Source organism: Tachysurus fulvidraco, chromosome 5 (assembly GCF_022655615.1).
Source record: "Tachysurus fulvidraco isolate hzauxx_2018 chromosome 5, HZAU_PFXX_2.0, whole genome shotgun sequence".
NCBI lineage: Eukaryota > Metazoa > Chordata > Actinopteri > Siluriformes > Bagridae > Tachysurus > Tachysurus fulvidraco.
The window spans coordinates 5,821,312-5,892,535 of record NC_062522.1 but is presented as its reverse complement, the minus strand read 5'-3'; the positions used below and the strand labels follow the sequence as shown (position 1 = coordinate 5,892,535).

General features: G+C 38.9%; 6 protein-coding genes across 13 annotated transcripts; all 6 read right to left on the bottom strand.

Annotated features, from left to right (window-relative positions):
- Positions 1-3,969: 3,969 nt before the first annotated feature.
- On the bottom strand, positions 3,970-8,356 carry LOC125141209 (the record flags this gene model as incomplete). Its single annotated transcript, XM_047813595.1, has 5 exons — positions 3,970-4,657; positions 4,753-4,799; positions 7,067-7,168; positions 7,259-7,300; positions 7,987-8,356. Coding segments are annotated over 5 exons (882 nt in total), but the record flags the coding sequence as incomplete, so codon positions are not given.
- Positions 7,987-9,772, bottom strand: LOC125141160 (CMRF35-like molecule 8). The gene is made up of 3 exons (XM_047813234.1): positions 9,607-9,772; positions 9,193-9,513; positions 7,987-8,796 (listed from the first exon to the last, which is right to left on the bottom strand). Exons 1-3 carry the CDS (start codon positions 9,644-9,646, stop codon positions 8,459-8,461), a joined length of 699 nt encoding a protein of 232 aa, XP_047669190.1. The 5' UTR covers positions 9,647-9,772; the 3' UTR covers positions 7,987-8,458.
- Positions 9,773-15,065: 5,293 nt separating this feature from the next.
- LOC125141158 (polymeric immunoglobulin receptor-like) lies at positions 15,066-18,655 on the bottom strand. Its single transcript, XM_047813223.1, has 7 exons — positions 18,206-18,655; positions 17,795-18,115; positions 16,603-16,944; positions 15,991-16,122; positions 15,793-15,897; positions 15,383-15,437; positions 15,066-15,281 (listed from the first exon to the last, which is right to left on the bottom strand). The coding sequence occupies exons 1-7, from the start codon at positions 18,243-18,245 to the stop codon at positions 15,119-15,121; spliced, it is 1,158 nt and encodes a 385-aa protein (XP_047669179.1). The 5' UTR covers positions 18,246-18,655; the 3' UTR covers positions 15,066-15,118.
- A 7,692-nt stretch (positions 18,656-26,347) lies between these two features.
- On the bottom strand, positions 26,348-31,888 carry LOC125138437 (polymeric immunoglobulin receptor-like). 3 transcript variants are annotated; one of them, XM_047813204.1, is made up of 9 exons: positions 30,483-31,888; positions 30,329-30,389; positions 30,069-30,185; positions 29,382-29,705; positions 28,902-29,240; positions 28,277-28,318; positions 28,082-28,183; positions 27,751-27,805; positions 26,348-27,652 (listed from the first exon to the last, which is right to left on the bottom strand). In XM_047813204.1, the coding sequence occupies exons 3-8, from the start codon at positions 30,172-30,174 to the stop codon at positions 27,765-27,767; spliced, it is 954 nt and encodes a 317-aa protein (XP_047669160.1). In that variant the 5' UTR covers positions 30,175-30,185; positions 30,329-30,389; positions 30,483-31,888; the 3' UTR covers positions 26,348-27,652; positions 27,751-27,764. The 3 variants fall into 3 exon arrangements, with proteins under 3 accessions (XP_047669160.1, XP_047669159.1, XP_047669161.1); XM_047813203.1 differs by having other exon boundaries at positions 30,069-30,389; positions 30,483-31,882; XM_047813205.1 differs by lacking the exon at positions 29,382-29,705 and having other exon boundaries at positions 30,069-30,389; positions 30,483-31,867.
- A 14,761-nt stretch (positions 31,889-46,649) lies between these two features.
- Positions 46,650-52,992, bottom strand: LOC125141154. The gene is made up of 6 exons (XM_047813166.1): positions 52,618-52,992; positions 52,399-52,464; positions 52,148-52,288; positions 51,990-52,043; positions 51,814-51,900; positions 46,650-51,633 (listed from the first exon to the last, which is right to left on the bottom strand). The coding sequence occupies exon 6, from the start codon at positions 51,415-51,417 to the stop codon at positions 49,423-49,425; it is 1,995 nt and encodes a 664-aa protein (XP_047669122.1). The 5' UTR covers positions 51,418-51,633; positions 51,814-51,900; positions 51,990-52,043; positions 52,148-52,288; positions 52,399-52,464; positions 52,618-52,992; the 3' UTR covers positions 46,650-49,422.
- Positions 52,993-58,220: 5,228 nt separating this feature from the next.
- On the bottom strand, positions 58,221-70,924 carry LOC113640763. Of its 6 annotated transcripts, none has more exons than XM_047813184.1 (8): positions 70,283-70,924; positions 69,869-70,189; positions 69,144-69,467; positions 68,650-68,991; positions 68,057-68,215; positions 67,862-67,963; positions 66,499-66,545; positions 58,221-58,367 (listed from the first exon to the last, which is right to left on the bottom strand). In XM_047813184.1, the coding sequence occupies exons 1-8, from the start codon at positions 70,320-70,322 to the stop codon at positions 58,320-58,322; spliced, it is 1,383 nt and encodes a 460-aa protein (XP_047669140.1). In that variant the 5' UTR covers positions 70,323-70,924; the 3' UTR covers positions 58,221-58,319. The 6 variants fall into 6 exon arrangements, with proteins under 6 accessions (XP_047669140.1, XP_047669141.1, XP_047669139.1 ...); XM_047813185.1 differs by having other exon boundaries at positions 66,499-66,542; positions 70,283-70,922; XM_047813183.1 differs by lacking the exon at positions 58,221-58,367 and adding an exon at positions 63,631-66,401 and having other exon boundaries at positions 68,057-68,098; positions 70,283-70,918.
- Positions 70,925-71,224: the final 300 nt, after the last annotated feature.

Below are 71,224 nucleotides of genomic sequence, written 5' to 3'. Positions count from 1 at the left end.
TCATAAGGGATTTGGTAGCTCAGTGGCTCCGATTCAAAACACTGATTCTTTCCTACAAAGCCAAAAATGGACCAGCTCCCTCTTACCTCAAAGCTCTCATCATTCCTCGCACTGCACCCCGCAACCTCCGATCTACCAGCACTGTTCGACTGGTTCCACCATCTCTCAGGGTAAGAGGCAAGTATACTACAAGACTCTTCTCTATTCTGGCACGAAGGTGGTGGAGTGAACTTCCCCTAGAGGTCCGGACAGCTGAGTCACTGGCTATTTTCAAGCGGCGGTTTAAGACCTACTTATTCAGGAAACACTTCAACTAGCACTTCTTTCCTTATCTTTTGCATTTAAAAAACAAAACAAAACAAAAAAAAAACCTTTGACACTTTTTCATTGTAACTTTGAACAAATGTTTTAAACTCATGGTATCTTAAGTATGTAACCTAGTGAACCAGCATTAATGTATTCAATGTTAGAGATTTAAGCACTTTTTTAAGCACACGTCGCTCTGGAGGCGTCTGCCAAATGCTGTAAATGTAAATGGTTAAGGTGTTCACCTACTGATCGGAAGGTCCTTGGCTCAAATCCCAGGCTCACCAAGTTGTCCCTGATCAAGGCCCTTAACCATCAATTGCTCAGGGGTATAAACTGAAATAAAAATGTAAGTCACTCTGTATAAGAGTGTCTGCTAAATGCTTTAAATGTAATATACCATGACCCTAAAACACTGTTCAAAGGTGTATTTTTTACAGTGTGTAAACAATCATATTAAGGTGTTTGAGTGTTTAATATTCTTATAGCATTCTTCATGTGTGCATCTTTCTCTGTGTGAGTTATTTTTCCTCTTAGTTCTACAGTATTTACTTTCATGATGATATATATTAATCTATGTCAGTGTGTTCTGCTTTACTGCAGGAAATCCTATACTGCCCTCTAGAGCTCAAGTAGTGTAACACAGGAGGAAAACGTAATTTTAAACTAGGGCTGGTAAGCGATTAAAAATTTTAATCTACTTAATTACATGATGTGGCGATTAATGAATCTAATATTTAATTGCAAATAAATATTAGTTGATTGCACATAAATATTATTTCCCCCAAAATGTCAATTAAAATGATTGTGTTTGAGGAAGATTAAACCAATATAACAAAAAGCAGTTTTTTTTTATTTAACACAAGCCTATCACTTAGGCTATCACAGCAATGGCAGTAACATAACAATTCAAAAAGCATCCATTAACCCCTTGTCTTCCACAATATTAACAGGCCTACAGTCCATTGTAATCCATTTAGATATTGCATTTGTTAATGTTTCTGAGGACGACTTACTTAATTTGTGGCGATTTTCAGTCAGCGTGGTTTTCGCATAGCTTGCCTGCAGCATCCGGGGTTGTGCTAACTGCAGAGCTCGCAATATGTTTTGAGTTCAGGTGGAATTTTATGCTAGAACTACTTCGATGGTATGCAAATTCCTTATTGCAGAGAACGCAAAGGACTTTGGGTTTATCAGTGGCTCCATTGGAAAGAGTTTTCCGGTTTCCTCCCCCGGTCCCAAGACATGCATAGTAGGTTGATTGGCATCTCTGGAAAATTGTCCAAAGTGTGTGAGTGCATGAGTGAATGACAGTGTGTGTGTACGCCCTGCAATGGGTTGGAACCCCGTCCAGGGTGTATCCTGCCTTGATGCCAGCGGTTTAGACGTTAATGGTTATGTCTTGAGTTTTTGGGGACAGCAAATTTACACTGTTATACAAGCTGTACACTCACTACTTTATATTGTAGCACAGTCATTTCTTCAGTGTTGTCACATGAAAAGTTATAATGAAATATTATAGAATACTGAATATAAACTGTGATGGTAGAGCATGCACTGCTGCCTTTCAGATGTTAGGCTCAAAGGTTTCACCACACCAGAGAGATGTTTTATTAACAGAGCTCGTGTCCGACATAGGACGCATCACATATGAACATGGCACACGTGTGTTCTTGGTACATATGCCCCCAGGGGGTGGGAAGACATTCTTAAAGAGCCCAACACATGTTTAAGGTGCAGCACATTAGAACATACAAATCACATTGTATTTCTGAACAGATCACAATGATCTACAAACAGTGTAAAATAAAAAACATTTTTAGCAACAGTGTGCTATTATGAAAGAGAACAACACCAAATACTATCAAAGCAGTGTGCTAGGCTTTACAGAATTTGTAATTTCTGGCATGAAAAAGACAGGAAGGCTAATTGGCCATCGGTATCCAAGATTAGAATTAAACCCATACATCGTAAACAAGAGCTCAGAATCTAAGCATAATCACAACCTATGAGCTAGGAGCTTTCTTCTTAGTCAAATGGTGACTCTGTATCACCACCATAAATTGGAACAGCTATCTTTACTGGAACTTTCCATTCACATTGCAGTCATGGCGCCACATATAGTGTGGATGTAGAACAGTAGAGAGGAAAAATAAGAAAAGGTATATAAATATCTGCCGCAATTACAGAGCCCTTAATATTCTGGTCAAAATGTACATGACTGAATGTGTCATAGTCACACAAGTGCTCTTTCTTATTAAAGATAATCTCTGGAACTGTATCATTGGAGTTGGTGGTGTTAGTGTGGAAACTCACTACTGTGTAATTCAGATCTTCAGCAGATTTCTCAAATGACTCCCGAGAAGCACCGCCTGGGGTATCAGAGAGATCTGTGGGTAACTGAGCTGTGGATTAGACGTCCTGATCAGGAGGGATTGTGGGTAATTGAGCAGAAGCATAGACTGTGAAAATCACAGTCATTTTATTTTTCCTGTCATATTTTTTCAGACCATTTTTACAATTGAATTCAAATACAAATCTGTTCAAAAATCTTACTGAGAAAATATATATATATATATATATATATATATATATATATATATATATATATATATATATATATATATATATATATATATCTCCGAGGCATGAGATGAATCATATGAAACCTGTTAAATATTTGATCATATTTTAGTGTACCTGTCAGGGTGGAGGACTCAAATACAGGATGCCGATGTAAATAATAAAAGTCTTTAATGAGCTTGACAAAATAATTAGGCAAGGCAGGCAAACGCACAGAGTGAAAAACAGTCCAATAATCCAGTACACAGGCTGGCAGGGTAATACAGGGCTGGCAAAAACATAGACTGAAAAATTGTCCAATAATCTGGTACAGAGGCAGGCACGGTAATACAGGGCAGGCAAAAACACAGAAACCATGTCTCATGACATCCCTCCTGGCTGGTTAGGATGGTCACGATGGAACTGGGTGATGAGGAGACAGGCTTGAACTGGTTTCGGTCTGGAGACATGGAATCCATGGTAAATACGTAGGACTCTGGGGAACTTGAGTCAGACCGCCACTGGATTGAGCATTTTGGAGTTGGGAAAAGGCCCAACAAAGCGTGGGGTAAGTTTCCTGCAGGCCACCTTAAGCGGCAGGTCTCTGATGGATAGCCAGACCCTCTGACTGACACGATACGGGTGTACCGGACAGCGCTTGTTATTGGACCACCAGGAGTAGCTCCTAGAAGCACTGAGTGGGACCACACAAGCTTTTTTCCAGACGTGTCAGCAACACTTGAACAGGGCATGGGCTGAGGGAACCGAAGCCTCCATTTTCCGATGCCTTCGTTTTTCAGTTTGTCGATTAGACTGAGGATGGAACCCAGAGAACAGGCATCAAAACTCTCTCCAGAAGTTAGAGGTGAACTGAGGACCATGATCGGATACAAAGTTTTGTGGGAGGCCTTGCAAGTGAAAGACATACTCGAGCATGAGCAGGGCTGTGTCCTGCACAGAATCGTCACGGGCTCATTGGGCAAATCGAGACAAACAGGGCAGTTAAACTGATCTTCAAGAAAGAATTTGGGAAATGCAATAAACACAATAAAGTTATGACTCTTTAAGCAAACCAAGCCGATTGACACACTATGAGGATGTGTGTGCTGGGTCGGAGAGAGTCACTGTCACCTTTCAGTAACATGGTACTAATTCCATGCTTTAACTGTCTCTCAACTGTTTATGATGGGAATTCTCAAAAAAATCACTAGACAGTAGCCTACAGCAGAAGTAAACTGTGATAGCCTCTCTTAACAGTTCAACCACATTTCTCTAACACATTTCTCTAATAACAGCCATTTTAATAAAATTTTAACAGATGGCCACAGTCAAGTCGTAAGCTTTCATACTCACTGGTTAAGGGAAATGACCAAGAGCAACTTAATTAAAAAAAAAAATAAGGGAAGAACAAAGTAATAGACACAGTTATATTCCACCAACACATACTTGGTGTAATAATGATAAGAAACTAGACAGATGAAGTAACATGACTAAGTGAATCGTAGTCACACAAGACCTCTGTCTTCTTAAAGATAATCTTTGCAGCTGCATCATTAGAGCTGGTGGATTTGGCATGAAAACTCACTGATGTGTAATTCAGACCTTCATCAGATTCTGCAGCCGAATCGTAGGGGCTTGTGGGTAACTTTGAATTTGCATAAACCGTGTGATGATCAGAGGGGATTGTGGGTAGTTCAGCTGTAGAGTAAATTGTGGAATTTCCAACATCTGAGGTAGAAAGTCGTCTGCTGTCTTTTATTTCTTCATATTCACAGATATCACGAGGAACCTGAGAGCAAAGAGGAACAGAAACAAATTTATGGGATTTTTTTCTTCCAAAGGATATGTTGTGGTACTGAACACACACAATGATTTATCAATTACCACTTGGTTTCCTGGGTCTTGGCCAGAAGTAGTAGAGGCTGAATCTGCTGAAAGAAGCAGTAAAGTAGTCAGTAAATCGACAGCATCACTGTCATTGCTTCTCCAGCTGAGCATGAAAAAATCCTGTTTTTGTTCACTGAGGTAAATAGAAACTGCACTCAGATGTACACTGTGTCTTCTAAAATCAGACATTATGAAATTATTTAGTTAGTAAATTATTAGATTCAGGAACGTCAGGAACTGCTGAAGTTTTAGTCAGTCGTGGTGGACACTTATTCAGGGCACCACTCATTCAAAACACACACGCACACACACACACACGCACACACACACTCACACACGTCTAGGGGTCATTTAATGCCTCCAATCTCCATGGAAAATAATTCACACAAACAGCAACCCAAACTCTGGACTAAATAAGTTGGAGTACTGAGGTAGCATTGCTAATAACCATTGTAGCGTCTTGTACCAGTCATTTTAGATTTCATGTCCCAGGCACCCTAAATTTCAACATCTACTCCTCAATTAACTGATGAGCAACCCAGTTTTACACACACCTGGCTCCAGAATGACTGGAGCCTACACAAAGACCAGATAACCCCATGCGGCTCATTGGGGCCTGCAAACAGAACTCACACACACACACACACACACACACACACACACACACACACACACACACACACACACACACACACACACACCACAATGAGACATTCCTTTTACTAATAAAACCCAAGATAAGGTACTCTAAGGTTCTCATTCTTATAACCCTTTTTGTAATGTGTTTCTTCTTTTAAGGCTTGCCTGACTTAAAATTATTTACTCCTTAATTTCCTGACAAGAGTGTATTTTATTCATGTGTCAGAAAACAACATTGTATTTTAAAATCCGTTATACTCTATCATCATATCTTACTGATCATGGCATGTTAATCTATACCTGTTCTAATGCCGTATGCCCCTTTAAGGTCTGATGTCAGAATGTATACGAAGCTATCGTTTTCTTTTTACTTCCCTAATGAAAGTGCATCTTGTTTATGTTTCATTTTTGTTCCTTTGCCTTTATCTTTGCCTTGATTAATGATCTATGTATGTAATGTACCGCTGCCTTCATACCGTCATTACCCTTCATGTTTAGTATCCAAATGACCACAAAATTATCGGTTACTCATTTTTCAAGCACTGGTGTATTTTATTTGAGCACAAAAGGCGCCATACCATCTTAATACACCCTGGATCAAACTTTAAAGTCATCTAAAAGTTTGATAGCTAAACCATGCCCACAGACACCTGAAACAAAGGGAGTTTTTCCCTCCAAAATCCTGACTGAAGTATTGGTCATCTCCCCAAAGATGGGTGGAGTTCGCGACCTTTAAATTGTCAGAAACACCACTAATCCGTGGTCAGACTTCCGGAACAGCTTCAAGACGACTCCATCTTCCTTCAAAGAAGTTCCAGCAAGCTTCACTTCCAAGAACGACAACTATTCTGATCTTCAGGAGAACTTGGAAGAACGTCTGACCCCACCCTAACTGACTTTTCAGAGATTTCTCTGTTGCATCCGGACACTTGTTCAGTAAGCCAATGCAAGTAACCGTTTCCTTTACCAACCAATTTAGATGCGTAATTTTAAGTAGGAATCTTTCATTGAATCTTAAGGTGAATTTAAGTTTCTGTGACGATTTCCCAGTTAGGGTGTGTTTTAATTTTGAAGTCTAAGCTTGCCATTCCTTTCCTTCCTTTCTCTAGTTTCTTCTTTCCAGTCTTTTCCTCCATTTCCCCAATTTTAATTTCTTTTGTTTTATTTTATTTTTCATTTTCGTTTTCCCTAATTCTTTTGTTTGTTTGTGTAGTTAGTTTTATGTTGTGTTTGTCTCATTCATTAAATGTCATAATTTTGAGCCACAGGTGATTTGTCTCTGAGTCTCGCTCACAAATTAAGGTACCTGCAACATCGGGTCTGAACTACGTGCTCTATTGAGTTAATTTAATTTAAATTACGGTATACAGTAAAAGGAAAGCGAATCTTTCTTGGCCGGGAAGATACCGCCTTCATAGAATTAATAAAGGTACATGGCCTGTTCGCCGGACGAACAGACCAAATAAGCGTAACCTTAATTCCAGTACCGTTAATTTCAACTTAGGTTAAAATATTTAGAAGTCACTATAACATGTTATAGTTACTTGTAAATATTTACCTTGCTTCACAGGCCAAAATCGCTACACCATGATCCAGTCACACAAAATTAATTTGTTAAAAAATATTTACTGCAGTGTATGTGGTGTATTTGTGTGTCTGTGTGTGAGTGTACCTTGCAACTTTTGTCTCTTTTGTAGAGCCACAAAGACGGTTATGGTTCCAACCAGAAGCAGCAGAATTACACACACAGTGATAACAGTGGACGCTGGAAATCCTGGAAGAGAAACAAACAGACAGTCAGTTTATCAGATGGGATCAGATTCAAGTATTGATAGTTAGACTGTGTGCATCTGAGCAGAATCACCTGCTGGAGGAGAGGCTGGAGTAGTCCAGGATTTGTTTTTATCTGTGAGACGAAGAAGTGGGGATGATGTTGATGATGATGTTGATGATGATGAAAATGATGATGATGATGATGATGATGATGATGATGATGATGAAGGGCAGTTTTGAGGTTGTGAGGTTGAAACTGGGATATATGGATCTAATTCAGTTAGATAATGAATGACATTAAGTGAGTAAATCTAGTGTAAATCTAGTGACTGACAGCAGTACAGAGGCAACACAACAGACACATTATACACTCTGTATGTGTGGAACTTCAGAAATACTGACTGCTGTTAGCTGACAAAATCAGCAGTTACAGGTTGATGTGAGCATTTGCTCTGTTGTTTTTAATACATCTAAGTAACAGAAAGTGTAGTGAAGAAAAAACACACACATGCACAGGAAGAACTGATTTGGCCCTAATAAAAATCTGCTCATCACATCTGTTAGTCTAAAAACATAAGTCTCAAGGTTAAAGGATAATATCAAGTAGGTCACTTCAGTTCATTGTGGTAAAAAGCTTGTTTCTAAAAAAAAACTAAAAATAACTGCTATATTTGTAATATATTTGAATTTTCTATTCAGAACTGCTATTAATATCACAAATTAGTCTTAGTTAGGATGCGTGAGTCTGTGTTTCAAAACAAAGCATCTGTTATATCAGAAAAGTTAACACAGTGTGTCTACACGTCTCTACAAACTCACCAGTGACTGTCAGGTTGATCCGTGTGAAATAAACCTTGTATCCATGATCAGATGTCCAGGCTTTTTCAGCTCCACACCAGTATTCAGAGTCCTGCTTAGTTACAGATCTAATACTCACATTGAAGTTTTGTTTTTCTCTGTCATCATACAGGGCCGTTTTCTCAACAATTAAATATTTTTTATTCTCTTTAACAGAGTCCTTATAAAAACAAGCAAAATCTTGTGTCCTCCCCCCACAGAGAAACTTGGGGTCACTCCTGAGGGATTGTGGGTATTTACATCTGACAGTTAAATCTCCTCCTACATGGACACTCTTACTGATGGACTTTTCATAGGACAGATATGAGAACCAATCAGATGAAATAAAATTTTATATGTGTATTTGTGTCCTAGCTCCTATTAACAACACATACACATTTCTACAGTGTATTTGCATAGAAATGACCACGTTTCTTCTCCTTAAAACACATAATTAATGCTCCTCACCTTCTGTTACATTCAGTGTCACTACAGTGTAGACCGCCAGTTTATCAGACACAACAACACCACATGCGTATGTTCCTGTGTCCTCTATAATAAGCTCTCTGATAAACACACTGAAGAATCCTGCACTTCTGTTGTCATGAATTGAGAATCTGCCATCATGTGAACATTCACTGTTCGGTTTTGTTTGTTTTTGATTAAAACAACACTGATGTGTTCCGATCTTACAGAAAGATTTTGATTTGTCTTTATATTCATCCTCATATCTGCATTTGATGTCAATTCTTCCCCCTGCATATGCAGTCACTTCTCTAGAGACCAAGGACCCTGTTAGGAGCAAGTTCAAAATCAAATCATGGTCAACTCAATTAATCACTAACTACTGTATGTGTATGAAGATCAATTAAGTCATATATGCAGTCCTTTTGCTCAATTACAGGTTAATTGTTATTAATATTCAAACAAAGAATACAGAAATAGACAGAAATAGTTTATCAGCCTTGTACTAGGGAAAAATTGACAAATAACTGACGGAAACTACAGTACACAGGACAAAGGACAAGAGTACACTGACTATGATACACTGACACAGTTAAATATACATGACATTAGGGAACAGGTGTGTAGAGACGGGGAGGACTAAACAAGGGCGGGGAAGACACGTGACAAAGAACATAAACAGAAGCACATGGCCAAAAGTCCGGGCTGAACCGTAACACTAATCTTGCTTTACCTTCAGTTCCACCGGTTCGTAAATGTCTCTGTCTAAACTAATGTCAACTCCACACTGGTACGTCCCAGTGTCCTGTACAGTGAGCTCTCTGATCATCACCCAGATCTCTGATGATTTGGTGTCATCAAACAGTGAGAATCTTCTTGAATTTACCCACTGGTTTTTATCTCCTGTCTTTATTTGGTCAGTACAGCCTGGCCATGAACCCTTACAGAAATATTTTTGTTTATCTTTGTATTCTGTATCATACTTGCACTTGATAAGGATTCCTCCTCCTGAATATCCTGTTACTTCCTTTGAGGCTCCTCCATCTAACAAAACACCAAAAATCCATTTGAACAAAACCTTCCTTCATGTAACACTGCTGCTGGGAATGAGCATTATTTTGAAGTGCATTTCTTTACCTGAGATCAGACAGAGGGTGAAGATGAGGAGGATCTTCATCCTGAGTTCACTCTCACAGATCTCTACACCAACTCCAATTCAGGAAGATATTAACGCTCCTGTTTTGTTACACACTGTTAAAGTCTCTGTCCAGCTCTGTGAATGTGTCGTGTCTTTATCTGTGTATTAACCATAAAGTGATGCTGCACCCACTTCCCCTTCTATATCTGTGAGAAAGAGCTGAACAGGAAGTGTGTCTGAAATATGTGTGAACTTCATAGACACAATACAAATGCTTTCAAATTTCAAACACATAAATAAGCCTCTGGTCAGTAACAGTGTGTAATCAGTCATATGAAGATGTTTGAATGTTTAAGAATAGCATTCTGTGTATGTGCATCTTCCTTTGTGTAAGTTATGTTTCCACTCATCAGTACAATACAGTTCTCTAGTAATAACTTTAATGATAATATTTATTAACCCATGTCATTGTACTGCTGTACTGCCAGAAAGCCTCTACTGCCCCTAGAGCACAAGGAGTGTAACACAGGATGAAAAATACTTTTTAAAATGAACTTTACAGTATTCACAATAGAGTAACAAAGATGATAATGATGAGATAGCAGGACTTTTTGAATTGTAGGAGCCTCCTTCATTGCTGTTTGTCTGTGAAAACGCAGTGACACAGTAATACTTTCTGTATCTGTAGCTATATATGTAGGTCTGCAAAGCACTCATAAGGGCATCTGCTAAAAGATTTTTTATATATAATACAGAATACTGATATAATATTACATGGTGGTGTTTAAGTGTCAAGTATGAGCTTAAACATGATCATTTTGAAATGTTTCTGTGTGGACTGAAGAAGAAGGGTTGAGGAATTTATTTTTAAACAAATCATGCCTGGTGCAATGATGTGACTGATTCAGCAGTACTGTTCTCTTGGTCTCTCTTTTTTTCCTACTTACTTCTAATTCTTTTTTTTTTTTTAAATATTTGCCGACATATACAGTGTATTACCTTAGTTACAAAATGAGTTAGGTCTGATGTGTTACGAGAAGAAACACAAAACAAACCAATCAGTACGGCAACTAAACCCCCATCTACATTAAAAAGATGTGGGAGCGACAAATGACCCAAACCAGAAGTCCTCCATTCTCTTGATCCGTTGATGCAAGCCCTTCCACTCTGTTTTATTCATAACAGTCGATGTCTACATTCCTTTGCAAGCCAACGTGCTGGAGACACATACATTTGTTATTGTCCTTGGTGACTTTACCAAAGGTAACCTCACATAGGAACCCCCCAAATACAATATATGATATGCCCGACCAGACAGGAGAATGTGTGTGACTTCCCAGTTGATACTGTGGTCTCCTTCTGCTTCCTGGGATACATCATCACAGAGGACCTCAGGTGAGTGCTGCACATTAACTCTGATCAAAAAGGCTCATCAGAGGATGTACAGTAGGTCCCTCAGTATCAAAAGAAGTTCCACCTACCAAAGACAAAAAATGTGCACTTCTACACCTCTACTATAGGGTCCATACTCACCTCCTATATCAGCATCTGCTGAGAAGATTAACATTATATACCACCTCTTCACAACCTGTACACTTCTAGGACCCTGAAATTGGTGTAACATAGTTAAAAAAGGATTAATGTTAAATCCTGCTGAATGGGATAACTGTGTCATCTACTGTCACAATGATGCACCTATATTAAGTGGTAGAAGAAAGGGTTTATGGGTAATCCTCAAAAAAGCAGATCACTTTACAGAGAGTTTCTTGTCTGTGAATGTGTTTGTCGGCAAAAGAACGTTTACCTGGAAAGCACATGAAAGTTAAACTGGATAGATTTGCCCATGGTTCCCACTCTTTTTTTCTATGATATCTTGCTGAATGAAATGTCAATACTCCAAGATGAAGCTAGCTAACTGTAACATGGTGCTGTCTCTCCAGATGGAGTAAACACTGATAACACAAGAGACAACTTATTCTACTCTCTTATCCCATGTCAAAAATTCAGAAGAAACCTTTTGTTACAACAAACATGACAGGCTCCGGGTGATTACCAATGACCAGACCACTGTGTGACACCACAGAGAGGTCACACGCAGTTAAGATTGAGGCTGTACGCAGCAGCTGGGTGCTGCAATCTATTAAGACTAAAATCTTACACAACACATAGTTTCTTTCTATCTGCAACTGGCCTCATCAATAATATTAACAATGAAAACACCACTTTGCCGTTTCATATGTGTTACATTTAACACACACATCTCTGAGCATTTTGCACTGGTTCACTTTTTTGTGCATCCTGCACTAATGTACAGTTAATGTTTCTATTTTTAGTAACTCAATTACATTTATACAGAAGTATAGAAATAGAAAAAAAAAAAAGTAATTATATATCTCTAACATCTATCCCTATAACAAGCCAGAGGTGATGTAGCAAGAAATAACTCCCTGTGATTTATAACCTAAGACAGGCTATTCATAAAAAGCTAGACTAAACAAATGTGTTCTCAGACATTTGAGACTGTGTCTGAGTCCCAAACACTAATTGGAAGGTTGTTCCATAACTGTGGGGCTCTGTAAGAAAAAGCTTTACCCCCTGCTGTAGCTATTTGTACCCAAAGTACTACCAAATAGCCTGCACCTTTTGATCAAAGTAGGCGTGACGGTTAATAAAAAAAATCAAAAGATCTCTCAGGTACTGTGGCCTGAGACCACTGAGTGCTTTCTAGTTTAGTAATAGTATAATCAATGTGAGACATGACTAGGGGCCAATGCAATGAGGATAAGATAGGGGTGATGTGTACATATCTTCTGGTTCTCATTAGAACTCTAGCTGCTGCATCCTGGACTAACTAGGATTTGGAGCAGTGTCCAAGACAGGAACAAGAATGGGGCATAGTCATAGGAACCAGAAAAATAAATTAAATAAATTTTAAAAATCCAAAAAACCCAAAACCATCAGGTATGCTTGTAGTATTCCCCTGGGTCTGTTGCGGCAGAGTCCTTCTGTCAGGGAACGTGGGGAAAAAAGTAAACCCAAATGCAGGGATAACAAAATAAAAACAGAGATTTTATTAACAAAACACAAAAAATAAATACAGGAAACAGGAACTGAAACATATAAGCCGAAGACACCGCGAAGCGAACCACAACACGGAGGAAATAAATATGCATAATAATTAAACTAATTACAACCAGATAAGTATTACAAGACACGTGACAGAAAACACACTGCCAGAACGCCCCCTAGTGTTCCAGCAGAGAATGTCCAAGCAGAAATCCTGACAGTAGGTGGGGGTTTAGTTGCTGTACTGATTGGTTTGTTTCATGTTTCTTCTCTTAACAGATCAGACCTAACTCCTTTTGTAACTAAGGTAATACACTGTATATGTTGGCAAAAATGCAATAAAAAAGAAGTAAGTAGGAAAAAAGAGAGATCAAGAGAACAGTACTGCTGAATCAGTCACATCATTGCACCAGGCATGATTTGTTTAAAAATAAATTCCTCAACCCTTCTTCTTCACTCCACACAGACACATTTCAAAATGATAATGTTTAAGCTCGAACCTGACACTTAAACACAACCATGTAATATTATATCAGTATTCTGTATTATATATAAAAATCTTTTAGCAGATGCCCTTATGAGTGCTTTGCAGACCTACATATATAGCTACAGATACAGAAAGTATCACTGTGTCACTGTGTTTTCACAGACAAACAGCAATGAAGGAATCTCCTACAATTCAAAAACTCCTGCTGTCTCATCATTATCATCTTTATTCCTCTATTGTGAATACTGTAAAGTTCATTTTTCATCCTGTGTTACACTCCTTCTGCTCTAGGGGCAGTAGAGGCTTTTTGACCAGAATGATTTTGATGTCATGAATACGAAGAGGACTCCATTAGACATTGGACATTTTATTTGAAGGTAACCTTCAACCCAACATCTTTTTTGTTAAGGTTAGTTCACACTGTTCCAAAATATTTTTGTTTGCCTGCAGAAATAAAAGGTAAAAAACGATATATGCAGTGCTATCTTCATTTTAGATGTCAAAAGGGTTTTGTGGCTCCCTGTTTTTATTTTCTGTGGGAAACGTCCAAATGGCTCTTTGAGTGTTTAAGGTTGCCGACCCCTGGTCTAGTCTGTGTTTAGACATTTTCCTTTTCTGGATTTTTGGATTATACACTAATTATGCTGGTCTGTTCTTACTATACCCCACAAATATTCCTTTCTCACATCTACTGTAGGTTCTCACATCTAAGGGAAGAATTTATTAATTTTTAGAATGGGTTTGGTAGCTACTGGTAGTATCTGTTTAAAGAAACACGTGGGTAATGGAACCAGTATGCAGGTAGATAAATTTAAAGAAGAAATCGGAGAAATTAACTCAGTCTCTCGAAGGGGAGTAAAACAGTCTAAGTGCTGATCAAGAACAGAAATATTATATACAGCATTATCAATCAAATTGTTTGGTGTTAAATTAATGGTCTGAATTTTCTGCATGATGTTATCAATTTTTCCCTTAAAGTAATTCATGAAGTCATCACTCCTACAAATAGATGGTGCGCTTTTTGACAGTGTGTGTATTTGTGTGTGGTTTTTGTACCGGGTGTTTTTTCTCTTTAATTACGTTCCTCTTAAGTGGAGATACAATATCTCGGGTGTAGCAAAATACTGACACTAAATAGTCAGTCACCTGATAAAGTTCTGTGGGGTCTGATGGCGATCCAATCATGGATGATAATCCTGGGAGACTATTGGTAAATCTTTCTGCAGTAACAGATGTAAATGTACATTTAAAACGGTGACAAGGCAAATTGCAAATAACTTGTTCGAGTGTGACCTTCATTATGAGTTGGTCGTATTACATTCTGCTTAACCCTTGCTGAACCTAAGATGGAAACAGTCGGTATTCTCAGAGGATCGTCTAACTTATCAAAATGAAAATTAAAGTCTCCAACAATTAATGCTTTGTCTAAAGAAACAACTAGGTTTGAAATGAAATCTGCAAATTCACAGTGGAATTCAGAATACGGTCCAGGAGTTCTTTAAATAATAATTATAGGAATTGACTCCGACTTATTTTTTGAGGCTACATATGTTATGTTATGTTGGTATGAAGTGAAGTATTAATGTGACAAACTTGTTTGGTTTATCCCACGTTTCTGTTAAACACTCACTAGTAAGGTGACTAAACCAAATTCTTTGAGTGTATATAGATTTTTGTTTACCTCGAGAAACAGACACGGCCACTATATTGTAAATCTTTTGTGATGACTCAATGCAGCTACTGTAGCAAACATTAAAAAAATCTGAAGAGTGTTTCCTCCGCTAGCTGTTTGAAGACCTGAAACAAAAAGCAGCTTCTAAAAAAGGATAATAAAATAAACTGCAATAGGAAAGTAAAGAATTTAATAATTAAAAAGAATTTAAAATAAATTATGTTTTCCAACGTCAAATCCTTAATTTATTATTGATGAACATAATACAAGTTAATGATCCAATAATCTATCCACATACAGCAGTGTAAGTGACTGAAGTATAGTCACACAACACATCATCATTAATGATTGTAGCTGCATCATTAGTGGCATTGCTGTAAAAAATCACTGTTGTGTAAATCAGACTTTCAGCATATTTTATTTCTTCATAGTCACACTGTAAGAAAATCCTGAAAAAAAAGGGAAATAGAATTTATATTTATATACACACTCACATTTTCTTATTTCTATCATTTCATGTGCAACTGAACTCACTGATGAAGATAATTACCTCTGGTCATTTCCTGATTCTTCATCACAATGCCTGCCAACAGAAGCTGCTGCTGCTGCAAAAATGTAGTCAAATAAACAATAGTACTTGGTCTTGTTTAAATTTTTTATTTGAGATTTTATCATGACTTAACATTTCATCATGACATAAAGGTAGAGAATATTTGCTGAACAATAATTTATTGTGAACTTGGACAGAGACTTCAGTAAATATTCACAAATCATCACTGTAGTACCCAATGATGAATCTCAACATGTTTAACATTTAACATGTTGTGTGTGTGTGTGTGTGTGTGTGTGTGTGTGTGTGTGTGTGTGTGTGTGTGTGTGTGTGTGTGTGTGTGTGTGTGTGTGTGTGTGTGTGTGTGTGTGTGTGTGTGTGTGTGTGTGTGTGTGTGTGTGTGTGTATACCTTGCAAACTGCAATTCTTTTGTAAAACCACAGTGAGGATTATGGTTCCAATCAGAAGCAGCAGCAGAATTACAGACACAGTGATAACAGTGGAAGCTGGAAATCCTGGAAGAGAAACAAACAGACAGTCACTTTATCAGCTGGGATCAGATTAATAAAGTATTGATAGTTAGACTATGTGTCTCTGAGCAGAATCACCTGCTGGAGGAGAAGCTGGAGTAGTCCAGGATTTGTTTATATCTGTGAGATGAAGAAGTGGGGATGATGAAGATGATGATGATGATGATAAAGGGCGGGTTGGCTTTGAAGTTGAAACTGGGATATATGGATCTAATTCAGTTAGATAATGAATGACATTAAGTGATAAAATCTAGTGTATGACTGGCAACAGTACAGATGCAACACATGTGGAACTTCAGAAATTCTGACTACCGTTAACTGACAAAATCAGCAGTTACAGGTTGATGTGAGCAATTGCTCTGTTGCTATTAATACTACTAAGTAACAGTAAATGTAGCGAAGCAAAAACACACACATGCACAGGCAGAACTTATTTAAGCCTAATAAAAATCTAAAAAAACAGAAGTCTAAAGGTTATAGGATAATATCAAGTAGGTCACTTTAGTTCATTGTGATAAAAAGCTTGTTTCTAAAAAAATAACTGATATATTTGAATTTTCTATTCAGAACTGCTATTAATATCACAAATTAGTCTTAGTTAGGATGCGTACTGAGTCTGTGCTTCAAAACAAAGGATCTGTTACATCAGAAAAGTTAACACAGTGTGTCTACACGTCTCTACAAACTCACCAGTGACTGTCAGGTTGATCCGCATGAAATAAACCTTGTATCCATGATCAGATGTCCAGGCTTTCTCAGCTCCACACCAGTATTCAGAGTCCTGCTTAGTTACATCTCTAATACTCACATTGAAGATTTGTTTTTCTCTGTCATCATACAGGGCCATTTTCTCAGTAATTAAATATTTTTTATTATCTTTAACAGATTCCTTATAAAAACAAGCAAAATCTTGCATCCTCCCCCCACAGAGAAACTTGGGGTCACTCCTGAGGGATTGTGGGTATTTACATCTGACAGTTAAATGTCCTCCTACATGGACAGTCTTACTGTAGGACTTTTCATAGGACAGATCTGCAAACCAATCAGATGAAATCAAATTTTACATGTGTATTTGTGTCCTAGCTCCTAATAACAACTCATACAGAGGTCTACAGTGTATTTGCATAGAAATATGACCACATGTTTCTTCTGCTTAAAACACATAATTAATGCTCCTGACCTATTGTTACATTCAGCTTTACTGCAGTGTAGATCTCCAGTTTATCAGACACAACAACACCACATGCGTATGTTCCTGTGTCCTCTATATTAAGCTCTGTGATAAACACACTGAAGAATCCTGCACGTCTGTTGTCATGAATTGAGAATCTGCCGTCATGTGACCATTCACTGTTCAGTTTTGTTTGTTTTTGATTAAAACACCACTGATTTCCGATCGTACAGAATGATTTTAATTTGTCTTTATATTCATCCTCATATCTGCATTTGATGTTAATTCTTCCCACTGCATATTCAGTCACTTCTCTAGAGACCAAGGACCCTGTTAGGAGCAAGTTCTAAATCAAATCATGGTCACCTCAATTAATCACTAACTACTGTATGTGTATGATGATCAATTATCTCATATATGCAGTCCTTTTGCTCTGGTGATCAATTACAGATTATATGTTTTTTTTTTGTTTTGTTTTTTAAAGCATTGCGGGATTTTAAATTTAAAATTTACAGAAATAGTTTATCAGCATTGTACAAAGGAAAAATGGACAAATCATTATTCTTGGGACTGAGAAATTTTTTTTAATGACAATTTTATGTATAGAAAGTAAATAGAGAAAATGAAGTACAGTTACTTTGTATTTTCCACATCTCTTAATGACACTAGATCTTTGTAAAGATAAACAGAAGGCAGTGGTGGGAGACTCACCTTCCTTTACCTTCAGTTCCACCGGTGTGTAAATGTCTTTCACTAAAGTTCTATCAACTCCACACTGATACGTCCCAGTGTCCTGTACAGTGAGCTCTCTGATCATCACCCAGAACTCTGATGATTTGGTGTCATCAAACAGTGAGAATCTTCCTGAATTTACCCACTGGTTTTTATCTCCTGACTTTATTTGGCCAGTACAGCTTGGCATTGAACCCTTACAGAAATATTTTTGTTTATCTTTGTATTCTGTATCATACTTGCACTTGATAAGGATTCCTCCTCCTGAATATGCTGTTACTTCCTTTGAGGCTCCTCCATCTAACAAAACACCAAAAATCCATCTGCGCAAAACCTTCTTTCATACAGCACTGCTGATAGTGAGGATTATTTTGAAGTGCATTTCTTTACCTGAGATCAGACAGAAGGTGAAGATGAGGAGGATCTTCATCCTGAGTTCACTCTTACAGATCTCTACACCAACTCTGCTAAGATATTAACTTCAGAAAGATATTAAAGCTCCTGTTCTGTTACACACTGTTACTGCCTCGTTCTGCTCTGTGAATGTGTCGTGTCTTCATCTGTGTCTTACCCATAAAGTGACGCTGCACCCACTTCCCCTTCTATCTGTGTGAGAAAGAGCTGAACAGGAAGTGTGTCTGAAATATGTGTGAACTTCATAGACACAATACAAATGCTTTCAAATTTCAAACACATAAATAAGCCTCTGGTCAGTAACAGTGTGTAATCAGTCATATGAAGATGTTTGAGTGTTTAAGATTAGCATTCTGTATGTGTGCATCTTCCTTTGTGTGAGTTATGTTTCCACTCTCCAGTGCACTACATTTCTCTATTATTAACTTTAATGATAATATTTATTAACCCATTTCATTGTACTGCTGTACTGCCAGAAAACCTCTACTGCCCCTAGAGCACAAGGAGTGTAACACAGGATGAAAAATGCAGTTTAAAACAAGGCTGCCAACTCTCACGCATTCAGCGTGAGACTCACGCAATTGACCCAAATTTCACGCTCTCACACCACACCCCCATATTCTCACGCCACACCCCCATATTCTCACGCCACACCCCCATATTCTCACGCTACACCCCCATATTCTCACGCTACACCCCTATATTCCCATGCCACACCCCCATATTCTCACGCCACACCCCCATATTCTCACGCTACACCCCCATATTGTCACGCCACACCCTCATATTCTCACACCACACCCCCATATTCTCACGCCACACCATTATATTCTCACACCACACCCCCATATTCTCACGCCACACCCGCATATTCTGACACCACACCCCCATATTCTCACGCCACACCCGCATATTCTCACACCATACCCCCATATTCTCACGCCGCACCTCCATATTTTCACGCCACACCCCCATATTATCACACAGACTCGTGCAGCACTGGGGGAAAAAGTTTTTTGTGACAATTGTGAGGAAAATACACAATTTATTCCCATAAACTGTGTAGTCAGCTGTTCTCCCTCCCATCTTCACCGTGTGAACGTAGGCAGGTCAGTGAGTTACAGGGCTCTCCGTGTCTCTGTCCAGTTTAGACTAGTAACTAATGTAACTATGCTGTTCTATAGTTTATATAGGATTAAGTTAGCATTAGCAGAGTTGTTTGTTTTGCAGCACTGAGCAGTTATTTTACATAACTTTATCATAAAAACAGTACAAAAGTATTTCCAGATGACAAATATCTGGACATGCCTAGTAGTTAATGTTAATTATTGTTTTCTAAGAACAGAATGTCAAGTCAACGACATCCCACAATAAAATTATTTTATTTATATCAATCATAACTCATCAATCATGTCCAGATATTTGACTGGTGGTGGTTTCAGTATGGATAAATTAGAATTTTCTGTTATAGGATGTTATATAAAGTGTCAGGGTTCAAGTGGGAGCTGCATCCAAATCAATGGTTAAGGCTGCAGAATCAGCCACCAGCACTTACAATAGAGCTGTTAACATGTTAATAATCACATGTTAATCTGTGAACATGTTAATCACATGTTAATCACATGTTAATCTGTGAACATTTTACTAATCACATGTTAATCCTATTTCTGTAAAATGTTTGTGAAAATTAAATGTAATGTAAATCTCCCAAGAAATCTGTACAGATACCAATTACTTTGACAATCAATATATACTTAATACACTTCTGCTAATGCAAGGATTTTGTGTTTGTATTTTTTTACACACCAAGCCACGCCCCTCAACAAGCCCCTCCCCATAACCAAAGCCCCGCCCTTCAAAATCTCACTCTAAGCTGAACTCAATAGCTGGCAGCCCTGGTTTAAAATGAACTTTACAGTATTCACAATAGAGGAATAAAGATGATAATGATGAGACAGCAGGAGTTTTTAAATTTTAGGAGATTCCTTCATTGCTGTTTGTCTGTGAAAACACAGTGACACAGTGATACTTTCAGTATCTGTAGCTATATATGTAGGTCTGCAAAGCACTCATAAGGGCATCTGCTAAAAGCTTTTTATATATATTACAGAATACTGATATACTATTACATGGTGGTGTTTAAGTGTCAAGTATGAGCTTAAACATTCTATCATTTTGAAATGTGTCTGTGTGGACTGAAGAAGAAGGGTTGAGGAATTTATTTTTAAACAAATCATGCCTGGTGCAATGATGTGACTGTGATTCAGCAGTACTGTTCTCTTGATCTCTACTTGCTTCTTTTTTATTGCATTTTTGCCAACATATACAGTTTATTTCCTTAGTTACAAAATGAGTTAGGTCTGATCTGTTAAGAGAAGAAACATGAAACAAACCAATCAGTACAGCAACTAAACCCCCACCTACTGTCAGGACTTGGACATTCTCTGATAGAACATTAGGGGACATTCTGGCAGTGTGTTTTCTGTCACGTGTCTTGTAATACCTGGTTGTAATTAGTTTAATTATTATGTGTATTTATTTTCTCCGTGTTGCAGTTCGCTTTGTGGTGTCCTCGGTGTCCACTCTCATTCACTCACACACTACGGACAATTTTCCAGAGATGCCAATCAACCTACCATGCATGTCTTTGGACCGGGGTAGGAAACCGGAGTACCCGGAGGAAACCCCCGAAGCACGGGGAGAACATGCAAACTCCACACACACAAGGAGGAGACAGGAATTGAACCCCCAACCCTGGAGGTGTGAGGTCTTGCCTGAGTGGTCTGCACACTGCACAACGGAGATACAGTGTGAAATAAGGACAAATGCACAGAGAATTAGTCCACAGTTCTACAGCATGTCTGGTTACCTCTACTGTCATTTATTTAAAGCAGTACTATTTCTTTTTAATCTTTTTTTAAATCACTGAATGTTTTAACATTGAAATCGTATACTGGATATAATTTGCAGATTTGATGAATTTATCACAAAACAATGAAATACTAAACAGGATGAAAACATCGCCATCTAGCGGTAAACATATGCGATTCAATTCAATAATTCCAACAAACACATTAAAACAACATATTTTACCATACCTGCACAATGGAGATACAGAGTGTGAAAAAAAGGACATAAAACACAAATAATACAGAAAGTAATCACCTCATAATATAAAATCAAACCAACTCAATACAAAATAACACATTCAACACAAAACACACTTCAGCTGTTCCCCAACAAGTTCATGGTTAAATATATCCATGATAAAACAGTTATATATACACGTTTACACCTATAATTCTCAGAATGTTCAAAATATTCGACTACCCCACATCAGGTTACATTACAACACTGCTCATCGACTCAGGTAAGTTGGTTTTTCCTTCCAAATTCGGACATGTTTAAGGGTTAGTTATCACTAATAACAGAGAGGAGTAATATTACAGAGATAGGTTAACTATAGTAAGTAAGATTAGCTCTCAGAGTAAGGCTACATTATGTGCTTAAAGAATACAGCTGTTTAGGAGGTCATCACTGCAGTCTGTAGCGTGATGAGATAGGCCTACATAAAAGAATTAGCAATTTTAAGTGTTAACTTAAGCACCTAATGTAACCTTACTCTGAGAGCTAATCTTACATTTACAGCATTTGGCAGATGCCCTTATCCAGTAATCTTACTTACTATAGTTAATCTATATCTGTAATATTACTCCTCTCTGTTATTAGTGATAACTAACCCTTAAACATGTCCGAATTTGGAAGGAAAAACCAACTTACCTGAGACGTGGAGTGAGCGCTTGGCTGCTGATCCGCCATTTCGGCGCCAGTGGTTTAAAAGAGGACGGGGCGCATGCGCACTTCGTGGAATCGATTCACCTTCCCTCGGATAGTAATGCCTGTGAACGTGATGACGTATTTTTGACAGTTGTTTCGCAGACCGTTTTCGTGTGTGAAAAAGAGGTGTTGTGAAAACAAGCGTTCTGTGTGTAAACTTTCATAGTCGTACATTTTGGAGTTGTATTTGAACAAACACACAAAATCTCGTATCTGTAAACTGTCGTGGCCGCAAATTTTGGGATCCAACTCCGCAAAATTTAAATTTACACACAAATGCTTTGAATTACGTACGATTATTATTGACAGTGTTTTTATTCCATAGAGCTCCAGCACAGAGAAGCGTCTCCGGAGTTCTAACTCTGTTCCGGACTACACTCCCTTCACTTACACTGATTGCACTGCCTCCTGTTCCTCATTTCATCTCTGTACTTAAACTGCTCACGAACTTGACTCCAGTACGAAGTCTCGATTTGTCTGACAATCATTCTGAGTGTTTCCATGGTTTCTGTATTTCTGATCTCGACCCTATTTCCTCTCTATGACTTTCTCCCTGCTTGCTGCCTGTCTCGACCTGCTGCCTGTCTCTCGTTTCCGATCTCTGCTTATCCTCTGACACCTGTGTTTGCCGGCTTTGACTTGATCTGTCTGACGTTGTGTATTTGCTGTAATAAACGCTGCAAATGGATCCTCAGCCTTACGCCTCCTCGTCACAGATATACTGTATGCAGTGTTATCTTCATTTTAGATGTCAAAAGGGTTTTGTGTCTCCCTGTGTTTTTTTTTTCTGTGGGAAACGGGTCCAAATGGCTCTTTGAGTGTTTAAGGTTGCCGACCCCTGGTCTAGTCTGTGTTTAGACATTTTCCTTTTCTGTGGATTATACACCATGTACTGTATGCCCAAGCTGTTCTTACTATACCCCACAAATATTTCTTTCTCGCATCTACTGTAGGTTCTCACATCTAAGGGAAGAATTGATTAATTTTTAGAATGGGTTTGTTAGCTACTGGTAGTATCTGTTTAAAGAAACATGTGGGTAATGGATCCAGTATGCAGGTTCTCTCACGCTCTCCCTCATTTTCTACTGCTTATCCGAACTACTCTGGTCACGGGAAGCCTGTGCCTATCTCAGGCGTCATCGGGCATCAAGGCAGGATACACCCTGGACAGAGTGCCAACCCATCACAAGGCAGACACACACTTGCATTCACTCACACAATCACACACTCTCTCTCTCACTCATTTTCTACCGCTTATCCGAACTACCTCGGGTCACGGGGAGCCTGTGCCTATCCCAGGCGTCATCGGGCATCAAGGCAGGATACACCCTGGACGGAGTGCCAACCCATCGCAGGGCACACACAAACTCATTCACTCACACAATCACACACACTACGGACAATTTTCCAGAGATGCCAATCAACCTACCATGCATGTCTTTGGACCGGGGAAACCGGAGTACCCGGAGGAAACCCCCAAGGCACAGGGAGAACATGCAAACTCCACACACAAAAGACGAAGGTGGGAATCGAACCGCAAACCCTGGAGGTGTGTGGCAAAATTGCTAACCACTATGCCACCGTGCCCCATTCAATCAAATTGTTTGGTGTTAAATTAATGGTCTGAATTTTCTGCATTATGTTATCAATTTTTCCCTTAACCTACAACCTGGTATCCACATTCGTGGACGTCACTGCATCTAAAATGCAGGGCCAAACCAACGCTCAGGTCTTAGGAGGTTAAAGTAATTCATGAAGTCATCACTCCTACAAATAGATGGTGTGCGCTTTTCGACAGTGAGTCTCTTTAATTACGTTCCTTTTAAGTAGAGCTACAATATCTAGGGTGTAGCAAAAATACTGACACTAAATAGTCAGTTGTCGGAACTCAGAGCCGGTCTCCAAGCCGACACATCGCAGGGTGATCTCTTCTCTTAGGCCTTTAGTTGAATTTCACTGTTAACTCTATAATTACTACAAAAATACTGAGAAAACTCCTCAGACCTGGATGAGAATGAGCAAACTTCTTTATTGTGGTCAATCAGCCAACAAATTATAATTTGCCAAATTCAAAGTAACAAATTGCCAAATTCAAAGTATCAAATTGCCAAATTAAAAGTAACAAATTGCCAAATTGAAAGTAACAAATGAAAACCCCCAAAAAGAGCATGTCATGCAAAATCAATCAAGAAAAACAAGAACTCTCGCGACGTCCTTGCAAAAATAAAAACCACCCACCTTGACCCGCGGACACGGGCACGCGCCCCCACACGCACACACACACCTTCGCCCCCGAAGAACCAAAAAAAACCTCAGATATCTTCTCAATATATACCCTGGCGCTCCTAGGAGCCCAGGTGCCATATCACCTTATTTACCGGAATCATCTCCTATGTTTTCTAAATACACTGACCCAATTTCCCCTTATTTCCCATTACCTTTCACCCATATGCCCATTTATGGATTTTCCTTCCCTTATTTTTCATGACCTCAGACTAAACACCTGGGCCTTCTTCAGTCTGCACAACAAGTTTATGAGCACCACATGCCCATTTATGGATTTTCCTCCCCTTATTTTTCAGGGCCTAGGTCTGTGGACCACTGTTTTTTTTTCATTCTACATAACATGTTATTGCTATGGACCAAGGTCTGAGAACCATGGTGTTCTTCATTTTCCATAACAATTTATGAGCTAAGGTCTGGGAACAATGGTCTTTTCCCTTCTACATGACAAGTTGTTATTACAAATGTGCTTTATACTTGGGCCTAAATGGGCATAATACTTTACTTTGGTTATAGTATTGTAAGGAATAATATTTTTATTATTTCTACTAAAATTTTTTTCCAACACAGTCACCTGATAAACTTCTGTGGGGTCTGATGGCGATATAATCATGGATGACTGGGAGATTATTGGTAAATCTTTCTGCAGTAACAGACGTAAATGTACATTTAAAATGGTGACATGGCAAATTGCAATTATCTTGTCCAAGTATGACCTCCATTATGAGTTGGTCCTATTACATTCTGCTTAGCCCTTGCTGTATCTAAGATGGAAACAACTGCTGTTTTTAGAGGATCTTCTAACATCAAAATGAATATTAAAGTCACCAACAATTAATGCTTTGTCTAAAGAAACAACTAGGTTTGAAATTAAATCTGCAAATTCACAGTGGAATTCAGAATATGGTCCAAGAGTTCTCTAAATAATAATTATAGGAATTGACTCAGACTTATTTTTGAGGCTACTTCAAATGAGTTGAACATATGTCTATAATTCTTGCTTAAAGCCTAGCTTATCTTCATGGATAACTGCGTCACCTCCTCCACCTGCCTGTTAGGTGTGGCTGATGTATATTTCTATAACCAGGTGGACAAGCTTCGTTTAATGCGACAAACTCGTTTGGTTTAACCCGTTTCTGTTAAACAATCACTAGTAAGCTGACTAAATGAAATTAGGTGTATATAGATTTTTGTTTAGCTCGGGAAATAGATACGGCCACTATAGTCGTGGCCTAATGGTTAGAAAGTCTGACTTGTAACCCGAAGGTTGTGGGTTCGAGTCTTGGGCCGGCTACGACTGAGGCCCTTGAGCAAGGCACCAAATCCCCCCAACTGCTCCCCGGGCGCAGCAGCATAATGGATGCCCACTGCTCCGGGTGTGTGTTCACAGTGTGTGTGTTCACTGCTGTGTGTGTGCACTTTGGATGGGTTAAATTCAGACAACAAATTCTGAGTATGGGTCACCAAACTTATCTGTATGTCACTTCACTACTACTTGTTCCTGGGTGATGACTCAATGCAGCTAGCAGACGGTTGGATTCGCGTGTTTGTCTGCCACAGATTAACTAGGCTTGTTCTTAAACTATGTGCTATGTTGCAAGAAATGGGAGCAGCACCTTCCTGGAATGGACACTGTCCCCTTCTGACAGGCCAACCTTGCCCTCAGAAGCGCTCAAATGATCTATGAAGCCCACATTGTTTTCAGAGCAGCAACTGGACATCCAGCAATTCAGCGACCATAACCTGCTGTAAGCTACATCTCCATGGTGCAATGGGATGTGGCCAGAGCATACTAGAGCATCGGACATCGCCTTCTCTAATGTTAATACTCATATTTTCTAATAGCGAAACACATTTTAAAAATGCTTAAAGTTATAAAAATTTGCTTCAAACTTACATTTCCTGGGGCTTTAAAGGAGTTAAAACTACAGTGTGGCGGTGCAACAATAAGATTCACAGTTGAAGTTGTGGCATCAAATAAATAAAAATATATGATGCTTTCCAGTGTCAAAACCTTAATTTATTATTGATGAACATAATACAAGTTAAGAGTTTCAGATAGATAGATAGATAGATAGATAGATAGATAGATAGATAGATAGATAGATAGATAGATAGATAGATTAAAGGAATCAGGCAAATTTAAAAAGGATTAATATACAGTGCAATGATACAATCATGCAAATTAGCTCAGAATCTAATCAGGTGATTGGATATTTTTAAAGAATAAAGATAATCCAACATTTTCACCACCAAAAAAAAACAAAATACACAAGTAAAGTAACTGTAATCTCGGATGTCCCGATCCGATCACGTGATCGGAAATCGGGCCCAATCACATGGTTTCAGACTCGATCGGAATCGGATGTTACCTCCCGATCAGGACTCGGATATATATGTAAATATTCTCATTATTTTTAACACATCTATAGTTATGCGGTGGCACAGATTTAGACCCTTTGACTCCACACAGAAACAACAGCGCGTGCGGTTTGACATCACTTTGTTGCTATTGGTTAAAAATAGATCACGTCCTTAATGAGAACAGAAACAGGCTCAAACATGACAAGGTAGAGATGTTAGTTTTCAATAAGAAAAACATACATTTCCTTCTGGATTTCCTTCTGGTATCATGTCTGCCGGGTATTTTAAGTTGAGGTGCTATTTGTTTTTATATTAGACTTTTTTATATTTATTGTTGCACTAAAGTCCAAAAGTAAAGAATTTATGTTATTTATTACCTGATTGTTTAAGTGCTTTGTTTGTTAACAAATGTTGTTGAATGTTAAAATAAGGTGAATTAAATAAAAAATAAGGAGCATCCTGGATCTGTTTATTCGCTCTTCTTTATTCTTTTTTAATGTATTATAGAAGTATCGGATCGGGACCCGGTATCGGCAGATACTCAAAATCAAGTGACTCGGACTCGGACTCGAGGGCAAAAAAAACCAAAAACGATCAGGACATCCCTAATTAAAATGTAATCTCTTTTAAAGACAATTTACTGGTTCTACATGTAACAAATATGTCATCACATATTGGTTTTGGTGAAGAAGAAGAAATAATAGAAATAATATCTGAACAAAATAGTAGAGATTCAGTGCCACATGCTTGGAGCATTAATCATGATCCATTAATCTATCCACATACAATAGTGTAAGTGACTGAAGTATAGTCACACAACACATCATCATTAATGATTGTAGCTGCATCTTTATTGGCATTGCTGTAAAAAAAATCACTGTTGTGTGAATCAGACTTTCAGCATATTTCATTTCTTCATAGTTACACTGTTTGAAAACACTGAAAACAAAGGGAAATAGAATTTATATTTATATACACACACTCACATTTTCTTATTTCTAATGAGCAACTGAACACACACTGATGAAAAAATTTACCTCTGGTCATTTCCTCAGTCTTGGTCACAATGCTTGCCAACAGAAACTGCTGCTGCTGCAAAAATGTAGTCAAATAGTACAATAGTACTTGGTCTTGTTTATTTTTTTTTTATTTTAGATTTTATCATGACTTAACATTTCATCATGATATAAAGGTTGAGAATATTTGCTGAATAATAATTTATTGTGAACTTGGACAAATATTCACAAATCATCACTGTAGTACCCAATGATGAACCTCAACATGTTTAACATTTAACATGTTGTGTGTGTGTGTGTGTGTGTGTGTGTGTGTGTGTGTGTGTGTGTGTGTGTGTGTGTGTGTGTGTACCTTGCATACTGCAATTCTTTTGTAAAACAACCGTGATTATGGTTCCAATCAGAAGCAGCAGCAGAATTACAGACACAGTGATAACAGTGGAAGTTGGAAATCCTGGAAGAGAAACAAACGGACAGTCAGTTTATCAGGTTGGATCAGATTCATCAAGTATTGATAGTTAGACTATGTGTCTCTGAGCAGAATCACCTGCTGGAGGAGAAGCTGGAGTAGTCCAGGATTTGTTTTTATCTGTGAGACAAAGAAGTGGGGATGATGATGATAAAGGCATGTTGGCTTTGAGGTTGAAACTGGGATATATGGATCTAATTCAGTTAGATAATGAATGATATTAATTGAGTAAATCTAGTGTATGACTGACAGCAATACAGATACAACACAACTACATTATTACACTGTATGTGTGGAACTTCAGAAATACTGACTGCTGTTAGCTGACAAAATCAGCAGTTAGAGGTTGATGTGAGCAATTGCTCTGTTCTTTTTAATACATCTAAGTAACAGGAAATGTAGTGAAGCAAAAACACACATGCACAGGAAGAACTAGTTTGAACCTAATAAAAATCTGCTCATCACATCTGTTGGTCTAAAAACAGAAGTCTAAAGGTTATAGGATAATATCAAGTAGGTCACTTCAGTTCATTGTGATAAAAAGCTTGTTTCTAAAAAAATAACTGCTATATTTTTTACGGTATTTGAATTTTCTATTCAGAACTGCTAATAATATCACCACAGATTAGTCTTAGTTAAAAACAAAGCATCTGTTATATCAGAAAAGTTAACACAGTGTGTCTACACTTCTCTACAAACTCACCAGTGACTGTCAGGTTGATCTGTGTAAAAAAAACCTTGTATCCATGATCTGATGTCCAGGCTTTTTCAGCTCCACACCAGTATTCAGAGTCCTGCTTAGTTATATTTCTAATACTCACATTGAAGATTTGTTTTTCTCTGTCATCATACAGGGAGAATTTCCCAAAAGTTACATTTGTTCTATTATCTTTAACAGAGTCCTTATAAAAACAAGCAAAATCTTGCGTCCTCCTGCAGAGAAACTTGGGGTCACTCCTGAGGGATTGTGGGTATTTACATCTGACAGTTAAATGTCCTCCTATATGGACAGTCTCACTGATGGACTTCTCATAGGACAGATCTGCAAACCAAACAGATCAGTTTACATGTGTATTTGTGTCCTAGCTACAGTAAACAACTCATACACAGTTCTACAGTATATTTGCATAGAAATATGACGACATGTTTCTTCTGCTTAAAACACATAATTAATGCTCCTCACCTTCTGTTACATTAAGTGTCACTACAGTGTAGACTGCCAGTTTATCAGACAGAACAACACCACATGCGTATGTTCCTGTGTCCTCTATATTAAGCTCTGTGATAAACACACTGAAGAATCCTGCACTTCTGTTGTCATGAATTGAGAATCTGCCATTATGTGACCATTCACTGTTCAGTTTTGTTTGTTTTTGATTAAAACACCACTGATGTGTTCCGATCTTACAGAATGATTTTGATTTGTCTTTATATTCATCCTCATATCTGCATTTGATGTTAATTCTTGCCCCTGCATATGCAGTCACTTCTCTAGAGACCAAGGACCCTGTTAGGAGCAAGTTCTAAATCAAATCACGGTCAACTCAATTAATTACTAACTACTGTATGTGTATGATGATCAATTAAGTCATATATGCAGTCCTTTTGCTCTGATGATCAATTAAAGGTTATTTGTTATTAGTTTTCAAACAAAGCAGACAAGATTTAAAAATATATTTAAAAAAAAAACATTGTGGGAATTTAAACGAATTTTTTTTTTTTAAGTTTACAAGGGAAAAATAGACAAGTAATTATTCTTGGGACTGAAAATTCTCTTTAAATTAAAACAAAGTAGAGTTACTTATTTTTCATATCTCTTAATGACACTAAAAACAGAAAGATAAACAGAAGACAGTGGTGGGAGACTCACCTTCCTTTACCTTCAGTTCCACCGATGTGTAAATGTCTTCCACTAAAGTTATATCAACTCCACAGTGGTACGTCCCAGTGTCCTGTACAGTGAGCTCTCTGATCATCACCCAGAACTCTGATGAATTGGTGTCATCAAACAGTGAGAATCTTCCTGAATTTACCCACTGGTTTTTATCTCCTGTCTTTATTTGGTCAGAACAGACTGCCCATGAACCATTACAGAAATATTTTTTGCTATATCTGTATGCTGTATCATACTTGCACTTGATAAGGATTCCTCCTCCTGAATATCCTGTTACTTCATTTGAGGCTCCTCCATCTAACAAAACACCAAAAATCCATCTGAGCAAAACCTTCCTTCATGTAACACTGCTGATGATAGTGAGGATTATTTTGAAGTGCATTTCTTTACCTGAGATCAGACAGAGGGTGAAGATGAGGAGAATCTTCATCCTGAGTTCACCCTCACAGATCTCTACACCAACTCTGCTTCAAAAAGATATTAAAGCTCCTGTTCTGTTACACACTGTTACTGTCTCTGTCCTGCTCTATGAATGTGTTGTGTCTTCATCTGTGTCTTACCCATAAAGTGATGCTGCACCCACTTCCCCTTCTATCTGTGTGAGAAAGAGCTGAACAGGAAGTGTGTCTGAAATATTTGTGCACTTCATAAGCACTTTACAAATGCTTTCAAATTTCAAACACAAAAGGAGCTTCTGGTCAGTTACAGTGTGTAATCAATCTAATTTCTGTTGCTGCTTTGGGAAAACACTTCCACTTAATCCCATATCCCTGTTTAATTACCAGCTTGGTAGATGTTTAGATCTCATTTATTCAACCTCTGTTTTTGATCCCTGACTCCCATGTTTTTGCCTGTGCTTGTTTATATCTGTTTTCTGATCATCCAACCTCGGCTTCTTAATTGGATTATTGTTGATGTTTTTCATTGTTTGACACCGCGTTTACTAAAGACTGCTCCATCTGCGCTTGCATCCTCCTCCATGTCTCACTTTTTGACAGAGATCTTAACAACTCTGCTCTGTGGCAGCCACAATGTACTGTATCCATGGATCCAGGATCAACGTTTCAGACTGCATCAGCTCCACACCATATTCAACAGAGTCAATAAGCTGTGAGCAGCACTGTGTCTGAATTGTAGACGTTTCTGGTGAAACTTTGGACGAACACCTTCAGATATCAAAATATTTAGAATTTCTGAGATCAGCTTCCTGCATGCAAATCTTTCTACTGTCTGTTTTTGAATGCTGGGTGTAACACTATTTGTATCTCTACAAAACAGTATTATGTGTCATTCTGAAAAGGGTGTATTGCTAAAGGCTATAAATTGTAATATTACCAAATATTGTTTATTCTGAAGAGTTTGTTATCTCAGTGGTGTATTTTCCATATATCCAAGCTGTTCTTAAAACAAATTTCTAGTCCAGACATAAATGAATTTCCCTCATAATGTTATACTGTATCATGACCAAGGAAAAAGCTTGTCCATGAAGAATAACTGTTTCTCCCTAACTTTATATCAACACCACAGTGGAACGTCCCATTGTCCTGTACTGTCAGCTCTCTGATCATCACCAAGAATGCTGCTGATTAGGTGTCATCAAGCAGTGAGAATTTTCCAGAATTTACCCACTGTTTTTAATATTTTGGAGATCTGTCTACAGATCACACACGTCATATTGTCTATTAGAAGCTGTCGGAACTCAGAGCCCGCCTCCGAGTGGACACATCGCAGGGTGAATCGCACTTTTAGCCAAATATTGAATATTGAATACTATTTAAATTAACTATATTTACTATAAAATTAACTATTTACATTAACTATTAAACAATTTATCTAAACTAAACTTTACTGTTGCACTATAATTGATACAAATTAAACAATGAGAAGACTTTCCAAACCTGGATGAGAATGAGCAAACTTCTTTATTGCCGCCAATCAGCCAACAATTCCATTGAGCTCAAGGAAAAATTGATGAAGGAAAAGTCAAAAGTAATCAAACAAAAACCCAAAAGAACCCATGCCACCCAAAAAAAGTTCAAACACAAAAAAGCAAGCAAGCAAGAGCAAGAGCCCCCTCCAAAGGAATCTCCTCAATATATACCCTGGCACCTCTAGGTGCGTCTATACCTTCTTACGTCAATCCATCTGACCTGTCTGGGTTTTTTCCCTGACTCTAGAGAATCGCCCCATGACCCCCCTCATTTCCCCGAAAACAAGTCTGCCTTTTACTGAAAATCAAGTCTGGCCTTTTGTTTTTTTCTTCTGCTTACTTCTGCCTTATTATTAAAAAACATGCTGCGTTGTCAAAACTGTTGTTAAAAATGTGCTCTAGAGAACTTCTTGTACTCTTCCCTGTCACGTATCATGATAACCATGTGCATTTTATAATATTGTTTTGCATATATGTGGAGGTCTGTTTATGCTGACCCCTTAAGTTTGCTAGATCTCAGTCTGTCTTGTTTGTCCAGACTGGGCCTGCACATGCATTTTTATTTTTAAGCCTTAGTTCCTCTGTTCTCTCTTAAAGGACAGGTTCCCTTTTTCTTGTTTTTCTCAGATTCTCAGAGTTCTGAGTACTGAGTTTTATAACTTCAATAAACCCAATAAACCACCTTATCTCTGTTAACACTTGTCTCAAGGTGTCTAACATTATATATATATTATATTATATTATAATCATATAACTCATATAGCTCAATACTATTACAACATCTGGCCTACCCCCATATGTCCTATGACATCAATTGTAATAGTTCATATAATAAGAGCACATATCAAGATTTTTCCCAACAAAGCTCCAAATTGCTCAGCATTTGCTGTCTTTATTTCACTGGACTGAATCTGAGCCTGTGTTAAACTCCTGAGAAACACTGAGGAATTATCATGACAATAGTTTGTTTAAGTTTCCTCAGCCAGTGCTTTTACTGGAATGAGGAAAATAGTCGCTATTCCACTATCAGAGTATGGGGCGAAGACTAATTTAATCAATCTCAGATTAGCATATTTACTCACTTTGAGGATTGTCAATTGTTACCAAAACATTAAATATGAAACAACTAACACTCAGTTTCACTTAACACAATTGTTGCATGCTAATGAATATTTTTTACACCATCATCTCTAGAAGAGGCCATGCAGACTAATTTGATGCAGGGTGCGGTGTATGGTTTGAGCATCGACAGGCTGACCCTCCACCCCTTCAACCTCTGCAACAATATTGGCAGCATTCATACGTCTATTTCCCAATCACAATCTCTGGATATAACGCTGACCACGTGCATTCAACTTCTTTGGTTGACCATGGCAAGGCCTGTTCTCAGTGGAAACTGTCCTGTTAAACCGCTGTATGGTCTTGGCCACCGTGCTGCAGCTTAGTTTTATGGTCTTAGTTTTAAGCCAGATCTTCAGCAGACTTCTTAGATGAATCCTGAGCAGCACCACCTGGGGTATCAGAGATCTGTGGGTAACTGAGCTGTGGAGTAGAAGTCCTGATCAAGAAGGATTGTGGGTAGTTGAGCAATAGAGTAAATTTTGGAATCATAGGAGCTTGTGAGTAACATTGTGTCCGAATAAACGGTTTGGGAAGGCTCAGAGGGGATTGTGGGTAATTGAGCAGAAGCATAGACTGGGAAAATTGCAGTCAGAAGTTATTATTACTGTTGATGTTCTTAGTTTAAGATTTATTGTTATTGTTTATATTATTTATAAATCTATAATAATCTAATATACTACTAACATAATTAATCTATATTCCCTTCAGTGTTCATATTTGGCTTGATTTTATTTTTCCCGTCAAATTTTTTCAGACTCACACTTTTTACAATTGAATTTAAATACAAATGTGTTCCAAACATTTACTGAGAAAATTGTATTTGTATATATATATATATATATATATATATATATATATATATATATATATATATATATATATATATATATGACTGGCCGAGGCATAAAATAAATCATATGAAACCTGTTAAATATTTGATCATATTTTAGTGTACCTGTCAGGATGGGCCAGAAGGGAGGACTCAAATGCAGGATGCCTTTGTAAATAATAAACGTGTTTAATGAGCTTGAAAAAAATTAGGCAAGGCAGGCAAAAACATAGAGTGAAAAATAGTCCAATAATCCGGTACATAAGAACACAGCACAATGCAGGGCAGGCAAAACACAGAGTGAAAAACAGTTCAATAACGAGGTACACAGGCAGGCAGGGTAATACAGGGCAGGCAAAAACACAGAAACCATGTCTCATGACATCCCTCCTGGCTGGTTAGGATGGTCACGATGGAACTGGGTGATGAGGAGACAGGCTTGAACTAGTTTCAGTCTGGAGACATGGAATACATGGAAAATACGTAGGTCTCTGGGGAACTTGAGTCAGATCACCACAGGATTGAGCCCCTCTGAGATGGGAAAAGGCCCAACAAAGTGTGGGGCAAGTTTCCTGCAGGCCACCTTAAACGGCAGGTCTCTGGTGGATAGCCAGACCCTCTGACCGACATAATACAGGGGTGTCGGACGGCGCTTGTTATTGAACCACCAGGCATAGAAGCATTTTAGAAACACTGAGTGGGACCACACAAGCCTTTTTCCAGACTCGTCAGCAACTCTTGACCAGGGCAAGGGCTGAAGGAAACGAGGCCTCCATTTTCTGGTTGCAGAACAGTTGAGGTTGGTATCCATATGTGGCTGAAAGAGGGAGAGACCCATGCCAGGGAGGCAGGGAGTTGTGGGCATATTCTGCCCAAACAAGGTTAAAGGTGCAGGGCGTAGGTTATTTGGAACACAGGATGCAAAGTCCTTTTTCTAGTTCCTGGTTTAGCCGCTCGGTTTGTCAATTAGACTGAGGATGAAACCCAGAGGACAGGCTGATAGTGGCCCACAGGAGCTGGCAAAACTCTCTCCAGAAGTTAGAGGTGAACTGAGGACCACAATCGGATACAATGTTGCGTGGGTGGCCATGCAAGCGAAAGACATGCTGGAGCATGAGCAGGGCCGTTTCCTTAGCTGACGGAAGTTTGGCCAAGGCAATGAAATGGGCCATCTTAGAGAATCGATCTACAATGGAGAAGATGGTGGTGAGCCCAGCTGATGGGGGTAAGCCAGTAACAAGGGCTGCCTGGGAACAGACAGAGGATGGAGCAACCCGGCTCGAGTAGCCCGGGGTGTCTTATGCTGAGCGCAGACAGGACATGTCACCACAAACTACTGGACATCCTATCTTAGGCCACCAGAAGTGCTGCTGGAGGACTGACAAATTGTGAGCAGAGCTAGGGTAACAGAACAGGTGAGAGCTGTGGCACCAATAGAGAACTTGGGAGCAAGTCTGAGGTGACTCGGTTAGCAGTGGCAAGGAAAAACTCCCTAGAATGAAGGAAGAAACCTTGAGAGGAACCAGACTAAAGGGGAACCCATCCTCATATGGGTGAGAGTGGAGGGTGTGATTATAAATATACAAGAATGGAGTCTTTGGTAGATTGCTGAGACAGAACGGCCCCCACACCAACATCAGATGCAGCCACCTCCACAATAAACTGCTGGTCTGGGTCAGGGAGAGTCAGGATGCGAGTTGTCATGAAGAGGCACTTGAGTCTGGTGAAAGCTTCAGGATTCCAGCTGAAGGCTTGGAGTGTGCAGGTTAGCCAGTGTAGGGGTCACTGACAGTGCTGATGAGCTATGCTACCAGATTACAATCTGCATGCTACCAGGTGAGAGAATGAAGCACAAGGTGGTGGTGCTGCTGGTGAGGAATTCACATTTTCAGCTTTCACAGACAGATGATTCTCAAGGAGGTGTTGGAGCATGACTCGAACATGGTGTCTGTGTTCCTCCAGGAAGCGGAAAAAGATCAGAATATCTTAAAGTAAACAAAGACAAACTTTAAGGTCACATAGGACATCATTAACCAAGTCGTGGAAGACCGCTGGCGTATTGGTCAGGCCAAACGGCTGTGTAGCAAATTATTGGACATTATTGAAAATGCCGCCACCATGGTTTTCTTTTTCCCATAAAGAAAAACCCTGCCCCCACTAGAGATGAAGAGTGACGGATTATGCCAACCTTGAAAGAATCCTGGATGTACTGCACATGGACTCTCTCTTGGGTTTGGTCAGATGCAAAAGATGGCCAGTAGCTCCAGGCAGGAAGTTAATGGCACAGTCATAGGGCTGATGAGGAGGAACAGGGGGAGGCTATGGTCTTGAAGACAACTCCCTGGTCATGGTTGTCCAGAGGCACAGAACTGAGATCCGAGGAAGGTTCCTCAGTCAAGTCGAGGCAGTGAATGTGGCAGTGGGTTCCCCAGTCCATGATGTGGTCCAGTCTGGTTGGGGATTGTGTTTCTGAAGCCAGGGGAATCTGCACCAAAGTCTTTAATAAGCTTAAAGATAATCACGTAAGGCAGGCAAAACCACAGAGTGAAAAACAGTCCAATAATTTGCTACACAGGCAGGCAGGTTAATACAGGGCAGCCAAAAACACAGAATCCAGAAACAAACAGAGTCAAACCATGATGAAAAGACATATGTTTTTTGCCTGGTTCCCATAGACAGGTGATAAGTAATTAAAACAAGGACCTATGTTTTGTTGTTGTTTTTTTTTTTTTAAATGGGGTTTTATGACCCTCAGAGGAAGCAGTGTTGTAAAACAAGGAAATATGTTTTTTGCCTGGTTCCCATAGACAGGTGATAAGTAATTAAAACAAGGACCTATGTTTTGGTGTGTTTTTTTTTTAAATGGGTTTTATGACCCCTCAGAGGAATCAGTGTTGTAAAACAAGGACACCCCCTCAGAGGAAGCAGTATTGTAAAACAAGGACCTATGTTTTGTTGTTGTTTTTTTTTTAAATGGGGATTTATGACCCCTCAGAGGAAAGTAGTGTTGTTAAACAAGTCCATATGTTTGATTGACTAGATAGAGATAGGTACTTAAAACTCGTGTTTGATCCGGGGGTGTTTTGCGATAGGTTACCCCTCCCCTCAGACCGGATGGTTTTCAAATCAAGATTATGACACCTCCGTTGTGTTAGGAGCGTCTCTCAGTCTGATCGTTAGTCAATGGGGGTGCTATCTATAACGTCACACACGCGCATCCTGACCAAACGCGCGTGAGAAGAAAGACGCGCACACGCGCACCCTGAGGGGAAACGTGCACACGCGCAAATGCGCGTGAGAAAAATAAAAGAAGCAACCCCCCCCTTCCAATTTACTCTTCAAATACCATATCGCCCCCTCCGCGTATAACATGTGTGATTCATTGAACATAGCTATGGCTGTTTGTCCCGATGCACCAAAGAAAATGCGAAAACATACCGAGTCAAGTTTTGCAGAGATTTTAGAGCGTGAATGTAGTGAGTATTGGGCGATGTCAAACGGATGTACAGCTGGCTTTCACTTTAATGCTGAATCAAACAACGTAACGATTTTCAAGCTGTCTGTACCTGATCACAAACACTGGAGCAAAGCTACCGAGGCCGTAACTTTTGATCGGAGTGAATGGAGCACATTTCATAAATGGTGTAAGGATTTTGACTACATTGTTCAAGAGGATTTTCCACCAGAGGTCTACGAGCATAAATGGTGGAGCGACTGTTTAACTCAACACCAAATATACTGCATTGAAGCAAGAAATCTTTCAAAGGATGAGCTATCACTGTATGTATCAACAATGATTTTCGGTGACGTAGTATACGTAAAATACGTAGTGAGGTTTGATCCAATCAGCTGGCACGACCTACTACGCTACTTTAATCAAATCGATTATTTATTCCAGAAAAAAGCTGAAGTCGATGACGGAGTAAGAGTACAATTAAACTTTGATGAGGAGTGACTCCGCCTTCCACACCCTTCCGCCTTCCCCTCCCTCCACCTTCTTCCGGTACCTGTACCACCCACATCACGCCCCGCTAAAAAAGTGTTTTAAAAACAACTGCATTTGTGTACGATGTATCGGCTGTTTGAACAACGACGAGTGAAAATGACTCAGGAATTCTTACCTTACTTTTACAACTCACTCGCAACCTTGGATAAAGATGATGATGAGACGCGTTCCAGTTCTAAAGACGAAGAAAATACAGGTGAATCACTCAGAAATAGAAATCTGACCTTTCAGCATTTAAATGGTGATGAAACCGACGGCTGTCTTTCCACCGCCGCTTTAGCGGCCATCCGAGGTGTCATGGCTACGCTTTTGGACCGGATTATTTATGAAGATTTGAGAGATAACTGTCATGGATGTGCCATAGATCACCCGAGTCAACTCCAACACGCTTGTTTGTTTAAGCCTGAAGCCTACTATCTGCACATGAATGCCTTCAGATTGCTGAAAAAATTGTTTAAACCTTGGCTGAAATACACTCTGGTAAAGGCTCTGAAATTGTGTGGAATAAAACACACCCCATCCCTGGAAAAAATTCTAGGCATCGCTGAAGCTATCATATGCGACGTTGTGGATTACTGGACCTTTCACTCAGCTCTGGAGCCGCCCGAACCGTCACACACATGGGAGACTTCAAAGAGCGCCATGACTATTCTGTCTCCGAGAAAGATCTGAAGTCTGAGTTCGCCTCTACTCTAATCTTCTTCCTTGTTATAAAGAATGTGTTTATCCACTAGAAAAACTCATGAACATCGTATTATGTATCTTAACCCATATATCTGACGTGTGTGTGTTTTTTTTTTTGTTTGTTTGTTTTCTTTTTTAAAAACTGCTCAGAAAAGAATGTTGATATTACTAAAATATTACACGGTTGATTTTGATGCAGAAAATGTAAACTAATCAAGTATTATGTATCTTAGCCTATGTATCTGATTTGTGTGTGTTTTCTTTTTAAAAAAAAAAATACATGGTTGATATTGATGCAGAAAAAAAAAATTGTAACACTAGTCACGTGATGTCTTTTTAAATAAAATCCTAAAACTATTCGTTGTTTTGATCATTGACATTCTGATACTTCAAAATGAATGAGCGGCTGTTGAAGAAGGTGTATTACACGCCGTCTGACCCCGGCTCGTACGGAGGTTTTGAGAGTTTGCAAAGGGCTATAGTTGAGAAACTCGGTCAAAGAATTAATGATGACGAGATAAAAAACTGGTTACCTGAGCAAGATGCATACACTCTTCATAAACCGGTGTCTACAAAGTTTAAAAGAAACAAGGTTTTTGTGAAAAACATAGATGAACAATGGCAAGCTGATTTAGTCGACATGAGCAATTTGGCGGAAAGTAATGCAAAATTTTTGATAACGTGTATAGATATTTTATCTAAGTACGCTTGGGTGCTCGTGTTACGAAACAAGACCGGCGGTGACGTGACTAAAGCTTTTGATTCCATTCTAAGGGAAGGTAGAGTCCCAAAAAAATTACATACTGATCAAGGGAAAATTTTTTTAACAAAACCTTTCAAAACTTAATGAAAAAATACAACATTATACATTTTGCCACGGGCACCGGTCAGAAAGCTGCAGTATGTGAAAGGTTCAACAAAACACTAAAGACCAAGATGTGGAGATATTTTACAGCGTTTAACACGCGAAAATACACGGACAGGGTGCAGGAAATGGTTCATGCTTATAACCACAACCGTCATTCCAGCATCAAAATGAAACCTGCTGAGGTCACCGAAACCAATTCTTTCACCGAAACCAATTCGATACTTCAATTCTTTTTAAAACTCTTTATGGGTTACAGTCATTAAAACACAAGAAAATAAAATTCAAGTTTAAAACCAGTGACTGTAGCGATTTGGCTCGTGAAGCAAGGTAAATATTTATAAGTAACTATAACGTGTTTTAGTGACTTCTAAATATTTTAACCTAAGTATTTAACCTGAAATTAACGGTACTGGAATTAACGTTACGCTTATTTGGTCTGTTTGTCCGCCGAACAGGCCGTGTACCTTTATTAATTCTATGAAGGCGGTATCTTCCCGGCCAAGAAAGATTCGCTTTCCTTTTACTGTATACCGTAATTTAAATTAAATTAACTCAATAGAGCATGTAGTTCAGACCAGATATTGCAGGTACCTTAATTTTTGAGCGATACTCAGAGACAATCACTTATTTGGCACAAAAATATGGCATTTAATGAATGAGACAAACACAACATAAACTAACTACACAAACAAACAAAAGAAATAGGGAAAACGAAGATTAAAATAAAATAAAACAAAGAAATTAAAATTGGGGAAAGGGAGGAAGAGACTGAAAAGAGAAAATTAGAGAAAGGAAGGAATGGAATGGCAAGCTTAGACTCAAAAATTAATCACACCCTAACTGGGAAATCGTCACAGAAACTTAAATTCACCTTAAGATTCAATGAAAGATTCTTACTTAAAATTACGCATCTAAATTGGTTGGTAAAGGAAACGGTTACTTGCATTGGCTTACTGCACAAGAGTCCGGATGCAACAGAGAAATCTCTGAAAAGTCAGTTAGGGTGGGGTCAGACGTTCTTCCAAGTTCTCCTGAAGATCAGAATAGTTGTCGTTCTTGGAAGTGAAGCTTGCTGGAACTTCTTTGAAGGAAGATGGGGTCGTCTTGAAGCTGTTCCGAAAGTCTGACCACGGATTAGTGGTGTTTGTGACAATTTAAAGGTCGCAAACTCCACCCATCTTTGGGGAGATGACCAATACTTCGGTCAAGGTTTTGGAGGGAAAAAACTCCCTTTGTTTCAGGTGTCTGTGTCTTAGGTTTAGCTATCAAACTTTTAGATGACTTTAAAGTTTGATCCAGGGTGTATTAAGACGGTATGGCACCTTTCGTGCTCACATAAAATACACCAGTGTTTGAAAAACGAGTAACCGATAATTTTGTGGTCATTTGGATACTAAACATGAAGGGTAATGGCGGTATAACGGCAGCGGTACATTACATACACAGATCAGTAATCGAAGGGTGACTGATGTCAATACAATATTGTGTTCTTATAAAGGTAAAGAAACAAAAATGAAACACAGAACAAAAATGCACTTTCCTTAGGGAAGTAAAAAGAAAACGATAGCTTCGTATACATTCTGACATCAGACCTTGAAGGGGCATACGGCATTAGAACAGGTATACATTAACATGCCATGATCAGTAATTAGAGTATAACTGATTTTAAAATACAATGTTGTTTTCTGACACATGAATAAAATACACCCTTGTTAGGAAATTAAGGAGCAAATAATTTTAAGTCAGGCAAGCCTTAAAAGAAGGACACATTACAAAAAGGGTTATAAGAATGAGAACCTTAGAGTACCTTATCTTCGGGTTTTATTAGTAAAAGGAATGTCTCATTGTGTTGTGTGTGTGTGTGTGTGTGTGTGTGTGTGTGTGTGTGTGTTCTGTTTGCGGGCCCCTAATAAGCCGCATGGGGTTATCTGGTCTTTGTGGAGGCTCCAGACATTCTGGAGCCAGGTGTGGGTGTGTGACGCTGTGGAGTGTAGCCCTCAATAAAATCGTAAAACCTGAGTGGTCATCGGTTAATTGAACAGTAGATGTTGAAGTTTGGGGTGCATGGGACATGAAATCTAAAATGACGTGTACCAGATGCTACATGACGTTGTTAGAATAACCCGTTCGAAAGGACAGTTTGAAAAAGGATACGAGCAAAATTTTACAGATGAATATTTTTCAATTTACGAGCGGATCCCTAGAGATCCCCCTGTATATAAATTACGAGACTATGATGGTGAAAAAATTGAGGGAACGTTTTACGAACCTGAGTTACAAAAACTCATAATAGGTAATGACAGATCGTTCAAAATAGAGAAAATCCTGTCTGAAAAGATTCAAAACCGGAAAAAGGTCTGTCTGGTGAAATGGATGGGCTGGCCTAAAAAATTTAATTCCTGGGTTCCTGCTGAAGATGTAGTAAACATTGAACTTTAGTGTTTAAAAAGACTCATTACAATCATACCGATTAACTATAATTGATAACCATGGACGAGTGTGGATTCTATGTGACTCTTCCAAGCAACGCGTCGAAGGACATTTACCCTAATAACAAAATATCTCAATATACAACTAAATTTGCCAAACCAATTGATTTAAGAGGAAATTGGGAAGTTTCGCTTTCAGAAGTTCAATATGTGCACAGTTGGAATACATTGTCAGAGGAAGACTCCGCGTGTTCCGTTGGTTGGAGGGAGGGTAAAGGAGTAAGCAGAGTATTATTTAAGATAAATCATGGATATTATAAAAGTATTGAAGATCTAGTTAAAGAAATCAATGAAGCAATGCAAATATCCAAACTCAGCATTACTATAGTTTATAACCTTGTGAAAAATAAAATACATATGGACACCTCAAAACCGTATTTCTTCAAAACCAGCGGAAAATTAGCATATATGCTCGGCATGACCCCGGATATAGCAATAACGTAGCTCGCCCCAGAAGCACTGCACCCCGCTGATATTCACGCCGGATTTTACACAATGTATGTATATACGGACATTATCGAGTACTAAAGAGTCGGTGACAGCTTTGCCCTGCTACTCAGAGCCGTACATATAACGGGTGAAAACAACCGAGTCATCAGTATTACTTACAATAAGCCACACTACGTGCCGCTCATCAAGAACCACATTACAGATATTTTAATCGAAGTCAAGTCGGATCAGAAAAAACACGTACCTTTTACTTACGGGAAGTTTATAGCTAAACTACACTTCAGACCAGCTAAACATTCCTTCCGTTTGTAAAAAAAAAAAAAAAAAATGATAGAGAGAGGCCGGGTTAACCCGCAAACCTACATAGATTATTACGTCGCTCAAGCCGGAAATGGACTCCCGGGATTTCAAGGAGCCCCCACCATGTATGGTTCGGGGTTAGGAGGATTATTCAGAGGCTTGTTTAGAATGGCAATTCCTTTCCTCAAAAAGGGATTTTCTATAGTCAAACCTCATTTAAAAACGGCAGCAAAAAGTGTTGTTGGCGAAGTTATGAGCAGCATTATCAGTAAAAAACAAAACCGGAATCAGGACGGTTCGGGTCTCACCCCCAGGACAACGACACGTGATTCCTAATAAAAGACGTAGGGTGGCTAAAAACAAGTCCAGTGTTAAAAGGAACAAGACAAGAGTCAACAAGCGTCAACCTGTCTCTCAGAAAAGAAAGCTGTTGAACATTTTCTAAAATCATGGCTCTCTAACACGGACTATCCACGGAGTGCACAAAGTCCGAATTGGATATTTTCACACTACCTTATACACAGACGAGTATCATAAAGTACACCTATATCGAAATACCCCCGCTTTCTGCTCTGACAGACAACGGTCCTCTGGAGTTCTTCGTGGCAGGAAATGGTGAAGATTACCTGGATTTGACATACATTTATGCATGTTGCCTGTAAAATCGTGAACGCTGATGGCACCAATATAGCTGACGACGCAAAGGTGGGGGTTGTTAACTATCCTATAGCCTCTCTTTTTTCACAAGTTGATATACAGTGTAATGCTGGGTGACCGCCTTATTTCTCAATCCAGCAATACATATCCGTACCGAGCAATTTTTGAATGTCTCCTTAACTATGGAAAGGACACCTTGGAAGCACAATTTTGTGCAGGATTATTCTACAAAGACACAGCGAGACATATGGATGCCACCGACCCTGCAGGTCGCAATGAAGGTCTTAAGCAAAGGTCTCAGTTTAGTGCTGAAAGCAAACACTTTTGACCTCATTGGTCACATTCTCTCAGATATATTTTTTCAAGATAAACTTTTACTGAACGGCGTCGATTTGTGGGTTAAAATGGTTCGAATTAAAGATGAATTTTGCTTAATGAAGGAAGGCAACAACAATTTCACTCTGAAAATACTCAATGCATCTCTTTTCGTGAAGAAAGTTTCGGTATCACCGTCAGTGAAACTCAGACATGCGCATGCGTTGCTTTCTGCCACAGCTAAATATCCCTTAGAGAGAGATTCTATGAAAACATTCAGTCTGGCCGCTGGGAGTCGCATTTGTTCGCAAGATAATTTTTTCCTCGGACCTTTGCCTAAAACCATAATATTTGGTATGGTGGATAACAACGCCTTCAGCGGGGCATACAATAAAAACCCTTTTAATTTTAAACACTACGACACAGAGTTTGTAGCTTTGTACGTAGACGGTACTCAATATCCTGCAAAACCATTTCAACCCGATTTCCAATCCGATAATGCGGTTTGTGAATTCTATTCTTTAATTTTAGCATCAGGAAAGCAATTAAAAGATCAGGCATTGGCGATAAACAGAGAAGAGTATTCACGTGGTTATACTTTGTTTGCATTCAATCTGAATCCAGACGACGACTTCGTCAACACCCGTCATTAATAAAATCAGGGAACATGCGAATGGAACTCAGATTTCGACAACCCCTACCGAGAACGGTGAATCTAATAGTCTATGCTAGTTTTGACAGCATTTTAGAAATAAACAACTGAAGAAATGTACTCATAGATTACCAGTAACGTATGGATACCATAGAACTAACTGATGTTATGAGAAGCTGCCGCCGTCTACAAAATATATTCCGAGAGGTTGTGGCTAGCGACGAATTACCTACAATTCCTCTGAGAAATTTCCCAGCCATGTACATTGTGAATACACATCCGAGACACATGCCGGGTGAGCACTGGCTAGCGTTATGTCTTAATAACGAGTTCTCCGGGGAGTTTTTTGACTCCTACGGAAACAGACCGGACTGCGCGCTCTTTCCTGATTCTATTCAATACTTTTTGAGTAAGAACTGCCGTGAAATAAAATATAACCCCGTTCAAGTACAAGATTTTACTTCAGTTTGTTGCGGACAGCATTGTGTATATTTTCTGTGTCACAGAGCTAAAGGTTATAAGTTTGATAGTATTATGTCTATGTATAGCAAGGATTTAAATAGAAATGACAAAGCAGTTGTGTCTTTTGTGAAAAAAATGTATCCTAGAGTAAATAAAAAACACTCGTTTAGTTGTGTGCAATGTGTAAACTCTCTGAAAATGTTTCATTCAAGTCATTTTCAAAAATCATGCCAATCACTACGAATAAGAACAGGGGGTGGGGAATGATAGTCTCTGCTTTTAGTTGGTGAAGGCGTGAGGCTTCGAGTGGGGTGGGGGTCATTAGATCTTTTGATGTCAGATATTTTGCGTCGAACAGCGCCATTAGGTATTGTTGAAACGGGTATATTTAGTCTAGCTATTGTATACAGCAATTCTGTCCAACCTAACGGTCTCCGATCCTCCGAAACCTGATGAGGTGCCGTGAGATTTTTAAGCAGATCCACCATGTGAGATCCTTTGATCGTGTTCCCGTTAAAAATAAATTCACCCTCGTCATTCCACGAAGCAGCATCACCTGATTTTAAAAGTTTTTCCATAATGTACGAGGCATTTCTTTTACACCTCGCTGAAACGTTAGCAAGCACCTCATGTGTGATCTCATCACCGCAGGGTTGTGAAACTTCGGTCGCAGTTGCTTCAGTTTTGCTTTCTGGCATTTTTGGTAGGCTTAGAGTCAGTTGAGCTGATTCCTGATCACCCAGTTTAACCAAGTTTAAAAACTTTTGCAGGACCGATGTGTAGAGTTTTACCTTCTCGTATTCATTCAGGTCCGTCCTTCACAAAATTTGACGCATTGCTTCGTCCAAGTTGTTTTCAACTGTGTTTCTTAAACTCTCTTTTTCTGTTGCGGTATTTCTAAACTTGTCAAGTTGATGTTGAGGGACTAAAAACATTTTCTCAGCTGTCTCCATGTTGACTGTTACGGGATGCTATCAAGCTGCTTATAAACGGGACAGCAACACTGAGTAGTGGTAAAAGAAAACCTCCGGTTTGGTTTATTACTTTCCTTTTCTTTTCTACAGTTGCTCTTTTATCTGTGAAAAGTTTTATCCATTTTTTCTGCTTTTTTAATTGTCTGTACTGCTTCACTGTTAGAGGGATGGTACCTCTGAACACGTTTAAAGCTAATTCACATATGCTAAGAATGAGTTCTGTAGGTGCGTCGCGCAATATAACTTTTCTTTTCCGGGGTGGAGCCTCGTGTAACGCTTTCAACAACGGAAGTGTTTTTTTCAAGCGTATAGACATTGTTTTCAGTAAAACTTTTTCTTCTTCTTCTTCGGAACACACACACTGATTTTTCTTGCGGTAACAAACCTGATCGGAGTCTGAAGTCTTCTGGAGTATTTGATTTTAGGTCAACAAATAAATAACCGTACGGTCTGGTGGTGGTGTCTTGAAAACATTCTAAAAAATATTTCCTGTTACTCGGATACATTTGTTGAGCCAGCACACTGATCTGTAATTTATCTCTAGGGTTTTTAAAAAGAACCATGTAATTGGTGTTCAAATTGATTGTTTAACTAGACTTGCCTTGAAAAAACAAATACTGAACCAGATATATGACACTCAGATTTCTGTGATGCGTGTATTTAGTAAAAGCTTTTTCCACCTCCTCGTTTTTACTCGCAGATTCCATCAAGTCATCTATTATCACCAAATTTGTTTTGCTGGGAGGAAACAGTTCGTCATCACACAAAGAATCAGGGATTCCTTGAATAAAATTGATGTTTATTTTGGTCATCAAATCATCGTACAAAGGTTGCCAATATGAATAAATCCTTACAATATTTTCAGGAAGTTTGGACAATACCTCTTTACAATTTTCCAGCAGCATTTTGATAAAATAAGATTTCCCACTATTACTAGGTCCACATACAATACATGGAAAGGGCAGATGCAGCCTCGTGTCGAAAGAAGTCACATTCATATTTGTCCTTGACAAGTGCTCACAAATGTACGGCATACAGACATCAAATGAACAACTTACAGACATTCATACATTCATATATACAAAAAGAAAAGAAAAGAAAAAAAAAATTGGTTTCAATACCCGTAAGGGAGAGTTGTGAAATCAGGAAATAATACACGTTTATCATACACAACCCTGAATCTTTTTACTTGCGTCTGGTTTCTCAAATGAAACCCCTTTTTATCTCGAGTGATTTGATTATGCGACGTTATAAGTTGACAGGGTTTATCAGGGAATTTCACTTGATCGATCACGAGATCTGTCAATGATTTCAAATTGATAACTTTGGAATTGTTGTAATTTTGAGTAAATCCCTTAGCTCTCATTGTCTTTTTTCCTTTTTTAGTTTTGTAACCGTAGGTTTTAGGACCTGCACTTACAAACTCTACTATTTGATCACCGTCGTCTAGTTCGCTGGTAAGACCCCCCAAATAATCGCTCAAAGGCGGCATCCAATCCCCTTCTTTACTTTTAAAAATGACGCTGTCGGTGTCGGTGTACAAACAATGGTGGTTCAAACAATCCATCAGATTGTACAGTTCAAGTCTAGCATAGGCAGTGGTGAAAATACCTATGAACACATTAGCATTCCCCGGTTTAACCATCATATCGTCCACATAACGCCACTGCACAAGAGCAACCTCATCAGACAAAAAAGAGAAGTGACTAACGTTGTAGATACCTGAAAATATGAAGTTTAAAAATTCTGCAGGATCTCTGATCAGAGTTGTGTTTGATCTGTCCGGTCTTTGGCACATCTTGCCCCACAATGAATTCAACGCTAGTTTAGCCACAGACCATTTGGCAGGATTTACGTTAATGTTATTTTCTTGCAATTCAATTCCCTCAATACACTCGTAATTTTTAATGTATTCACGTTTTGTGGATTCATCGACTACCCAGGATGGATACCCTGAACTTTCCTGCTTTGTCTTGAGAAACATTTTAATGTAGCCTGTAAACAGGTTTTTGGATCTTTCAGGAAAATGCCAGACTTCAAACAGTTTTAATATTTGGTAACCTTTCTCGACGGCTTTCGCTAACTCGACGGAGGCCCACTTACCCGTTAGAGCTCGTGCCTGGTCTGAATGATTGCAATGTTTTAGTTGTTGCTCGCTGCATGTTCTGCACAGAGGGAAAAGGAGTTTGTTATTTACACGGTACGGAAGAAGACCACAGACCTCTAGGCGGTAACACTTTTGCTCTAACTATTCCGAAATAATTATCCAGAGGTTCAAAGTCACGAAAAATGATTGTGGGGTGACCGATAGGATATGTTTTCGACTTGTTTACATACGGATAAAGTGACGTGAAATCGTAATAATCTATTCTCTCACCGGGTTGTGCTACATAGTGTAAATGCAAAGCGTTTGTTCGACCGCCGTATCTCGAGGGATTAAACATTTGGGAAAGTCAAACTCTTTTAGAAAGTTTATCACTCTCACGTCGTTTTCCTTCATTTCACACCACTCGTGCTCCCAGAGCATTGTGACATGCAAATTGTGTGTGTCTTGCAAATACTTTATACTTTATATACGTTGCAATATCTTTTCCAACGACTTAACCCTGACATCACCAAAGCTAACTTTGCGGTTAAGAGGATGCGGTGCTGATGAGGGAAAGCACTTTTCACAGCCGTGATAAAAACAACCGAGAAACTCAAAAGCCTTACTCGTCTGACCCACTTCACAATATCCGTCAACGAAATATGAACCGAACCTGACTTCACCTTTGTTCAGAGCATGTTGAATAGGTAGGTTATGTGTGGCGGAAATGTATTCGAGCCACTGAATGGCAGGTGTTGAGTAAGATTTCTGCCTGTTGATGTAATTATCAAGAGGTGGAATGGCGAGAACGTTTTTTTCGAGAAACATTGTTCTAAATATCTTAAGACAAACGGAAGCAATCGTAATAGAATTAAAGGATCCACCGTTGTACTTTTTTGAATTTCATTTCTGAAAGCTATACAACCTTTTCTCAAAATGTCTACGTCATTTACACAGTATTCAGTCATCTCTTTCTTGAAATCAAAAACTTTGTCAGACACCGTCGCATACCACTTGAAAAAATCCTCCCTGTCTTTAGACATCATGTTATCCACACCATAAAACCGAGGTTTGGGGTACGGCCCTACATAGTTTTGATTTTCTAATGTGTTCCAGAAATTAGGAAAATAACCTTTCTTTTTTTCTGAGAACCCCATGGCCTTAGGAAGATTGCTAAGCTTCATGGCTAAGAAAGACAGGCTATCGATGTATTTCTGGTTGAAATCGGTATCAGTGAAACACAGTATCTTTCTGCCTTGTGCAATAATCTTGGGCATGATTCCTTCTTTCACTAAATGGTTTAGCAAAAGGTAAGAATCAAACCCTCTAGCATTATGCGCTATAAAGGTATAACCTCTGAATCTCCCACGGCGGAAATGTCTAAAAAAACGCTGTGATGCATGTGTCACCTGAAAACACCTATGTCTGACCACGGTAATTAATACAGCATAAGAAATTAGATGAATGAGTACCCGTTTCCTGTCTAGTTTCAAAATCATAAAAGATCTATCTCCTATTAGACTTTTCCCTCTTTAAAGGCTGTATAAAACACCTGTGTTCACAATCTGTTTCAAGTTTTTCACCACAGAACTGACACAAACTCTCAGGGCAAACGTGACGTTTAAGACCAAATGGGTTGTTGTACACACTATTACACTTGCTGCAGTAGAATCCTCTATTGCACTGAGAAAATTCACCTCCTTCTGACTGGCGCAACGCTTTGTGACTATCGAAACAATATTTTGATCTACACAACCTCATACAATCCGGGCATTTTGTTATGTTTTGAGGGTGTTTGTAGCAGTCTACATCACAACAAACGTTACAACTATATGCACAACTATGGTTCCGCATATCCTTAACCCCCGAGTGACAGAAATGACAGACGTAACTACATCCCAAAAATCCAGTGATGTTTTTAACACCGTAATAATGATTGTCATGCAAAAACAAGTACAACGTTTTTTCATGTGGTGTCTTGCTGGTTTGAAAGAAAGAGAATCCTGCTTTATCGCTAGTTTTGTACACAATTACAATTTTACACTGTACATGTGCCTCAAATTTACTCACATCGGCAAAGGTGACGGGTGTGTTTTCAGTTAAACCTACAACGTATTGGAGCTGTTTAGCAATTTTTTCATTTTGAAAATCGCTTTTATCACGATTTAAAAGCTGTGTAACGCATAATGCAAAGCACATGTCTTTATTGTAAAAAATATACAAGTGTCGCATCTTCTTCTGTACAACTTCTGAATTGAATATTGTAGCAACTTTCCGTCTACAACCTATACCACCGCGAGGTGGTCGAACTATCTGTACTACCAGTTCAAGCGATTTATCCGTAAATATGTCACGATTACTTTGAATGGTATTTTCGAGCATGGTCAAAAAAGACTGTAAATCGATGGCTCCATTGACTAGTTGAATGTGAGATGACACATTGAGTGTAACACCTCTAATTTCAACGGTGACATAATCCTTAGGTGAAATCATTTCATTCGCAACTTCTATCACGCTGTTTAAAATCTCTAAAACATAATTATAAAATTCAGCAAAACTGTTGACATTAGCGATAGAAGAAAAATTCACTCTTCTTATGATCTCTGTGTTATTGAAGTTGCCACGATTAATTATCCTAATATTACTATCTACACCATGGCCTATTTGATTGTTTTCAACACTAGGTGGCGCATTGTCTACGTGATCTAAGGGTACATTTTCAACACTAGGTGGCGCATTGTCTACGTGATCTAAGGGTACATTTTCAACACTAGGTGTCGCATTGTCTACGTGAGCTAAGGGTACATTTTCAACACTAGTTGGGGCATTGTCTACGTGATCTAAGGGTACATTTTCAACACTAGGTGGCGGCGCGTTTACTGATGTATCATTTACCATTTCAGGAATGTACTCATGATCAGTTTCGGGATTTTGCAGAACATTAACAGGTTGGTTGATTAAGTTAATGATATTGTCATTTAACAAAATAAGATTTTGATTAAGACCGTGAAGCAAATCTTGTTGAGATGCAGGTTCTTGATGTTGACATGTTACCGGAAGTGTTGCATTAATGACACTTTGTTCGTTAGATAAGTTAAAACTATCGTTCAATTGGTTTACAGCTTCTATCAAAAAGGGATTTAACTGCACAGGTTGATCTTGATCATTTAGACTATTCTGCAACGTTAACAGACTCTGATTCAATTCTAAGAACACGTCATGATGAGGCAGCTGTGTTTGTGTCGCTGTTAAATTATCGGTCAACCCCGGATTAGGGCTCTGAATATCATGTCTAAGTGTCGCTCTTAAACCATCATTCAACTCATTGATTGCATCAGTTAAAAAGGGATTCAGGTTTGTGTACGGGTCACGTTGTAACAGACTACTTGAAAAAGTCGAATTTTCACCAAAGCAGAGATCATGTGACGATGTAGGGTCATTTTCAATTCTAATTTTTTTAGCTTCTGAAGAGGGAGAATTACTCGAACGCTTCTGAGCCATTTCTAAAATAATAATGTCTTAACAATTCTTTATTCACCATAACACACCAATTTAAGGATTCCAGAGTATTACGCAAGGATTGAACATACTCATTGTCAGAAGTGTTTTGCAGTGCGCTGTAGACATGCTCAAAGTTTTCAGTTATTCTATCCCTTAGCTGAAAAAAATCCTGAAGAGTGTCTCCAATGTTGAAATTTTCTTGTCCTTCAAAGCCACCTCCGGTTATGTTAGCACCGACATCTCCAATGTTGAAATTTTCTTGTCCTTCAAAGCCACCTCCGGTTACGTTAGCACCGACATCTCCAATGTTGAAATTTTCTTGTCCTTCAAAGCCATCTCTGGTTACGTTAGCACCGACATATCCAATGTTGAAATTTTCTTGTCCTTCAAAGCCACCTCCGGTTACGTTAGCACCGACATCTCCAATGTTGAAATTTTCTTCAACGGATTGAAAGTAGTTTCCTACTCCTTCGAAGACGGCTTCTAAATAGAATACAGATTACAGAAAAATGTGTGGAGGATTGTTTTACACTCTTAAGGGTTGTTTGAAAAGAGAACGCTAACGACCTTACCCAAAACATTTGAACCATCGTAGTCAGCGTAGTCAGACGTTGTACCGGTGTCTTCTGAATATGTCACACATACAAAATAATGAATAATTAAATAATTAAAATATCATATAAGGTTAATGAAAGATTTACAACATTCATATTTTCATGGTGTAACTTACGCGTAGTTTGTAAAACTGGTCTGAGCTGTGGGGTTACTACAGCTATCGGCTTTTGGATAGATTCCGGATGTTCCACCGTTCTTAGGCCTAGCACGGACGTTGTAGGAGACTCGTCGTCGGAAATAAACTCAATAGAACTGTCTAAAAATGAATAAACAATGAATTAAATAAATATTTAGCTTATAATGTAATATATGATAAAACAATCGACTGAAAAAAAAACACAGATCTAAGAGTCAGAATGAAATTACCCTGGAAGGGTCGCGTTTGTTTGATACGTTTTCACAGACAATTGTGTCAGATAGGCTGGTCTTGTTCTGTAATTAAAACAGACTTTACGTATAAACCCAACTAAAACTAGTTATAATAAGTCACTCTTCTAAATATTGAAAATCTCATGTATGGTAATATCAAACTATAAGCATTCTAATACTTATAAATTTATAATAAAGTTAATAATAAGCTCTTACCTATTGAAAAGGCCATGCTCTCAATGCTTAGAAGATCGTAGATGTTCTGTTCCGTTGTGGGATTTCCAAAAGACGTGAAGTCATAGCCAAATTTTCGCAACATTCTCACTTTTTACCTACATACGGGTGGGCGTGTCCACTCAGGATGTGTGTACGCGTTTGTGCGTGTGCACGTTTCTGCTCAGGGTGCGCGTCTTTCTTCTCACGCGCGTTTGGTCAGGATGCGCGTGTGTGACGTTATAGATAGCACCCTCATTGACTAACGATCAGACTGAGAGACGCTCCTAACACAACAGAGGTGTCATAATCTTGATTTGAAAACCATCCGGTCTGAGGGGAGTGGCAACCTATCACAAAACAACCCCGGATCAAACACGAGTTTTAAGTACCTATCTCTATCTAGTCAATCAAACATATGGACTTGTTTAACAACACTACTTTCCTCTGAGGGGTCATAAATCCCCATTTAAAAAAACAACAACAAAACATAGGTCCTTGTTTTACAATACTGCTTCCTCTGAGGGGGTGTCCTTGTTTTACAACACTGCATCCTCTGAGGGGTCATAAAACCCATTAAAAAAAAAAAAAACACAACACCAAAACATAGGTCCTTGTTTTAATTACTTATCACCTGTCTACGGGAACCAGGCAAAAAACATATTTCCTTGTTTTACAACACTGCTTCCTCTGAGGGTCATAAAACCCCATTTAAAAAAAAAAAAAAACAACACCAAAACATAGGTCCTTGTTTTAATTACTTATCACCTGTCTATGGGAACCAGGCAAAAAACATATGTCCTTGTTTTAATTACTTATCACCTGTCTACGGGAACCAGGCACGATGGTGTTAAAACAATATGAAAGACAGGGGTGGTTGTGAGAGGTAAAGTGGGGTCTTTAACTACTTGGAGTCAAGACATACATCTACCACACCAGAAGGTATGACCTTTGACCTTTAATAATTTCATATCACTAATGACAGCTGTCATAACAGCTGTCATACCAGCTGGCATAGCAGCTGTCAGGGGTAATAAAACTGTCAGCTTGATGGAATATGACCTGTAATACTCTCTCTCAATATATTATGAAAAATTAAGAAAATTCATTTGCTCTAATAGATAAGTTTACTACAGTACATGTGTAACTGGTAGTAAAAGGAGAGAACTATGTTTTTTATAAAAGCATTAGCCAAGCCAATGTTGTCCTTGGCCTTAGATTGCCGTAACTGTCTAAAAACTTCAGCAATTTCACTCTGGTCTTCCTCTTTTATACAAAAAGATCTTGTTTGATCTCTCAGTATGTGTTTTAATTGGACTGGTTGAAAATTGTTAGCCAAATCCTCAGATGATTGGATAAAGAATCTATTAAATTGATTTGCAATTTCAGTCCTTTCGTTAGTAACGATTCCATTTATATTTTATTCCGCTATTAATTTTTGTTGTTTAGGCACTCTATTAGTTAAAATATTTAGATGTTTCCAAAGTTCTGAACTGTTCCCTCCTAAGGCGGCCATCAATTTCATAAAGTAGTTTGTTTTTGCTTTGCTTAACTCCCTAACTACTTTATTTCTTAATCCCTTAAAAACAAGTATATCTGTGTTAGTTTTTGTTAATAATGTATGTTTGAGCGCAAGGTCTCTTTTTTCATCAGCTGGAGAATATCCTTATTCAGCCATGGTAAAGTAGTACAGCAGGTATCTAAATCATGAGTTTGCCTAACATTATTCCAATTCATGTTCTGTAATTCATCTTCAAGTTGAGTTCTTTTATTTTTGGGAATACCTATAAATTCTAATTTATGCCGAATATTACAAAAGGAATATGGACAATTTTTGGATAGCTTTCTAACGATTAACATCATATTGTGATCAGAAAGACCTGTGATTAAGTTGTACGTTTTACTCACTCGCTCAGTTCTATTTGTGAAGATCAAATCAATAAGAGTTTTACAGCTTTTTGTTAATCTTGGTTGGTTCTTTGATTATTTGGTTGAAATTATGCTTTAAGTAAAATGTTTTTAGCTTTTGCGTATTACTATTACTTAACCAATTTATGTTAAAATCTCCTTGGAAGATCTCACAGCGACAATTTAACTGTTTAAGTAAGCCATCTAGATCAGTGGTCCCCAACCCCCGGGCCATGGACCGGTACCGGTCCGTGGACCAAATGGTACCGGGCCGCCCAAGGAACATTCAATTATTTCCATTTTATTTACTGTGGTGTATTTCTCTCGGGTTTGTGCGACTTTCCATGGACGAGAGGTTAACCGGGAGCTGAGAGACGTCACCTAAATGAGACCGCACCAATACCGCGCATGCGCAAAATATCATGATATCGGGCCGGGTTTAGGTGACATCTGGAACTGAGCAGCTGCAAGCGGCAGTGGTGTTGTAGCTTTGGTGAAGAGAAGGTGTGTATCGCTCTTCTCTCTGTTCACCGGTACTTTCTCATGTTTAACAGTGCTTGGTGTTTGCTCAAATTTAACCCACAAATGAGCAAAAATGAGTACGAAACAAACGTCGTTAGAAAGTTATAAACTCTGCCGGTATTCTGGATTAAAGTCGTGGACGGAATACCCTGAGATTTTCACCACAGCACTTAAATCCCTATTGCCATTTCCGACATGCTATCTGTTTGAAGCAGGGTTTTCTGCAGTGATGGCAACCAAAACAAAACAACGGAATAAACTGGACATAAGCAACACACTTCGGGTGTCATTGTCTCCTATAACCCCAGATGCAACCGTCTCGTTGCAAAGAAACAAGCTCAGGGTTCTCATTGATTTAGCGTTGTAGTGAGTTAAAAAGGCATGTTTAAATACAATTAAATTAAAATTATTATAGCCGCCACCCGTCACCCCCAGCGGGCTGCGGTAAAATGATCAAACATTGACCGGTCCGCGTTATTATAAAATGTCATTATAAAATGATACATCATGTGAGGGGGATTATATAAAGTAACAATATTAAACTTCATTTTTGTCGACAACACTACAGTGATGCCCACACATTCTAAAAGTGTTTACACATTTAATTTCTTTAATATAAATCAACACACCACCACCCCTGCCAGTTAGTCTATCTTTTCTAAAACAAATATAACCAGGTACATCAATCATATGTGTTGGAGTATTGCTATTTAGCCAGGTTTCACTTAAACATAGATAATCCAAATTATAATCTGTCAGTAAATGTTGAATCTGATGTATTTTTGATATAATACTTCGAATGCCCTCCAAAAATGCCACTTGGTTTAGTCTTCGGGTCCCATATAACCTTTGCATGATTAAATGTCTGAAAGAATCTAAATTGTCTTTGTTTACATACCGCATGACCAGTAGCCCTGGTGGTTCACTGCAGCAGTTACTAGGCCCGGAATTGTGCCCGTAGTCTGGCCCGGTGGTAACTGGACTGCTGCTGCTGAGGCCTAGTTCTGGCCTAGTAGTTGCTGGGCTATTGCTACTACTGCCTCTGCTGAGGACTGAGCCTATCCTGCTGGTAGCTTTGCTGCCGCTGCTGAGGTCTGAGCCTGGCCCGGTAGTAGTTAAGCTATTGCTAGTGCTGTTGCAAAGGCCTGGCCCAATGGTAGCTTGGCTAATGCTAAGGCCTAAGCCTGGCTCAGTGGCAGCTGGGCTACTGCCACTGAGGCCTAAAGCTGGCCTGATGGTTGTAGATCTTCCGCTGCTGTGGCCTAAGCCTGGCCTGGTAGTTACAGACTGTTTGCTTCTTACATCCACTGGTTCATGTTCATATTGGTGAAGAATAAGACAATTAATACACATTTGCTGTTTAGTAGCCATCAGTCCCAGAGGAAATGTATCTGTTGGTTCCTTCCTTCCAGTTGAATCGATCCAAACCAACACTGCTTTCTGTAAACAGTGTTTGGGCAAGTCATTGTTTTGGTCTGGGTTAAAATTTACTGATGGGCCAGGATTTAGTTGAATATCCCCACTTAGTAGCAGCAAAAAACAATATATTGGAATATATTTAATTATAAGTGTTATTTCTTTTGCTCCCTCTTTTGAATAAAGAACTGAAATAACAAAGCTCAAAAAGCTTTGAATAACAAAGAATAAAAACATTTAAAAATCATTCATTAGGGATTGTGTCTCCACAAATTAAATATAGTAATACCAACAACTGTTGAATTCCCAGGCTCCATGAGGGAAGCAGCATATAAATCATACAGAATGATGGTTTTTGAAAGACATATATATATATATATATATATATATATATATATATATATATATATATATATATATATATATAATCCATTTGTCTCAATTAAGAGGTAGTTAAGTTGTTACCGCAAAGCGGTAATGTGAAGTGATATTACCCAGCATCAGCGTTGCTATGCAACCTTTAAAGCAACTATGTAGGTAAATGTAGTTCCTGCACTTTCCAAAAATAAATCTTGCAATGTTTTCGACTACATTATATACCTTACAGTGTTTATCGGAATTAGTATAAGTGCACGTGTTCCAGATCATCATGTTTTTGCCACCGTAATTAGGATTTTGTTTTGGGGTAAAAAAAAAGCTTCCGCTTCTTCATGACATATCTGTTGATCACTGGGAATCAGAATGTTTGCATTCGTGAGGAACCTGGATGACAGCTGCACGGCAGTTGTTTCAACTAGCGAAATTAAGGACTTTAACTATGACATTTTGAACAAACTCAGGTCTATTGGGTAGCTACTGTATGATGGAAGCAAGACAAGACAAAGGTATGTAACTTAAGCAGTAGCTGTTTTATCGTAACTCATTCACTGCACAATATAAACAAATGAGTGATATATAGTTTTGTTTCTTATTTTGTTCCTGTAATTTATCTGTGCACGTCTGTAAATTACAAAATTACAGTACATTTTACAAGCAAATGTCATTGTCCAATAAATATTTTAAACAAACTTTTAAACAAATATATATAAATGTGTGTGTGTGTGTCTATATATATATATATATATATATATATATATATATATATATATATATATATATATATATATATATATATATGTATATAAAGCCATGTAAATGATAGGAATATCCAGAATGTTTTTCTTTATTAAAAAGTGAATTGCAATTCTCTAGAAAATTGTCTTGGTCTCTATTTAACTATGAATATGCACTAAGAAATGTGATCTGTAACAAATGGGTTTTGTTGTTGTCTTGCTGGGATTATACTAGCATCATAGACAACATATGCTGACCAGCACACCAGCATCCCAGGCTGCTCGGCCAGCACACCAGCATCCCAGGCTGCTCGGCCAGCACACCAGCATCCCAGGCTGGTCGGCCATCACACCAGCAACCAGCACCAAATGCTGGAACAGCATACCAGCATCCCAAGCTGGTCGGAAAGCACACCAGCAACCCAGGCTGGTTGGCCAGCACACCAGCAACCTGCACCTAATGCTGGACCAGCATACCACCATCTCAAGCTGGTCCCAGCTTGCAAAACATACCTTATGCTGGACCAGCAATGCTTTTTTTTTTAGAAGGGCACTGGTTAAGGGAAATGACCAAGAGCAAATTAATTAAAAAAAAAAGGGGGAGAACAAAGTAATAGTTGAGCAGTAGGGTAAACAGCAGAATCGTAGGGGCTTGTGGGTAACTTTGACCGTGTGATGATCAGAGGGGATTGTGGGTAGTTCAGCTGTAGAGTAAATTGTGGAATTTCCAGCATTTGAGGCAGAAAGTCATCTGCTGTCTTTAATCTCTTCATATTCACAGATATCAAGAGGAACCTAAGAGCAAAGAGGAACAGAAACAAATTTATGGGATTTTTTTTCTTCCATAAGATAAGTTTTGGTACTGAACACACACAATGATTTATCAATTACCACTTGGTTTCCTGGGTCTCGGCCAGAAGTAGTAGAGGCTGAATCTGCTGAAAGAAGCAGTAAAGTGGTCAGTAAATCGACAGCATCACTGTCATTGCTCCTCCAGCTGAGCATGAAAAAATCCTGTTTTTGACTAATTCACTGAGGTAAACAGAAAACACACTGCACTCAGATGTACACTGTGTCTTCTAAAATCAGACAAGACGAAATAATTTAGTTAGCAGATTATTAGATTCAGGAACGTCAGGAACTGCCGAAGTTTTAGTCAGTCGTGGCGGAGCAGACACTTATTCGGGGCACCACTCATTTAAAACACACACACACACACACACACACACACACACACACACACACACACACACACACACACACACACACACACACACACACACACCCACACACACCCACACACACCCACACACACACACATATACATCTAGGGGTCATTTAAAGCCTCCAATCTCCATGGAAAATAAACAGCAACCCAAACTCTGGACTAAATAAGTTGGAGTACTGAGGTAGCATTGCTAATAACCATGATCCAGTCACACAAAAATAATGTGTTGAAAATATTTACTGCATTGTGTATGTGGTGTGTTTGTGTGTCTGTGTGTACTATATCTTGCAAATATTGTCTCTTTTGTAGAGCCACAAAGTCGGTTATGGTTCCAATCAGAAGCAGCCGCAGAATTACACACACAGTGATAACAGTAGAAGCTGGAAATCCTGGAAGAGAAACAAACACACAGTCAATTTATCAGATGGGATCAGAAAAATCAAGTATTTATAGTTCATTTATGTGCATCTAAGCAAAATCACCTGCTAGAGGAGAAGCTGGAGTAGTCCAGGATTTTTTTATCAGAGTTTTTATCTGTGAGACGAAGTGGGGATGATGATGATGATGATGATGTTGATGATGATGATAATGATGATGATGATGATGATGAAGGGCAGTTTTGAGGTTGAAACTGGGATACATGGATCTAATTCAGTTAGAGAATGAATGACATTAAGTGAGTGAATCTAGTGTATGACTGACAGTACAGAGGCAACACAACAGACACATTATACGCTTTGAATGTTTGGAACTTCAAAAATACTGACTGCTGTTAGCTGACAAAATCAGCAGTTACAGGTTGATGTGAGCAATTGCTCTGTTGCTTTTAATACATCTAACAGGAAATGTAATGAAGAAAAAACATACACTTGCACAGGAAGAATGATTTAAGCCTAATAAAAATCTGCTCATCACAGTCTAAAAACAGAAGTTTGAAGGTTAACAATAATATCAATTAGGTCACTTGAGTTCATTGTGATAAAAAGCTTGTTTCTAAAAAAAATCTTCTATATTTGTAATATATTTGAACTTTATTCAGAACTTTTTTTATTCAGAACTGCTAATAATATCACCACAGATTAGTCTTAGTTAGGATGTGTACTGCATCAGTGCTTCAAAACAAAGCATCTGTTATATCAGAAAAGTTACATAGTGTGTCTACACGTCTCTACAAACTCACCAGTGACTGTCAGGTTGATCTGTGTGAAATAAACCTTGTATCCATGATCAGATGTCCAGGCTTTTTCAGCTCCACACCAGTATTTAGAGTCCTGCTTAGTTACATCTCTAACACTCACAGTGAAGATTTGTTTTTCTCTGTCATCATATAGGGCCATTTTCTGAATCATTAAATATTTTTATTATCTTTAACAGAGTCTTTTTAAAAACAAGCAAAATTTTGCATCCTCCCCCTGCAGAGAAACTCGGGGTCACTCCTGAGGGATTTGGGGTATTTACAGCTGACAGTTAAACGTCCTCCTTTATGGACAGTCTTACTGATGGACTTTTCATAGGACAGATCTGCAAACCAATCAGATCAGTTTACATGTGTATTTGTGTCCTAGCTCCTATTAACAACACATACACAGTTCTACAGTATATTTGCATAGAAATATGACCACATGTTTCTTCTGCTTAAAACACATAATTAATGCTCATCACCTTCTGTTACCTTCAGTGTCACCACAGTGTAGACCGCCAGTTTATCAGACACAACAACTCCGCACGCGTATGTTCCTGTGTCCTCTATATTAAGCTCTGTGATAAACACACTGAAGAATCCTGCACCTCTGTTGTCATGAATTGAGAATCTGCCATCATGTGACCATTCACTGTTCAGTTTTGTTTGTTTTTGATTAAAACACCACTGATGTGTTCCGATCTTACAGAATGATTTTGATTTGTCTTTATATTCATCCTCATATCTGCATTTGATGTTAATTCTTGCCCCTGCATATGCAGTCACGTCTCTAGAGACCAAGGACCCTGTTAGGAGCAAGTTCAAAATCAAATCATGGTCAACTCAATTAATGACTAACTACTGTATGTGTATGATGATCAATTAAGTCATATATGCAGTCCTTTTGCTCTGATGATCAATTAAAGGTTATTTGTTATTAGTTTTCAAACAAAGAGGACAAGATTTATATATATTTTAAAAAGCATTGCGGGAATTTAAATTTAAAATTTACAGAAATAGTTTATCAGCATTGTACAAAGGAAAAATGGACAAATAATTATTCTTGGGACTGAGAATTCTCTTTAAATGACAATTTTATGTATAGAAAGTAAATAGAGAAAATTAAGTAAAGTTACTTTGTATTTTCCACAACTCTTAATGACACTAGATCTTTGTAAAGATAAACAGAAGGCAGTGGTGGGAGACTCACCTTCCTTTACCTTCAGTTCCACCGGTGTGTAAATGTCTTTCACTAAAGTTTTATCAACTCCACACTGATACGTCCCAGTGTCCTGTACAGTGAGCTCTCTGATCATCACCCAGAACTCTGATGATTTGGTGTCATCAAACAGTGAGAATCTTCCTGAATTTACCCACTGTTTTTATCTCCTGTCTTTATTTGTTCAGAACAGCCTGGCCATGAACCCTTATAATAAGGGATGTGGTAGCTTAGTGTTTAAGGTGTTTAACTACTGATCGGAAGGTCCTTGGCTCAAATCCCAGGTTCACCAAGTTGTCCCTGATCAAGGCCATTAACCATCAATTGCTCAGGTGTATAAACTGAAATAAAAATGTAAGTCACTCTGTATAAGAGTGTCTGCTAAATGTAATATACCATGACCCTAAAACACTGTTCAAAGGTGTATTTTTTGCAGTGTGTAAACTATCTTATGAAGTGTGTTTGAAACACACATGTTTGAGTGTTTAATATTCTTATAGCATTCTTCATGTGTGCATCTTTCTCTGTGTGAGTTATTTCTCCTCTTAGTTCTACAGTATTAACTTTAATGATGATATATATTAATCTATGTCAGTGTGTTCTGCTTTACTGCATGAAATCCTCTACTGCCCTACTGCCCTCTAGAGCACAAGTAGTGTAACACAGGAGGAAAATTTAAGTTTAAACTAGGGCTGGTAAGCGATTAAAAATTTTAATCTAATTAATTACATGATGTGGCGATTAATGAATCTAATTTAATTGCCCATAAATATTAGTTGAGAATTTCCCCCAAAATGTCAATTAAAATGATCGAACCAATATAACAAAAAGCAGTTTTTTTATTTAACACAAGCCTATCACTTAGGCTTCAATGGCAGTAACATTTCAAAAAGCATCCATTAACCCCTTGTCTTCCACAATATTAACAGGCCTACAGTCCATTGCAATCCATTTAGATATTGCATTTGTTAGTGTTTCTGAGGACGACTTACTTAATTTGCGGTGATTCAGTCAGCGTGGTTTGGCATAGCTTGCCTGCAGCATCTGGGGTTGTGCTAACTGCAGAGCTCGCAATATGTTTTGAGTTCATGTGGTATTTCATGCTAGAACTACTTCGATGGTATGCAAATTCCTTATTGCAGAGAACGTAAAGGACTTTGGTTTTATCAGTGGCTCCATTGGAAAGAGTTTTCCGGTTTCCTCCCCCGGTCCAAAGACATGCATAGTAGGTTGATTGGCATCTCTGGAAAATTGTCTGTAGTGTGTGAGTGCATGAGTGAATGAGTGTGTGTGTGCGCGCCCTGCAATGGGTTGGCACTCCATCCAGGGTGTATCCTGCCTTGATGCCCGATGACGCCTGAGATAGGCACGGCCTCCCTGTGACCCCGAGGTAGTTCGGATAAGCGGTAGAAAATGAGTGAATGAGTGAGAGAATGCGTGAGTGAATGAGTGCTCTTTGCAGTGAAAAGTGAAATGAGACCATGGTGCTACATAAAACAAAGACCAAGCTAAGGACTTATGTAATTTAGTCCTAGCCGATGCAGCAGGTCGTGTAAATGTAAATGTAACACTAACATGTCACATGACACTGGAATAATCGGGCCCAATTTGGACATTTTCACTTAGGGGTGTACTAACTTTTGTGACCAGCGGTTTAGACATTAATGGCGGTGTCTTGAGTTTTTGGGGACAGCAAAATTACACTGTTATACAAGCTGTACACTCACTACTTTATATTGTAGCACAGTCATTTCTTCACAGTGTTATCACATGAAAAGTTATAATGAAATATTATAGAATACTGAATATAAACTGTGATGGTAGAGCATGCACTGCTGCCTTTCAGATGTTAGGCTCAAAGGTTTCACCACACCAGAGAGATGTTAGAGGCTTGCAAATAGAAGAGACAAAGTGCTGCTCCTCGTCACAAACACTCACTCACTCACTCTCACTCATTTTCTACCGCTTATCCGAACTACCTCGGGTCACGGGGAGCCTGTGCCTATCCCAGGCGTCATCGGGCATCAAGGCAGGATACACCCTGGATGGAGTGCCAAGCCATCGCAGGGCACACACACTCGTCACAAACAAAGCTTACAAATTCCTGCCAAAGTGGCAGGGCCCATACACAGTTGTATCATGTTAATCTGTTAAATGGGTGAACCTTCTGCTGCGTTGTCTGCATTTGCTGTTGCCCACAACATGTACATCCTGATTTCTGCAAAGCTGCTTCGTGACTACACCAAAAAATACAGAGTCAGAAATATTTTACTGTGTAGCCTCCAGGCAGAAACCTCAGAACTTAACAGTGCCTAATTACTACATTGATCATTTTACAAAGCAACATTTTAACAACAGTGTTGTTTGTCTGATAATTTACACAGAGACAGTCAGTGGTCAACATGAAGATATTTTATTAACAGAGCTCGTGTCCGACATAGGACGCTTCACATATGAACCATGGCACACGTGTGTTCTTGGTACATATGCCCCCAGGGGGTGGGAAGACGTTCTTAAAGAGCCCAACACATGTTTAAGGTGCAGCACATTAGAACATACAAATCACATTGTATTTCTGAACAGATCACAATGATCTACAAACAGTGTAAAATAAAAAACATTTTTAGCAACAGTGTGCTATTATGAAAGAGAACAACACCAAATACTACCAAAGCAGTGTGCTAGGCTTTACAGAATTTGTAATTTCTGGCTATAGAACATGAAAAAGACAGGAAGGCTAATTGGCCATCAGTAACCAAGAAACTGTATCATTGGAGTTGGTGGTGTTAGTGTGGAAACTCACTGCTGTGTAATTCAGATCTTCAGCAGATTTCTCAGATGACTCCTGAGCAGCACTGCCTGGGGTATCAGAGAGATCTGTGGGTAACTTAGCTGTGGAGTAGACGTCCTGATCAGGAGGGATTGTGGGTAATAAACTTTGTAATCACAGGTGCTTGTGAGTAACAGTGTATTGGAATGAACGGTTTGAGAAGGCTCAGAGGGGATTGTGGGTAATTGAGCAGAAGCATAGACTGTGAAAATCACAGTCATTTTATTTTTCCTGTCATATTTTTATTCCTGACCATTTTAAATACAAATCTGTTCAAAACTCTTACTGAGAAAATCATATATGTATATGTATATATACACACATCCGAGGCATAAGATGAATCATATGAAACCTGTTAAATATTTGATCATATTTTAGTGTACCTGTCAGGGTGGGCCAGAAAGGAGGACTCAAATACAGGATGCGATGTAAATAATAAAAGTCTTTAATTAGCTTGATAAAATAATTAGGCAAGGCAGGCAAATGCACAGAGTGAAAAACAGTCCAATAATCTGGTACACAGGCTGGCAGGGTTTTTTCAGGCAAAAACAGAAATCAGAAACAAAGAGAGTCAAACCAGGCAGGGCAGAAAAGGAACAAGGTAGGCTGAAATCACAGTGCACAGGACAAACTGAGAAGAGTTGCTGACAGTACCCCTCCCTCCATGGGGTGTCTCATGACATCCCTCATGGCTGGTTAGGATGGTCACGATGGAACTGGGTGATGTTGTGTGCTGGAACTCAGGAGCTCTCCACTGGACCATAACCCTCCCAATCAATCAGATACTGTAATCCCCTACCGCAAACATTGTAGGAGCCAGCGAATAGTGTAAGCAGGGCTCCCATCAATGAACCGGGTGAGTTGAAGGGTTCTGGTGGAAGGAACCAGCGAGCAGGCTTGAACTGGTTTGAGTTTGGAGACATGGAATCTATGGTAAATACGTAGGACTCTGGGGAACTTGAGTCAGACTGTCACTGGATTGAGCACCTTGGAGATGGGAAAAGGCCCAACAAAGCGTGGGGTAAGTTTCCTGCAGGCCACCTTAAGCAACAGGTCTCTGATGGATAGCCAGACCCTCTGACTGACACGATACGGGGGAACCGGACAGCGCTTGTTATTGGACCACCAGGCGTAGCTCCTAGAAGCACTGAGTTGGACCACATAAGCTTTTTTCCAGACATGTCAGCATCGCTGGAACAGGGCAAGGGCTGAGGGAACCGAAGCCTCCATTTTCCGAGGCCAGGCTGATGTTGACCCCAGGAGCTGTCAAAAGTCTCTCCAGAAGTTAGAGCTGAACTGAGGACCATTATCAGATACAATGTTTTGTGGGAGGCCTTGCAAGTGAAAGACATACTCGAGCATGAGCAGGGTTGTGTCCTGCACAGAATCGTCATGGGCTCATTGGGCAAGTCGAGACAAACAGGGCAGTTAAACTGATCTTCAAGAAAGAATTTGGGAAATGCAATAAACACAATAAAGTTATGACTCTTTAAGCAAACCAAGCCGATTGACACACTATGAGGATGGGTGTGCTGGGTCGGAGAGAGGCACTGTCACCTTTCAGTAACATGGTACTAATTCCATGCTTTAACTGTCTCTCAACTGTTTATGATGGGAATTCTCCAAAAATTCACTTGACAGTAGCCTACAGCAGAAGTAAACTGTGATAGCCTCTCTTAACAGTTCAACCACATTTCTCTAACACATTTCTCGAATAACAGCCATTTTAATTTTAACAGATAGCCACAGTCAAGTCATCTTAAATTAATAAAAAACAATGGTTGTCCATGGATAGTTATCAAAATTTCTTGTTTGTTAAACAGCCAGAAGAAAGTGTCAATAAAAAAGATAGAAAAGGGATAAGCTTTCATCCTCACTGGATAAGGGAAATGACCAAAAAAACAAAGGGAACAATACAGTATTAGATAAAGTTGTATGTAGTTCAAGCAACACATACTTGGAGTAATAATGATAAGAAACTAGCCAGATGAAGTAACATGACTAAGTGAATCGTAGTCACACAAGACCTCTGTCTTCTTAAAGATAATCTTTGCAGTTGCATCATTAGAGCTGGTGGATTTGGCATGAAAACTCACTGATGTGTAATTCAGACCTTCATCAGATTCTGCAGCCGAGAGACTTGTAGGTAACTGAGCTATCAGATCAGAGCGGATTGTGGGCAGTTGAGCAGTAGGGTAAACAGCAGAATCTTGTGGGCTTGTGGGTAACTTTGAATTTGCATAAACCGTGTGATGATCAGAGGGGACTGTGGGTAGTTCAGCTGTAGAGTAAATTGTGGAAATTCCAGCATCTGAGGCAGAAAGTCGTCTGCTGTCTTTAATCTCTTCATATACACAGATATCAAGAGGAACCTGAGAGCAAAGAGAAACAGAAACAAATTTATGGTTTTTTTTCCTTCCAAAAAAAAAAAGTTTTGGTACTGAACACACACAATGATGTATCAATTACCACTTGGTTTCCTGGGTCTTGGCCAGAAGTAGTAGAGGCTGAATCTGCTGAAAGAAGCAGTAAAGTGGTCAGTAAATCGACAGCATCACTGTCATTGCTCCTTCAGCTGAGCATGAAAAAATCCTGTTTTTGTTCACTGAGGTAAATAGAAAACACACACTGCACTCAGATGTACATTGTGTCTTTTAAAATCAGAATACTTTAGTTAGTAGGTTATTAGATTCAGGAACGTCAGGAACTGCTGAAGTTTTAGTCAGTCGTGGTGGAGCAGACACTTATTCAGGGCACCACTCATTCAAAACACACACACACACAAACACACACACACCCACACACACACACACACACACACACACACACACACACACACACCTAGGGGTCATTTAGGGTGCTTTCACACCTGCCTTGTTTAGTTCGGTTGAATCGTACCAGAGTTCGATTGCTCATTTGGTGCGGTTCGTTCGGGCAGGTGAGAATGCAGCAATCGAACTCTGGTGCGCACCAAAAGCGGACCAAACAAGCGTACCGAGACCTCCTTGAAGAGGTGGTCTCGGTACGCTTTCAAACGAACTCTGTAGCAGTTCGTTTATGGTGAGAACACGATCCGAGATCGAATAGACCTAACTTCAAAAAGTATTGCGCATTTTGGACTAAACCAGCTGCCGTAGTGGGTCGTTGGCAATATTTACGGAAGATGAGCATGTCACAGTTTCGCAAAAGTAATGCTCGCCGCCTCCTGAAGTGTCTTGCGATGCGTCTTTGCCGTTTGCAGTGCATTAAAATGATATTTAAGACTTTGCATAGAATGCTGTGTACAAGCGATGTAGTAGATTACAACCACGAACATAATCGCAGCCCGCAGTCTTCTCTCCATGGTGAACAGTATGCTGTATTTTCCTGTATTTTACTCTTTTTGTTTACTTCCGGAGTTTCGTTGAAATTTCCCGCACGTTTATTCTGACCAATCGAGAAGCAGTTTAGGAAATACGCTCAAAGACATATGACCAATGAGTGATGTGGATGTTATCACATGACTGCATTTTGGTTTATTTCAACTGGTGCGGAACAGAACGATCAGTGTGGTGTGAAAAGGAACCAAAACTGCTAAAAAGATACAATGTATCATTTTTTGCTTTTGGTCCGGACCAAATGAACCGAACTATAGATGTGAAAGCACCCTTAATGCCTCCAATCTCCATGGAAAATAATTCACACAAACAGCAACCCAAATTCTGGACTAAATACGTTGGAGTACTGAGGTTGCATTGCTAATAATCATGACCCAGTCACACAAAATTAATTTGTTAAAAAATATTTCTTTCATTGTGTATGTGGTGTGTCTGTGTGTCTATGTGTACTGTACTTTGCAACTTTTGTCTCTTTTGTAGAGCCACGAAGACGGTTATGGTTCCAATCAGAAGCAGCAGAATTGCAGACACAGTGATCACAGTGGAAGCTGGAAATCCTGGAAGAAAAACAAACAGACAGTCAAATTATCAAATGGGATGAGATTCATCAAGTATTGATAGTTAGACTGTGTGCATCTGAGCAGAATCACCTGCTGGAGGAGAAGCTGGAGTAGTCCAGGATTTGTTTTTATCTGTGAGACGAAGAAGTGGGGATGATGATGATGTTGATGATGATGATAATAATAATGATGATGATGACGAAGATGAAGGGCATGTTGGTTTTAAGGTTGAAACTGGGACATATGGATCTAATTCAGTTAGATAATAAATTAGTGTTAGTTGACAAAATCAGCAATTACAGGATGATGTGAGAAATTGCTCTGTTGCTATAAATATATTTTAGTCACAAAAAGTGTAGTGAAGCAAAAACACACACATGCACAGGAAGAACTGATTTAAGCCTAATAAAAATCTGCTTATCACATCTGTTAGTCTGAAAAAGAGAATTTTGAAGGTTAACTGATAATATCATGTAGGTTACTGCAGTTCATTGTGGTAAAAAGCTTGTTTCTAAAAATAAAACTGCTATATTTGTACTATATTTGAATTTTCTATTCAGAACTGCTAATAATATCACAGATTAGTCTTAGTTAGGATGAGTACTGAGCCTGTGCTTTAAAACAAAGCATCTGTTATATCAAAAAAGTTAACACAGTGTGTCTACACATCTCTACAAACTCACCAGTGACTGTCAGGTTGATCCGTGTGAAATAAACCTTGTATCCATGATCAGATGTCCAGGCTTTTTCAGCTCCACACCAGTATTCAGAGTCCTGCTTAGTTACAGATCTAATACTCACATTGAAGATTTGTTTGTCTCTGTCATCAAACAGGGCCATTTTCTCAGTAATTAAATATTTTTTATTATCTTTAACAGAGTCCTTATAAAAACAAGCAAAATCTTGCGTCTTCCCCTTGCAGAGAAACTTGGGGTCACTTTTGAGGGATTGTGGGTATTTACATATGAAAGTTAAATCTCCTCCTACATGAACACTCTTACTGATGGACTTTTCATAGAACAGATCTGCAAACCAAAGTCAAAGTCAAAAGTCAATGTTATATGTGTATTTGTGTCCTAGCTCCTATTAAAAACACATACACATTTCTACAGTATATTTGTATAGAAATATGACCACATGTTTCTTCTGCTTAAAACACATAATTAATGCTCCTCACCTTCTGTTACGTTCAATCTCTCTACAGTGTAGACCGCCAGTTTATCAGACACAACAACACCACACGCGTATGTTCCTGTGTCCTCTATATTAAGCTCTGTGATAAACACACTGAAGAATCCTGCACTTCTGTTGTCATGAATTGAGAATCTGCCATCATGTGACCATTCACTGTTCAGTTTTGTTTGTTTTTGATTAAAACACCACTGATGTGTTCCGATCTTACAGAATGATTTTGATTTGTCTTTATATTCATCCTCATATCTGCATTTGATGTTAATTCTTCCCCCTGCATATGCAGTCACGTCTCTAGAGACCAAGGACCCTGTTAGGAGCAAGTTCAAAATCAAATCATGGTCAACTCAATTAATCACTAACTACTGTATGTGTATGAAGATCAATTAAGTCATATATGCAGTCCTTTTCCTCTGATGGTCAATTACAGGTTATATATTATTAGTTTTCAAACAAAGCAGACAAGATTTATATATATATATATAAGCATTTTGGGAATTTAAATTTAAAATAGACAGAAATCGTTTATCAGCCTTGTACAAAGACAAAATGAACAAATAATTATTCTTGTGACTGAGAATTCTCAAATGACACTTTAAGTATAGAAAGTAAAAATAGAAAACAAAGTTACAGTTACTTTGTATTTTCCACAACTCTTAATGACACTAGATCTTTGTAAAGATAAACAGAAGGCAGTGGTGGGAGACTCACCTTCCTTTACCTTCAGTTCCACCGGTGTGTAAATGTCTATCCCTGAAGTTATATCAACTACACACTGATACGTCCCAGTGTCCTGTACAGTGAGCTCTCTGATCATCACCCAGAACTCTGATGATTTGGTGTCATCAAACAGTGAGAATCTTCCTGAATTTACCCACTGGTTTTTATCTCCTGTCTTTATTTGGTCAAGACAGCCTGGCATTGAACCCTTACAGAAATATTTTTGTTTATCTTTGTATGCTGTAGCATACTTGCACTTGATAAGGATTCCTCCTCCTGAATATCCTGTTACTTCCTTTGAGGCTCCTCCATCTAACAAAACACCAAAAACCCATCGGAGCAAAACCTTCCTTCATGTAACACTGCTGATGATAGTGAGGATTATGTTGAAGTGCATTTCTTTACCTGAGATCAGACAGAAGGTGAAGATGAGGAGGATCTTCATCCTGAGTTCACTCTCACAGATCTCTATACCAACTCTACTTCAGAAAGATATTAAAGCTCCTGTTGTGTTACGCACTGTTACTCTCTCTTTCAGCTATGTGAATGTGTCGTGTCTTCATCTGTGTCTTACCCATAAAGTGATGCTGCACCCACTTCCCCTTCTATCTGTGCGAGAAAGAGCTGAACAGGAAGTGTATCTGAAATATGTGTGAACTTCATAAACACAATACAAATGCTTTCAAATTTCAAACACAAAAATAAGCCTCTGGTCAGTAACAGTGTGTAATCAGTCATATGAAGATGTTCGAGTGTTTAAGATTAGCATTCTGTATGTGTGCATCTTCCTTTGTGTGAGTTATTTTTCCACTCTCCAGTGCACTACATTTCTCTATTATTAACTTTAATGATAATATTTATTAACCCATTTCATTGTACTGCTGTACTGCCAGAAAGCCTCTACTGCCCCTAGAGCACAGGGAGTGTAACACAGGATGAAAAATGCAGTTTAAAACAAGGCTGCCAACGCGTGAGAGTCACTCAATTGACCCAAATCTCACGCTCTCACGCCACAACCCCATATTCTCACGCCACACCCCCATATTCTCACGCCACACCCCCATATTCTCACGTCACACCCCCGTATTCTCAAACCACACCCCCATATTCTCACGTCACACCCCCGTATTCTCACGCCACACCCCCATATTCTCACGTCACACCCCCGTATTCTCACGTCACACCCCCGTATTCTCACGCCACACCCCATATTGTCACGCTCACCCCCGTATTCTCACGCCATACCCCCATATTCTCACGCAGACTCGTGCAGCAGTGAGGAAAAAAAATCGCGCCGCACGATCTCGCAAAGCAACGCGCAGAAAGACCAGACAGACAGTGTAGTGA

Excerpts from the sequence above, each read along its gene's own strand:
- LOC125141160 (XM_047813234.1), bottom strand. The coding sequence starts at position 9,646 with ATGAAGATCCTCCTCATCTTCACCCTCTGTCTGATCTCAG. Across the intron at positions 9,514-9,606 it reads CACCCTCTGTCTGATCTCAG|ATGGAGGAGCCTCAAAGGAA; the intron begins GTAAAGAAATGC and ends GTGTTTTGTTAG. Across the intron at positions 8,797-9,192 it reads GGAACTGAAGGTAAAGCAAG|GGTCCTTGGTCTCTAGAGAA; the intron begins ATTAGTGTTACG and ends TGCTCCTAACAG.
- LOC125138437 (XM_047813203.1), bottom strand. The coding sequence starts at position 30,522 with ATGAAGATTCTCCTCATCTTCACCCTCTGTCTGATCTCAG. Across the intron at positions 30,390-30,482 it reads CACCCTCTGTCTGATCTCAG|ATGGAGGAGCCTCAAATGAA; the intron begins GTAAAGAAATGC and ends GTGTTTTGTTAG. Across the intron at positions 28,319-28,901 it reads GATCAACCTGACAGTCACTG|ATAAAAACAAATCCTGGACT; the intron begins GTGAGTTTGTAG and ends TTTGTCTCACAG.
- LOC125141158 (XM_047813223.1), bottom strand. The coding sequence starts at position 18,245 with ATGAAGATCCTCCTCATCTTCACCTTCTGTCTGATCTCAG. Across the intron at positions 15,898-15,990 it reads TCCAGCTTCTCCTCCAGCAG|GATTTCCAGCTTCCACTGTT; the intron begins GTGATTCTGCTC and ends TTTCTCTTCCAG. Across the intron at positions 15,282-15,382 it reads GAATCAGGAAATGACCAGAG|GATTTTCTTACAGTGTGACT; the intron begins GTAATTATCTTC and ends CTTTTTTTTCAG.
- LOC125141154 (XM_047813166.1), bottom strand. The coding sequence starts at position 51,417 with ATGGCTCAGAAGCGTTCGAGTAATTCTCCCTCTTCAGAAGCTAAAAAA.
- LOC113640763 (XM_047813181.1), bottom strand. The coding sequence starts at position 70,322 with ATGAAGATCCTCCTCATCTTCACCTTCTGTCTGATCTCAG. Across the intron at positions 70,190-70,282 it reads CACCTTCTGTCTGATCTCAG|ATGGAGGAGCCTCAAAGGAA; the intron begins GTAAAGAAATGC and ends GTGTTTTGTTAG. Across the intron at positions 66,546-67,861 it reads AAAGAGACAAAAGTTGCAAA|CAGATTCAGCCTCTACTACT; the intron begins GTACAGTACACA and ends TGCTTCTTTCAG.